The sequence below is a fragment of the Humulus lupulus genome, chromosome 9, assembly GCF_963169125.1.
Source record: "Humulus lupulus chromosome 9, drHumLupu1.1, whole genome shotgun sequence".
Taxonomy (NCBI): Eukaryota; Viridiplantae; Streptophyta; class Magnoliopsida; order Rosales; family Cannabaceae; genus Humulus; species Humulus lupulus.
Window position 1 is genome coordinate 97,085,003 of NC_084801.1, and position 72,089 is coordinate 97,157,091.

At 39.4% G+C, this 72,089-nt stretch overlaps 1 protein-coding gene across 1 annotated transcript; it reads right to left on the reverse strand.

The window, feature by feature from the left end:
- Positions 1-8,891: 8,891 nt before the first annotated feature.
- LOC133799882 (uncharacterized) lies at positions 8,892-48,551 on the reverse strand. The gene is made up of 4 exons (XM_062237869.1): positions 48,505-48,551; positions 48,152-48,325; positions 47,961-48,065; positions 8,892-8,988 (listed from the first exon to the last, which is right to left on the reverse strand). Exons 1-4 carry the CDS (start codon positions 48,537-48,539, stop codon positions 8,892-8,894), a joined length of 411 nt encoding a protein of 136 aa, XP_062093853.1. The 5' UTR covers positions 48,540-48,551.
- Between the last annotated feature and the right edge of the window lie 23,538 nt (positions 48,552-72,089).

Genomic DNA, 72,089 nt, shown 5'->3' on the forward strand with positions numbered 1-72,089 from the left:
TTAAGGGGAGGCCTGCGTTGGTTTGTGGGTCCCCATACATTGTCATGCCATGGGGGGCCCTTGACCGCAGAGCCTGTCTTTGAGTTCCTACTGTTGGTAGAAGGACGCTGCCCCCTGCTCGGTGGATGTGGCTCTTCACCCCCTGAGCGTCTAGGGCTGCGGGGCTGTTGCCTGGTCCTATTCTGCCTCGGACACGAGGGATTGCCTCGACCAGCTTGAGACAGAGGCTGCGTCTCAGGATCCCTAGGTGGGATATCATCCTGAGGCATCGGTGGCTGCTTCGGCCTCTGAGGGCTTGTTGGCTGGAGCGGAGGGCTAGGATTGGGACCCCTTTGAGGTGGCCCACTTGGGGGTTGATCAGGCTGGCGCAGCCTAATTCCTAGCCAACTGGAGGGCTGCTTCAAGGGCTGCCGTGGCATCCCTCTACTGACGGTCCATCACCGCCTGTCGCTCGCTCAGCACTTGGCGCTGGCGCTCTATCTCCCTCTGCTGTGACGCCATTATCTCGGCGGCATTCTCATGATTGGCCCTCAGAGTGGCCAACTCATCTTGCAACACCCCCAGTGTTGTCTTCAGGGTCTCGGAGTCCAAATCCTCCTCATCAAACTCCAAATGAGGCTCATCTTCTGCCACATTTGGGGGAGGAGACTGGGATGGTGCAGTGGCAGCCTGTCTAGTCTTCTTGGTAGTTTTTTCCATTAGATTTGCTTGAGTTCAATTCTCTCAATGAAAGTACCAGAATGTTGACCCTCGTTTTGGTCAACGACATGGAGTCAAGAAAATGACAAAAGTAATATAAAGTTGGAGAGAACAATCTAATGGAAAATAAATAACACTGAGAATTATAGTGGTTCAGCCCCAGTGATTGATAATAACCTACGTCCACTTGATACTATTATTAGTATTGAGCTTCAAAGGTGTGATCAAAGAACTAGGGTTCCTAAGTTTCACAGACCTTAGAAGAAGAGAACAATACAAATGATGGATAATAGTAATATAATTCCGAAAAAGAGAAAAAGATCGATCCCCTTCCTTGAGTTATTTCTTGTGTATTTATAGTCTCAAGAAGGGTTACATGAATTAGGAAATAATATCTATCCTTAATAAACGGATCTGCAGGTCATGAAGTTCCAGAGCCTTTTGACTTTGTTTGTAGCGCTATAGCGCTCTCCTTAGGGCGTTGTAGCACTACCCTATTCCCAGAAAGGGGTTTTTGAGTTATTTCTTAGGGTTTTTGCTCGGGGGCTCGGGGTTTGATTCCACTACCCCGTTCGGTGGAATTAGGGCTTCCCGAGGGCTCGAGATTGGTCCCAAGGCTAGGTTTTGGAATTGAGGTTTGAAGTTGGTTTTAACTTGTGTTCATGACTAGGTGTACGCTAGGGCTAAGACGAGATCATGCTTTAGGATCGAATTGAACAAAGCTAGCGAATCTAAAGGTAAGAAAACTACACCCGGTTACGTGTTTGTGATGGGACTAAGAGCTCCCTACATCTGTATAATGTTATAGATGGTATTATGCCATGGGATATGTGATAAACAGCCTAAGGGTACCGTAAATAATACTTGCGCACAGGGCGCGGCTCGGCCACTGGTATTTGAGGATAGCTTAATATTCACTAAGCTCGGTTTAAGCGGGCCGGAGTCAGTGGGATAAATAGAGGGTGCGACCTAAGGGTGTTAACCCTAGTTATCGTTTGTGAATAGATTAGTGATATGAGATGATGTACTTGGTATGCTGAATACTTGAACAACATGAATGTTTGAACTGTTGAGTATATGTTTATACTGTATGAGTTATCTGGTTGTTTGCTTAATGATTATGTTTTGCTATTGTGTTTTCTTGCTGGGCCTTGGCTCACGGGTGCTGCGTGGTGCAGGTAAAGGCAAGGGTAAGTTGGACCAATCCTGAGATGGAGAGCTGCAGGGCTGAATGTGCATAGTCAGCTGATCTGCCACCACGGCCGAGGAGTGATACAGGACGAGAAAAGCTTATTTGTCCGTTTTGCCTTAGAGTGGCTAATAACTGTATTTTAGTCCTAAAGTTTTTTAGACTGTCTTTTAACTTTACTAATTTTTCGATCCCATGTAAAGAAAATGTTTGTTTATAAGAAATGAAGCTTTTGAGGCCAAAATATTTTAACCCTAGTTCAACTGTAGTTTCAGTGACACGTTTCAAATTAAACGACTTGATTAGAAAGTCTTGACCTTTATAAACACACAGTGTAACGATCTTGGCTATCCAGGGTGTTACAACTTGGTATCAGAGCGTCCTAGGTTTATGGGTTCCTGAAGACTGGTTGGACATGTACATTCGCCGTGAAAGACAAGTTCAACTTAGGGTGTGGTAATTGTGTATACATGACTATATGTTTAAATGATCTGAATGAAATATGAGTGCTGATATCTGCTTGATTAATAGGGAGCATGAGATACTGATAAGGCCTGGCCCTTGACTTATGCATGAAGATATTGAGACGTGCTTATCATCACTGCTATGCATGTGAATGAATATATGGATGAATATTTGGATAAACTATTATATTTTGATTGTTTGTGAATGTTTGGGGTTCTAATGGTGGATCATGAAAGGATTATTACCCTATCATCATAGTTTGACTGTCGAGTCGTTGATTGCAGATTGACTTGGATAATTATGCGTCCAACAAAATCTACGCGACTAGCCGGCATCAGGTCTGAGACTAGAGATGATGACTAGCGCCAGACCCCTCCGCCAGTCCTTGAGAACTAGCAACAACTTATGGCTGACATGCAAGCACAACTACAGAGCCAGGACGAACAGATTCAAATTCTGCGACAACAGGCTCCATCAGGGAGTGCTACCCCCATTGTGCCACCTGCAATGGTACCAATTGTACATCCAGTAGAGGTTGGGAATAGATGGGAGTCGTTGTATGAGCGGTTCAGGAAATAGCAGCCCCCAATCTTTGAGGGAGGACCTGATCCACTGAAGGCTGAATAATGGATGACCATGATTACTACCATTCTATATTTTATGAGGGTAGAGGGGCATGATAGAGTGGCATGTGCCACATATATGCTGAGAGAGGATGCCCAAATCTGGTGGGAGGTGGCATCACAGACCAGAGATGTTACTGCTTTGACTTGGAAAGGATTCAAGGACCTATTCAGTCAGAAGTACTATAATGTTGCCATCAGGGCAGCGAAGGTAAATGAGTTCGTGGGACTGGTTCAGGGCAGCATGACGGTTACAGAATATGCCCTCAAGTTTGACAAACTTGCGAAGTTCACACATGACCTTGTGCCTACTGATGCAGCTAGGCAGGATAGATTTATTAGAGGGCTTAATGCTATGATAGCCCAAGATGTGAGGATTACAACAGTTCCTGGAGGGACGACTTATGCCTAGGCTGTAGAGAAGGCTCTTACCGCTAAGGAAGCGGAGAATAAGTTATGGAGAGAGAGTGCAGTGCAGCGGGAGGGCCGCAGGGCGGTGCCTCCATATTCTGGTTCTGGTATGGGCAGAAGCCCTAGTGATTTAAAAAGGAAGACCCTAAATGCTTCAACCGTAGTTGGTCTAGATAAGAGAGGTCGGGGTACACAAGGTGGCCATCAGGGAGGCAGTGATTCATGGAGGACCTATCCTGAGTGCACGAGGTGCAGTAGACACCATCCAGGAGAGTGTCGAACTAAGGCCTGTTACGTGTGTGGGGTGGTGGGACACCTCAAGAAAGACTGCCCGACAATGAAGAAGGGAGATGTGGGGAAGGTGGACAGCTTGACTCCAGCTCGAGTGTTCACCTTGACACAGGCAGAGGCCGAGGCTAGTCCCTTGGTAGTGACAGGTCATCTTTCTAGCACTGGCTCTCCTTTTACTGTATTGATTAACTCTGGTGCTACACATTTGTTTGTTTCTAGTAAGGTGATTGATAGACTGTGTAGACCTAGTGAATATTGTATTTCTGGGTTTGGGACTATTTTTCCTACAGGAGAACTAGTAGTATCTAGAAGGTGGATTAGAGCACTGCCAGTGATGGTAGATGGTAGGGAGTTGTCAGTATATTTGATTGACTTAAGTATGGAGGACTTTGATATGATTTTAGGTATGGATTGGCTGGTTAGATATGGAGCTACTATTGACTGCAGGAAAAAGATGGTGACCTTTGAGCCAAAGGGCAAGGATCCATTTGTTTTTGTGGGAGCGGTGCATGGACCCCGCGAACCCAGGATACACTACTACAAAAAAGGTTTTTTAGGACTAGCATTGCGAGTCCTAAAAAAAATTTTAAGACTCGCGAGGTGCGAGTCCTCTATTTGAGATCCTTAAAAACTGAGGTTTTTTGAACTCGCAACGCGAGTCCTAAAAAATTTGGTTGAGTGCCTTTAATTAAGTTTTTAGGACTCGCAATGCGAGTCCTAAAAAATCTGGTTGAGTGCCTTTAAGTAATTTTTTAGGACTCACGTTGCGAGTTCTAAAAAAATGTTTTTAGGACTTGCAACGCAAGTCCTAAAAAATCGGGTTGAGTGCCTTTAAGTAATTTTTTAGGACTCGCAACGCGAGTCCTAAAAGAATGTTTTTAGGACTCGCCACGTGAGTCCTCAAAAATCATGTTGAGTGTCTTTAAGTAATTTTTTTGGACTCGCTTTGCATGCCCTTAAAAGTAATTTTTTTTTTTTAAAAATGCAGCTACAATTTTCATTTTGATTTAAAAATATATATCTCTTTGAGTGTCAAAAATATATTAAAAGAAATTTGAAAAGAAAATACTAAAAAAACGGCAAAAAAATTTTGCGAAAGAAATTTAAAATTTCTGAACATGTAATGTAATTAGCTAGCTATAACATCATTCATTTTGCTTTAACTAATTCTAAAAATGACATCGCCCATTCTTCTCGAACTTCGTCAATTAGTATATGGTTTGTCAGAGGTGAACTGAAAAAAAAAAGAAACAAAACTTTAATTAGAATTATATTAGTGGTAATAAATTCAAAGCATATACAAAATTTATACTAGATTAATACTATGTAGTTGTATATTGTTTGTTACCTGTTTCGATAAGAAATGTTTGATATGAGGGGCATTGATAAGTACATTCTTCATCATCCTCATAACTTAATATCCGCAGTCGATATTGTTTGGTTGTTTACGACACTATATAAAGATTGGTAATACATGTACAATTCTTAGTATTAAATATCTTAAACATCTTTACATATACATAAACTATACAAATAGAAACATACCGTAGGTTGGACATCTTTTTCATATTTCCACACTTACTACAAGGACAACAAATATAGTTTGGATCTTTGGCATGATCCAAACTAAATTTAAGAAACTCATCGACCCCTTTTATATATTCTACTGACAGCCTATCAGCTAACATCTATTATTTTTCCATATTGTGCCTATTTGTTTTAATAAAAAAATTAAAATTAAGAAAATAAAATAAAATAAACATACAAGACAAAACTAAGTACAAGAAAATCTATAGAAAATCGGACAGCATATCCCATAATTTACTAGCCTAGCCATCTGTCACAATCAACACCAACATGTCAAACAAATCAAACAACACACAGATTTCCATCCATATATCACCGCAGCACACAAAATTCTCAGAACCTACTTCACTTAGACATGCAAGTTCTCAATCTTCCGTTATCACTGCAGCACACAATTCCCATAACCTACTTCACTACGGATGAATATCTACAATATTCAAACTCCACTAAAGTAGTACAGTTATCATTCAAAATTGTAAAATATTGAAATTTTTTAAAACTAAATCAAACGCAACATACCTCTTGCAATTAGCTACCAATCTAATGCTTTAAGACCAATCAAAATAGTAACCTATTCAATTTAATCAACATTATAAAAAAAGAAAAATGACAGATGAAAAATATTAACCGTGGCAGGGTACTATTCTACCACTTAACCACTGGTGCTAGGCTGGTTGATTCATAAACAGCTTGGTATTTATTTATTTTCTTACAACTGTAATTCAATACTATATATACAAACTATGAACCATAAAATTTCATGCGTATAAACATTGACTTCCTACCTAGAGGAAAATGATAAAAAAAATCTGAAGTTAATATATATATATGACAGTTTAATAATTAGTAATAATAAAAATGCTTTATGTGGTTTTAGTACAATTATTAAATTACTTTCTTCCATTGGAAAATTTGTGTTTGTCTGATTGGCCAAAATAATAAAAATTGGTCATGTTTTTAATATAATAAGCTTTACTAGATGGAATACTAACAGAGTTTGGAGACATCGATCAATTTAATCAACTCTTTCCATGAGTAGGCTAAGGCTGCTGAAATAGTGTTAGAAAACAAGAGAAAAAAATGGCTTAAAACAGGCTATGAAAATGTTTTTACCATATTAATTGTTTGTGGATTGAGATGAAAATAGTTTTTGAGCTATGAGTGAAGATGCTTCAAAAGATACATCAAGAAGGCAAATAGGCAATAGTAAAGTTTGTTTATCAATTATTTTCCTATTGCTAGCACTAAAAATGAGCAGCATGGGAGTTCAAAAGGAGCCTACATTATAATAGACAACTATGAATAACTAGAAGAAGATAATTATGTAAAAATATTAATGAAGAACCACATCAGTTTGCCTAGGTTTGAAGACTATTAATATTGATGATGGCACACAATTTTTCTACAAACAAATGCTTTAAGATTACCAAACTGCATCTAGCTACTAAAATAGTCTGCCCTCTTTGTGATGATATTCTTTATGTTATGTTTCATTTATTTTTATATACTGATCATATATTATTACTGACGTAATTCATCATACTTTAAGTATCTCAGCCTCTATAATATATTTTACAACACTATAGCTACTAATTCCAATAATAAATTACTGACTTTGTCATTTGTATACATTCTTATAAATTATATAATTATAAATGAGATAGCTGGTTATAGTGGAGTATAGAAGCTGAAAGTAACTCAAACTGTGATGAACAACATCAGTAATCAGTCAAAAAATTTCTTTCAACAAAGATAGCAATAGTTCAAAGGGTGTTTTGCAACAAAAAATGAATAGGGTACTGATATCTATTGCTCAAATGTATGGTGCTGATGTTGTGGTGTGACCTCAGGCAATGTGGATTACTTAGCAAATGTTATGCAACAAGTCACATATTGTCATCAAGAATCCATGGATGTCTATATCTCGCCAAAGTAATTTTCTTTTTATGACTCTTTGTAAAGTATCTTTCCCGATACACTCCATACTATGTTTGGAATACTAATTTGCAAAGAATTATAAAAAATAATGTCATTTTGCAAAGTAAGTATGTCAATTTTGACCCGTATATATCTATCGCTTAGTCTAAAAGAATCCAAGTCGTTTCTCACTTGGTTCTGTAGTCTTAGCTAAGAAAATAGTAGAATACTAAATATAGCTTTAAAGATATGTAACCATCATTTATGTTTTTATATAATAATGAAAAAATAAGAAGAAGCCAATTGTTTCCTCAAATCTTAATTGTGTGGACTCTTACTTCTTCTTATATGTTTCTTGCAATTGGGTGAATTAAGTCTTTAAGCTAGAGTATGCAGACGAATACTCAACCTTAGTGACTAGTCTTAGGGGTAAGTAAAGAGAACATGACTCACTGTTGATGATCTATGTATTTTTTTTTTCTTGGAAATGAACATGTCACGTGAGTCATGGCTCAATTGAGATAAGCCACACCAAACAAGAAGGCCCACACATAGATATCAGTACCCTATTCATCAGACATATGAGCAATAAACAGACATGACTGCATTAAATGGATGAATCCTTTTTATGAAAGCAAAACATGTATTCATTTCAATTTTAAGAAATCCTTTTGGCATCTTACCTGCTCAAAATTCTAGTGTAAACACTTTTTTATTTCTGTCTCTTCTTAATATCTATTTTTATTTTTGAGAAATCCTTCATGATATATAGTAATCAACACATATAGTAGTAGTACATGCCCTTTTCAGAACATGAGAGGTATCTAATAAGCATCAGAAATACTCATATCAATAATAAAAAAGAAGGCATTAAGTACATTTTTTTTTATTCCATTACCTTTATAGTAGATATTAATAACATGGAAAATAAGAGGAACATAAAAATCTCTCTAAAGGATCCAAATTATGCATGCATAGTAATGTCATATCAATCTTGAATCCAATGGACTCAAAAAGAAACACACATCCATGCACACAGGAAAACAAAACTATGCATCCTCAATTAATGTCATTCAGGGCCAAGACCCAAAAATAAAAAGACATATCAAGGCTCATTATTGCTTATAAAAAAAACACATAAAAACAAGAACAAAAAATATAATAGAACAAAAGGAAAAGAGCAATGAAAAAGGCTATATTATATATATATATATACAAATGGGTTAGAGCATGGTAGGCCCGTACTATTGCTAGCCTGGTCTGTAATTGTATTGCTAATTTGGTCTGCATTTCACTAAGCAATAGCTCTTGTTTTTAAAGGGTAGGTCTATTGCATACTATACAATTAAGCTAAATTTTATCTTCTCTATAAACTAAGTAATGGAAGGTAAGTAAAGAGCTTTAATGACATATCTTTAATTTCTGTAAAGTATACATTGAGGTCATTTCAACTAGTTGTTTTCTTCTCTTTTCCATTCTGACGAGTGCAATGAATTTGGTCTGCTTATGTATATAACGGTTGTCATATTATATATTATGTATATAAGTAAAGAAATTAAAAAAAACCTACTGAGAGGAACCAGCCGTGAACCGCTAATAACCCAGAGACGCCCACGCCTCACCATCACTGTTCACCACCAACAGCCGAAGTCCAACGTTGCCGGAGCAGATTTTCGAGGGTCCCGAGAGCCCACGCTGGCTGGAGGCGTTTACCCACAGTCACCGTCGTCCTTCACCACCAACAGCCACCCTTCACCACCAACAGCCGCCGTCCACCCAAGCCCTAAATCCCCCAATTGTGTGTGACTGAAACAAATCCCCAAATGTGACAGAAATAAATCCCAAATATGTATTTTGACCCTATTTCGAACACAATGAGTATTTTTTTATGCTCTTTAACTTGACAATTTTAAGGAATTTCTTTGGGGGTCCTTAATAATCTTTTAGGACTCACAAAGTGAGTCCTTAAAAGTCACCATTCCTAATTTTTCAGCCAAAGTATTTTAGGACTAACAAAGCGAGTCCTTAAAGAAAGCAAGTCCTTAAAATTATTAAGTAAAACACTCATTTTTTAGCCCAGATTTTTTTAGGACTCGCATATTTTTTTAGGACACTCATTGCGAGTCCTAAATTGTATTTTTTTAGGACTCTCAATGAATGTGCTAAAAACTCTATAAATATTTTTAAGGACTTGGATTTATGTGCATGTCCTAAAAAAGTGTCCCGTAAAGGGTATTTTGTAGAAGTGATATCGACGCTGAGAGCCAGAGATCTATTACAAGGAGGGTGTATAGGTTTTATGGCTAGTGTGGTGGATAACACCAGGGTTTCGCCAGCAGGACCGGAAGAGACCAGATTGGTTTGCGAGTTCTTGGATGTGTATATGAGGACTTGCCTAGATTGCCACCGCGTAGAGAGATCCAGTTTGTCATTGAGTTGCCACCAGGGACAGAGCCAGTGTCGAGGGCACCGTATAAGATGGCACCAGAAGAACTAAAAGAATTGAAGATACAGTTGCAGGAGCTTCTGGATTTGGGGTTTATCAAGCCTAGTTACTCACCATGGGGTGTTCCAATTTTGTTTGTGAAGAAGAAGGATGGGACGTTGAGAATGTGTATAGACTACAGGGAATTGAACAAATTGACTATCAAGAATAAGTACCCCCTACCAAGGATTGATGCCTTGTTCGATCAGCTGCAGGGTAAGACAGTGTTCTTGAACATTGATCTTTGATCTGGTTATCACCAGCTGAGGATCAAGGACGAGGACATACCAAAGACGGCCTTCTGAACGAGGTATGGGCACTATGAGTTTCTGGTCATGTTGTTTGGTTTTACCAACGCCCCAGTAGCCTTTATGGAACTAATTAATAGCGTGTTCAAGGATTTTCTTGATCAGTTCGTTATTGTCTTCACCGATGACATCTTAGTGTACTCTAGTTCAGAGGCAGAGCATGAGTTTCATCTTCGACAGGTTCTGCAGAGATTGAGGGAGCATCAGTTGTACGCTAAGTTTAAGAAATGTGAATTTTGGTTACTAGAAGTGACATTCCTTGGACATATTGTGGGTCCAAATGGGATTAAGGTGGATCCATCTAAGGTAGAGGCAATTAGGGATTGGCCGAGGCCAAGGAACTCCTCAAAGGTGCAGAGTTTTCTTGGTCTAACGAGTTACTACAGACGGTTTGTGGAGGGCTTCTCGAAGATAGCGGCACCGATGAAAGAATTGACATGGAAGAATTCGAAGTTTATCTGGTCAGACAAGTGTGAGGACAGTTTCCAAGAGCTGAAGCGACGACTTATTATTGCACCTGTGTTGAGTCTTCCTTCGGGGGAAGGGAAGTTTGTTGTCTATTGCGATGCATCAAGGTTGGGTTTAGGCTGTGTGTTGATGCAGAATGAGAAGGTCATAGCTTATGCTCACGACAGCTAAAGGAGTATGAGTAACGGTATCCTACCCATGATTTGGAGCTAGCAGTGGTGGTATTCGCACTGAAGGTTTGGCAACATTATCTGTATGGGGAGAAGTGCGAGGTATACACCGACCACAAGAGTCTGAAGTATTTCTTTACACAGAAGGACCTGAACATGAGACAGAGACGTTGGCTAGAGTTGGTGAAAGACTACGATTGTGATATTCTTTACCATCTGGGGAAAGCCAACGCAGTGGCGAATGCATTGAGCTGGAGAGGCCCAGGTTAGTTATATAGTTCCACCCAGATCTCGAGAGAGTTAGCTGATGAGATGGTCAGAGCAGGGATAGAGTTGGTGGTGGGCCGGTTGGCCAATATTACTCTGTAGTCGACCCTGCTAGAGCAAATTAGAGAAGGGCAATTGGTAGACGCTCAATTACAGGAGGTTAGAGAGAATGTCTTAGCAGGAGTAGCTAAGGACTATTCTATTTCTGAGGTTGGTTTGCTTCAGTATTAGGGGCGAATTTGTGTTTAGAATGATGAGGGGATCAAACGAGAGATACTGGATGAGTCTCATATGACGTCGTACTCACTTTATCCGGGTACCACGAAGATGTAACAGGATCTACGGACGTAGCCAGATGTTTAACCTATCAGCATGTGAAAGCTGAGCATCAGCGACCAGCAGGGTTGCTTCAACCTTTGGATATTCCCGAGTGGAAATGGGAGGATATTATGATGGATTTTGTGGGAGGTTTACCCAGAACTGTAGGGCTTCATGACTCGGTGTGGGTGATAGTGGAAAGATACACCAAGTCAGCCCATTTTCTTCTAGTGAAGTTGACATATATTGTGGATCAGTATGTTGAGTTGTACGTGAGGGAGATCGTACGTCTCCATGGGGTTCCTAAGTCTATAGTGTTAGACCGGGATCCTATCTTTACCTCCAAGTTTTGGGGTGGTTTACAGAAGGCTATGGGGACTCAGCTGAAGTTCAGCACAGCCTTTCATCCTCAGACTGATAGACAGTCTGAGAGGACAACTCAAGTGTTGGAGGATATGCTCAGAGCGTGTGTGATCGACTTTGAAGGATCATGGAGTAAGTATCTCCCATTGATTGAATTTTCATATAATAATAGTTACCAATCAACCTTTAAATGTTTTCCTACACTGTTGCTTAGGTAAACTTTCTCTTTAGTCGCATGCAGTAGGTTGCTTGTCTTCTGCTCTTTTTTGCTGGTATTTTATGCGTAGGTTTTTATCCTATGGGTATCAACTGTAGGAAAAACTTTTTAGGAGCATGACTCATAGGATACGAATTCTGGGGTAATTTTCTGGGTAAATTTTTTTTATGCCTGTTTTGAACAAGAAGTTTTTAGGGTGCAAAAACTGGGTAGCTTAGGGGACACGCTTCACAGGCGGTTTTGCCTACTGTTGCCTACTGAAACTTTCCTTCCAAGGAAAACTTTTACTCTGACCCTCCTGACACACGGATTCCGAGTAATCGGGGACCCGTTGGGAGCACAGGCGCGTGTTCATAGAACCGCATGGTCTCACTCGCCACGGGCTGAGATTACCTCAGCCCGTGTAAAGGAAACCCTTCGCGCTAGATTCTTTCTTATGCTTAGGTCGCCTTTTCTAAATGTTCTTCTTTGTTCGTTAGGCGACCAGATGGGACCAAAGAAGAGCGCACCCAAGAAGAGTGATGGCAGCTCGTCTTCCCAGCAAACCAACAAAGGAAAGGAGGTGGCCACGGACTCTCCGATCCCCAACTTCAGTCCAACCGTGGAGAAGGAGGTCGAGGTTGGGCCCGACGCCTTTTACGAGGCCGAGAGGATCGCCTCGAAGGTCACCACCCAGGAGAAAGTGAATAAAATTATGCTTTCCCATAACATTGAGATAGGGAGGGGCGCCCCGGACACCCGACCTCCCCTTGAAGGCGAGCGGAGCTGTGCGCCACTCGACGAGGAGTACGCCGCTTAGAGCAACGAGCATCTTAAGGCTGAGGCCTTCCTCCCATTGGACCAGTATTTCGTGGATTTTTTAAATTACATGAAGTTGGCTCCCTTTCAGCTCCCCCCTAACTCATATCGTCTATTAACGGGGTTGAAGTATCTATTCCTGAAGTAGGAATGGGAGGTTCCCACGCCGCCGGACATCCTCTACTTCTTCTACCTCAAAGCCAGCCCGGAGCAGCGAGGGTGAGGCGACAGGTTCCACTACCTGACCCGTTTTCCAAATGCGGCTGCGATCATCGAGTTGCCCAGCCACCCCAATGGCTTTAAGGACCATTTCTTTATGTCAAAAGGTTTTCGCAACTGCAAACACCTCTACTTCAACCGTCCTCGTAATTTCCTTCTATCTTCAGCTCGTAAGTTGATTGCTGATTAGCTTCTTTTTATTCGTTCCTGACTTAGAAACTATCATGCAGCTATTTTCGCGAGGACGGCCAAGTCAGTGACCCTTGGGGGTCAATATGAGACCTTGGCGGGGCACCCCCCAAGTGAAAAGGATTATCCCCAGCTCGTGTCCAACGAGACGATGCTGTCGTGTAAGTTAATCTCTCCGGGCCAGACTCTGACCTTGAGGAGACCGCAGACCATCCCCGCTGCTTGCGAGATGGTGCCCATCCCCGAGGAGGAGGCTGCGGGTGAGGATGAGGAAGAGGAGGACGAGGTGCCCCCCGTGCAGCGGAAACGGGCTATGGATGTCGCCCAAGAAGTAAATGTGGAGAGGGCCCAGTCCGGGGTAGCAGTCGGCCCCTCCGGCAAAGGTAACCCTTATTTATTTAGGGATTTACATAGGGCCACCACCAACCTACGGCTTGCTTGGTTTAACCTCAGCCAACCAGTTCATCGCCACCAAAATGACCCAGACCGCGACATCACCCTACTCCAATGCGTCGACCAGCTCGTGCTATGTTATGACATGAGCTGTCCTAGGGGTGCTATAGTTGTAGATAATACCTTAGTGCGACCTTTTTCGAGGAGTACGGGACCAATCTTAGGTCATGGCCCTCCCTCCTGGAGGGTGTAGTAGCTCCGGGTCTTAGGCATTACGTAGAAAAGTCCAGTCCCGAGGCAGATCCGAACCCAGAGCCTCTTCTAGCTCGTGAAGTCGTTATCTTAGACTCCCCCGCTGAAGCTCTAGGGCCGGAGGTCGTGACCATAGATTCCTCCTCTAGCTCGGAGGGTAGGACCCCCTTCAATACATACTTAAGCTCTGCTTTCTTTTTTTTGTTGTTTTGCACAAATATTTTTACATGTATATTAATGCTTTGCTATCTTTGTTTCAACAGAGGAGATGTCGCAGCCTGGGAACAATGATTTGTGAGCTATGTTCCTTGGAGGAAACCCTTCCTCCGGGTCTTCCGGGCCCATGGTGAAGAGGCTTCGGATGGTGAAGAAAGCATCGGGACTACCTCTAAGTCTCCTACAAAGGGGAAAAACCAAGCCCCTGCTGCTCTGGAGAAGGTGCCTCCACCCCCTCCTGCAACGGAGAAAATGATGGCTCCACCTCCTCCGCGACCTCCTGTTTCTATTCGGGAACTAGAGTTGTCCACTGGGACCTTGGCTGCTCCGACCCCCAGAGTTCGCGTCCCGGTCAACCCCCATGCCCTGGAGAAGATCCCCTAGGTCTTCAGGGGGACAGTCTACGAGACCGCGACCTACATGGTGGATCATTGCTACAATTCCACCTCGAGGGATCTACAGGAGATCGAGACAAGGAGCCCTGAGAACATGATGGAGTCTTCGTTGGGGATGACCCTCACGGTAAGTTGGCTTTGCCACTGGTACTCCCTGTTTGTTTGTATCATATATATATTTTTTCCTAAGGCACTTGCCTTATCATCTTTTGGTCTTGCATGCGACTTTGGCCCTCCACCGGAGAATATCTCGGTCCCAGGTCAGGATCAAGGAGATCAGGGGTGAGCACCGGGCTGCTCAGGTCGCCCTCACGACGGCTCAACAACAGGAAAGGGACGCTAAGGCGGCCCTGGCAACTGCCCGGGAAAATGAGAGGGTCGCGCAGGCCGCCTCGGTCACTGCGCAAACCGAGCTGGAGGCATCCCGGACCAAGCTGCAGGAGGTCGAGGCCACCAAGGCTGCCCTAGCCGCTGCAAAGATCGAGCTCGAGGAGGCCAAGGCTGCCCGGGCCGAACTGGACGCTGCAAAGGTTGAGGCCGAAGAAGCCAAGGCTGCTTTGGCAGCGGAGAGGGTAGCTTCCAGCTCCTCCATGGAGGCTATGATGTACCACTGCTGGGTCTTCAACCCGGATGGTGACTTCTCCTTTCTGGGGCCAGACGCGTGGGAGTCCTTCTTGGAGAAGTTCAAAGCTCGCCTTCAACAAGAGGCACCCTCCGAGACCGGGGAGACTTCCACTGCCACCGAGCAGGATGGCAAGGGGGTGACCTCATCAGAGTGACCTGGCGGGGCATAGGACTTTTCTCCTTTTCTTTTATCATTACTTTTTACTTTTTTTTTGTAACTTTATATTATGAGGTTTTTTAACCTCGAGAAAATTGATTTCTTCAACTTTATTTCAGTTGATTTACATATTTTTGCCTCTATCTTGTTTCTCTTCTATGCCTTTGGTAATAATCTTAGTTTTTTGTTGGTGTTGTGATTGGAATCTTATGCTTCTCTAGGAAAAAACATGCTAATCAACTTGAACCAACTTCTAAGACTTAAGTCCTGGTTGTATCCAGGACATTAATTTAAAAACTTAGTTCGCGTTAATTCTTTATCGATATCTCGTGCATTTTAAGAAAAATATCGATCAATCGATTTGAACTAACTTCTAAGTTTTAGGACCTGGTTGAATCCAGGACATTAATTTGAAAACTTAGTTTGCGTTAATTCTTTATCGATATCTCGTGCTTTTTAAGAAAAACATTTATCAATCAATTTGAACTAACTTCTAAGTTTTTTAGGACGGCCTGGTTATACCCAGGATACAACTTAGTTCGCGTTAATCCTTTATTGATATCTCATGCTTTTTAAGAAAAACATCGATCAATCAAGTTGAACTAACTTCTAAGTTTTTTAGGACAGCCTAGTTATATCTAGGATACAACTTAGTTTGCGTTAATCCTTTATTGATATCTCATGCTTTTTATGAAAAACATCGATCAATCAAGTTGAACTAACTTCTAAGTTTTTTAGGATGGCCTGGTTATATCCAAGACATATGCCCCCCAAGTAATTAGGAAAGGGTCTTTCGTGGTTACTTGACTTTACATCCAGAAATATACACGATAATGTAAAAAGATTTAATTCTCATTACTTAATAAACAAAGGATGGCTTTTCTGATTAAGCCTTACAAAGATATCATTGACAATATTTCTTTAGATGGATAGCGTTCTATGTTCGTGGGACTGCTTCTATTTGGTAGGGCCCTTCCTAGTTTGGTCCCAATACTCCGTCCTTGGGATCCTTACTGGCTAAGAAGACTCTTTTGAGGACCAGGTCATCAATGCTAAAGGCGTGTTTTCTGACCTTTGAGTTGAAATAACTAGTGATCTTTTGTTGATAATGCTCGAGCTGTAGCTGTGAATGTTCTCGTCTTTCATCAATCAGATCGAGGGATGCGCAGAGCAATTTGTGATTGCAGTCTTGGTCAAATGCCTGGACTCTATCCGAGGCTACCTTTACTTCGACAGGAAGGACTGCCTCACTCCCGAAAGCCAGGGAGAAAGGAGTATGACCCGTCGGTGTTCGATGTGAGGTCCGGTATGCCCACAGTACCTGGGGGAGCTGTTCTGGCCAGACTCTCTTGGCTTCATCCAGTCTTTTCTTAAGGCTTGCCTTTAGTGTCTTATTGACAGCCTCGACCTGCCCATTGTCCTGGGGGTAGGCCATGGAGGAGAAGCTTTTTATAATGTCGTGCCTCTCACAGAATTCGGTGAAGAGGTCTCTGTCGAACTGCGTTCCATTATCTGATACAATCTTTTTTGGCAGACCGAATCGGCAGATAATGCTTTTGACCACGAAGTCGAGGACTCTTTTTAAAGTGATTGTTGCCAGGGGCTCTACTTCTGCCCACTTGGTGAAGTAGTCGATAGCCACCACCGCATAATGGACTCCTCCCTTTCCAGTAGAGAGGGTGCCAACCAAGTCAATTCCCTAGACCGCGAATGGCCATGGGGACGAGATCATCTTCAGCTCGACTGGGGGAGCTTGGGAAACTGTGGCAAATCGCTGGCACTTGTCACATTTTTTGACGTAGGAGATCGAGTGCTTTGACAGAGTGGGCCAGTAATATCCTTGCCTTAAGATCTTCAGGGCCAAGCTTTGCCCCCCAGTGTGATCTCCGCAAAAACCCTCGTGCACTTCCTGCAAAATGGTCTTCGCTTCGCTTGGCAGAACACACCGTAGGAGAGGTAGAGAGTGACCACGCCGGTATAACATCCCATCTACCACTGTATACCTTGGGGCCTGGTAAAGTACCCACCTTGCATCATTTCGCTCTTCAGGTAACTTTCCTGCTGTGAGATATTCGAGGATAGGGGTCAGCCTGGCGTCGATCATCTCGACCTCCGTCCCAACTTCCTCTATGCTTAGTTTCTCCAAGAACTCTACTGGCACTAACCCCAAAGTCTCCGTCTCCCCGGAGGTAGTAAGCTTTGCGAGGGCGTCCGTGTTGGCATTCTGCTCAATTAAGCCACGCTCAAATGCAGACAGCTCGCTTTTTACCTTGGCCAGGTAAGCAGCCATCTTGGTTCCCCGTACTTGGTATTCCCCTAGCACTTGGTTTACCATGAGCTGGGAATCGCTGTAACATTGGACGGAGCTGGCCTTCAGTTCCTGGGCCACCCTTAGCCCGGCCAGTAAAGCTTCGTATTCACCCTCATTGTTGGATGCTTTGACTCCGAATCTCAATGCCGAGTGGAATCGATGTCCTTCTGGGGATATCAAAATGATTCCAGCCCTGGAGCCGTTCTCGTTAGACGAACCATCTACGAAGACCTTCCATGAGGCGTGGGGTAAGGAGGCCTGGGCTGACTCTTCTATAGGATCTTCTCGGAATCCCGTGCATTCTACCACAAAATCAGCCAGGGCCTGGCTTTTTATTGCAGTTCATGGTATGTACAAAATCTTGAACTGGTTGAGCTCAATAACCCACTTCAACAGACGTCCTGATGTTTCAGGTTTTCACAAAACCTGCCTTAAAGGCTGATCGGTTATGACGTGTATTGAGTGGGACTGAAAATACGGCCTGAGCTTCCAGGAGGCTGTGATAAGACAGAAGGCCATCTTCTCCATCAACGGGTACCGGGACTCAGCTCCGAGAAGCCTTTTGCTGATGTAATAGACTGGCTTCTGAGACCGGTCTTCTTCTCGGACTAATACGGCGCTAGCTGCATCTTCCGTGACAGCTAGGTAAAGGAAAAGAGGCTCTCCTGTCGTTGGTTTGGAAAATACAGGCGGCTCGGCTAAGTGTGCTTTTAGGTCGAGGAAGGCACACTCGCACTCCTCGGTCCACTCGAACTTCTTATTCCCCCGGAGCAGGTTGTAGAATGGCAGACACTTGTTGGTAGATTTAGAAATAAACTGATTAAGGGCCGCCACCCTTCCTGCCAGGCTTTGAACGTCTTTTCACAACCGAGGTGAGGGCATCTCAAGCAGTGACCTGATCTTATCGGGGTTTGCCTCGATTCCTCTGGTATTGACAATGAAACCCAGGAATTTTCCTGACGCGACCTCGAAAGTGCATTTTTTTTGTTAAGCCTCATGCCATATTCTCTCAGTATCTTAAAGCATTCCTCCAGGTCAAGAACATGGTTATCGGCAGTTTTTTACTTGACCAGCATGTCTTCAACGTACACTTCCATGTTCTTCTCGATCTAGTTAGCAAGCATCCTATTTACCAACCTCTGGTATGTAGCTCCGGCGTTCTTCAGCCCGAAGGGCATGACCTTGTAACAATAAACGTTAGTTGGGGTCATGAAGCTAGTGTGTTCCTGGTCTGCTGGGTTCATGGCGATCTGATTATAGCCCGAATACGCATCCATAAAGGACATGAGCTCGTGCCCCGCCGTGGCGTCTACCAATTGGTCGATCCTCGGCAAGGGGAAGAAATCTTTGGGGCAGGCTTTGTTCAGATCAGAGAAGTCGACGCGGATCTGCCATTTCCTGTTGGGCTTTGGGACCAACACAGGATTGGCGACCCAGACCGGGAACTTAGATTCACGGATAAAGCCGCACTTTAAGATTCAGGCTACTTCCTCCTCTTGGGCTTCAACTCGGGCTGTTCCTAGGCGCCTTTGTTTCTGGGATTTCGCAGGCACGCTTTTATCCAGGTGGAGGGTGTGCATGATGACGCTCGGACTGATCCCCACCATGTCTTCATGAGACCATGCGAACACGTCCAGGTTCTCCTGCAGGAACTTAATCAGCTCCGCCTTCCTTTTGCCACATAGATTCTTCCCGAGCTTTACCATCCGCGAGGGATTTTGTGGATCGATATTTACCTCCTCGAGCTATTCGATAGCTTGGAGCTCGGATTTATCCTCGCCTATTCTGGGGTCGATATCATCACTTAAGATTATATTTTCCCCTTCGGCATTCTGAGGTTTTTCAATCTCAAGATTAGGCACAAGTTCCTGAGATTTCTCATTTCCGCCCTGGACGGTCATCGTTAACTACCCGAGTTTTAATTTTCAATTCATAAAAATGTTGTAGCATTCCCTGGCAGCAAGTTGATCACCACGGACCGTGCATATCCCCGAGGAAGAGGAGAATTTTAGTGCGAGGTGGCGGATGGAGGTAATGGCTTCAAACGCTATTAGTGTAAGCCGACCGAAAATGGCATTGTAAGCGGCGGGACAATCGATGACCACAAACTCGAGGAGTTTCGAGACTGTCTGAGGTCCCTCTCCCAAGGTGATCACTGGCTCGATCGTTCCTATTGCCACCGATCCTTCTCCAGAGAATCTGTATAGCATCATGGAGGTGGCTTTTAGCTTGGTGACAGACAAACCCATCTTTTCCAGCGTAGACCGGAACAGTAGGTTTACCGAGCTCCCATTATCAACCAGTACTCTCCTAACCCTCCGATTAGCGAGCTGAACGGCTATGACCAGAGGGTCGTTATGAGGGAGTTGGACGTGGCTAGCATCTTCTTCAGTAAATATGATTGGTTGCCTCTCCAATTGTTGCTTCTTTGGTAGATGCTACTCAGGGACGAACTCCACTCCATTATGAGCCTTAAGTTCATTGACGTATCTCTTTTAGGCACCTCTGCTCGTGCCAGCCAGATGGGGACCTCCAGAGATCGTGGAGATCTCTCCTCCTATCACAGGAGGAGGGACGTCCTGATCTACCAGAGACCCGAGCTGACTTATCGGGACTTCCGGAGCTGGATGGCCGGCGGGAACTCTATTTCCCGCATACTGAGCCAAGGGTTCGGCTCTGATGAGAGTGTCGATCTCATCCTTCAGGTGCCTACAATCATCGGTATTGTGGCCAATGTCGTTGTGGAACCGACAAAACTTGGAAGGGTCTCGCTTACCCTTCTGGTGCTTCAACGGTTCCAGCTTCTTCTAGGGGAAGCGAGCAGAATTTGCTAGGAAGATGTTCTCCCTAGCGTCGGTGAGCTTGGTATAAGTCGGGTAGACCGGCGTAAATTTTTCTATGGACTTGTTCTTCTTTGGGCCATGCTGGTTGCTCTCGCTGCTCCCCTTTCTCTTGCCTCCACCAAACTGGTTATTCTGTGTAACGATTTGGGTCACTGCCACGACGTCCGTTCCCACTCCAGCAGGCTGCTCAGGGGCCTGGCTGGTTCCCGCGGTTGATGCTCGCGCCTCCTCCAGGTTTATCCATCCCTGGGCCCTATTTATGAATTCATTTATGGTGCTGACTCCCTTCCTCTGTATCTCTTCCTAGAGTCCTCCGACGACGAGGATCCCAGTCCTCAAAGCCATGAGCATGGAGCTGTCATCTGCATCTCTGGCCCAAGCTATGACGTTCGTGAATCTGCTCAGGTAAGCCTTCAGAGGCTCGTCGGGTTGCTGCCTTATGTTTGCTAGGGAATCAGCCTTGATACGGGCAGCCTGGGAAGCTCGGAATGCTCTCTTGAAGTTAGCAGAGAAATTTTTCCACAAGCTGATTGACTACTTCTTAGTCTGTTTGAACCATTGTTTGGCCGGCCCAGTCAAGGTGGAAGGAAATATTAGACATCTCAGCTCGGGACCAATGTTGTGGGCCATCATTAGGGTGTTGAACATACCCAGATGATCTGACGGGTCCCCGTCTCCATTGAACTTGGAAAAGTGTGGCGTATGGAGACCAAGTGGATATGTTGTTGCTGCTATGTTGGGGGCGAAAAGCTCAAGTTTGTCCCCTGAATCATACTCATATTTTTCTTTTTCTGATAAGAGCTTCCTCATCAGCTCCTCCATCTGAGCCAAACGCTCAAGGGTTTTGTCCTGATTTCCTTGGTTCTTCCGGGGCTGTTCAATAGCTTCGGATCCATTGTACGCGTTTGGCGAGTTATTGTCCCTCCTATCTTCAGATAGGTTATATGGGACGTTCCCGCTGTCGCGTACTTCGGACAGGTCTTCCCTTTGCCGAGCACGACTGTCGTTTCCTACTGGGTCTCCCCTTTGAGAGTTTAGACGATCTCAGAGGTCGCTCCTCGAGGTGGCCTGAGGACTTTGCGCCGAGCTCAAGCATTGGCGCAGGTCTCTGCCGGAGAGGTCACTTCGACAACTTCCGGTCCAATAGCTTCCATTTGAGAAGTTCGGAGTCTGCCTCTGGGTATAAGGATCCAGGACTTCTCTAAGCGCCCGGCTACGATGGGAAGGTCCGACGGAAGGAGGGTTTCTCCTACTGCTCCCATGAGCTGGAATGTCTCGGACTGGCCTGGGAGGAGACGGGTATCTTCTTGGTGAAGGAGGATGCCTGACCGGGGATGCGATCCTAGTCCCGTCAGGGCGGATCAAGTAAGGTCGCGGCTGCTTCACTCAACCATCCTCCACGTCCTGTGCTCGGCGGTCTGAGTAGGGTGCAGGACGGCTGGCTGGGGCGGGCTGTCATTGCGAGCCCTCCCCAGATCTCCTTCACGAGCTTCCTCGAGCCCTCCTGGGTGTGCTCGAGGGCGGAACTGAGCTAGGAGTTGAGGTCTGGACCGATCGGCTGTACTGCTGCTCGGCCCTAGGTAGTTCCTCAAAAGTGGTTTCCTGGTGGTGCGATGTGGGAGTAGAATTTGATATTGGGGGTCTGGCCGACCGACTGGGCCTAGACCGATTACCCCGGCGGGACTTATGAGTCTCGCCTTGCCTCTTTCCGACATTAGCGTCAGTTGTAAGAGGGGGTAGTCGGGCCAAAACCTCTTGAATCTACTAGTTAGCTTTCGCCAGCTGGTTGGGTATTTGCGATAGCACCAATCTAACAGCCTCTCAATGAAAGCACCAAACTGTTGACGCAGTTCTTCGGCAACAGATAATTCATAGAATAAGGAGAGGGATTAATGCTAAATAATAAACCGTAATAGATGAATGATCTCTTAGTAAAATGATAACACGAATACTTTTTTAGGTGGTTCAAAGGTTAAAATCCTTCTAGTCCACCAGCCAATATTATTGATATCTCACTGATATTCTTTACAGGGTATTTCTTTAAAAATTAGAATCCAACCCTTTGCAACTCTCAGGGTCTCCATATTTATAGGGAAAGGGCACCTGGTTGTTGGCAAGGGAGGTCATCCCGTGACCTTCTTACCCATCATGTCACTTCTGTGACATTCATGATTAATTCCTAAAACCTGACATTGAAGTGTGGTCTAATCAATAGGTAAGGGGGATAATGGGCCGCACAGCCCAACCCAGCCATGGGTGCCTGAACACGCATTTTTATGCTGCGTGTCTGAGATTTCAGGGATGGATCAGACACGTGATGTCTGATATATGCACGTTTACATTGCGTGGTTGACTTTATAAAAGATCAGAGGTTCCAACTCAAGCTCGTATCTCGAGCTTGATGTAGTCTCAGCTCGTGATGTCCATACTTCTGACCTGACTCCTTAGTAATCTCATTAAGCCTTTGGTTATCTCAAGCTAAAGAGGTAGGACCTTGTAACAGCAGCTCCGGGTACGTGGCTTCCACGTGGCTGATATAATTATGCCCTTTCTCAGCTCGCTAATAGCCCGTGGATATTTATCGCGTACAAAATCATATCTCTAACAGCCATATCACATATGGCTTTATGAAATTCATCTCAATATTGTGTAACAACAAATTTACACAATTAAGGGTAATATTTGGAAGTTACAAATTTGTAACACCAAATATGTTACATTATTTGGATATATCCTATATATCTAAATATTGTAACTCTCTATTATATGTTACAATATGTGACACTCTTTGTCACATTTATTTAATCTAAAAACATTATATTATAAAATAATATAATATTACATTATATTATAAAATAATATAACAGAATATGTGGCAAACTGCTTGACTTGTCAGCAGACAAAGGCCGAGCATCAACGACCAACCGGATTGTTACAACCCTTAGAAATTCTAGAATGGAAGTGGGAGATGGTCACTATGGACTTTTTTATAGGACTACCAACCACTCCCAAGGGGCACGATGCCATTTGGGTTATCGTAGACAGGCTGACTAAGTCTGCTCATTTCTTGCTGACCAAGGTAACTTATGGGGCACATAAGTTAGTAGACATTTACATTGCAAAAATAATGAGACTACATGGTGTACCCAACTCCATCGTATCAGATCGCGACAGACATTTTACCTCGACATTCTGGAATAGAATCGAAACGAGGTTGGGTACTAAACTGAAGTTCAGCACTTCTTTCCACCCGCAAACCAATGGTCAAAGTGAACGAACAATTCAGACCCTAGAAGATATGCTAAGAGCCTGTGTGCTCGACTTTCAAGTCTCATCGAATGAGAAGCTTCCACTGATAGAGTTCTTTTACAATAATAGCTATCATGATTCCATCAAGATGGCTCCGCATGAGGCTTTGTATGGAAGGAAATGTCAATCTCCGATTTATTGGCACGAGACCGGTGAAAGAAAGTTTCTTAGATCGGATGAGGTTGATCAGATTACCCAGGACATTCGACAGATAAGGCAACGGTTGCAAACTTCGGTTGATCAACAATGCAAATATGCCAATCGATAATGTGCTGCTGAAGGTAGCTCCGCTCTGAGGGGCTATGCGGTTCGGGAAGAAAGGAAAGCTTAACCCAAGGTTCGTTGGACCTTTCGAAATCATAGAGAGGATGAGGGAAGTAACTTATCATTTATATCTTTCGCCTGCCCTGTCTAAGGTGCATGACGTCTTTCATGTACCCTTGTTGAGAAAATACATGCGTGATCCCTCACATGTACTCAGCTATGAGTAGCTAAGCATTGATCCTCAACTCGACTATGAGGAGAAGTCGGTGATGATTCTAGATAGAAAAGAAAAAGTGTTGAGGAACAAGACAGTGTCGTTGGTAAAGGTGTAGTGGTGTAACCATGGCATTGAAGAGGAAACCTAGGAAACACAAGAAAAGATGAGGGAGTTGTATCCTCATTTGTTCTAAGTTTCGAGGACAAAACCTCTATAAATTGTAGGTATTGTAACGTCCTACATTTTTCGGGTACCTCTAAACAACTCGGGTTGGGATTTTTTTTCCCCGAATTAAGAATATTATTTTAAATAATATTATAGTTATTTGGAATTTATTTCCATGAGTTATTGCTAGTCAAATTATGAATTTTGTGATTAAAAGTCAAGATAAGACCTTCGGTCTTGGACCAACACAAAAACCCTGATTGGGTAAAAATCTCGGAAAATAAAATGAAAAATTGTGGAAAATATATTTTGGGCAAAAAATACATTGATAAAAATTAAAGTTTGGTCAAAAATAACAAACCTAAGGGAAAATGGAAATTTTAGGGAATTTTGTGTTAAATGCTTAATTTTACCAAAATGGGGAATTTTATTCCATAAATGGACCTTAGGTTAAATTTTATTGTGTGATTAATTAAATTAAATGTGAGAGACATTTAATTTAATTATTATGTGTTAAGTTTTATTTTTAAAACATAATAAGAGTGAAAAAGGTTTAAAAAGTCAAATTGGATTTTTCTTCTAATGAAATATTTATTAACCATTATAAAAAATATATAAAACATATATAAAATAAAATGGGTGGCCAGCCATGTGAAGTTTTAAAAGGGTGTGAACCAAATTAATTAACTTTTAAATCCCATTTTAAGTTTAGGGTTAAGAGCAAGTGGGTAGTAAAAACACTTAAGTGTTTTAGATATTAAAGAGTTGTAGAAACTCTTCTAACCCTCCCCAAAACCGACCCCCACTCTCTCTCATCTTTTTTTTGAAAACTCTCTCAAGTTTTCTCTCAATCTTCAACCTCAAGAACACTAAGGAGGCTTGGAAGCTAAGCCTTGGTCTAGGAAGGATTTTTTTCCCTAAGGTAAGGTTTCAATGAACTAGACTTTTATAAAGTATTAACCATAGATTTTCAAATAGCTAATTATCTATGTTGTTGGGGGAGTTGATTAGGGTTTTTGAAATGTTTTGAAGGAGGCAAAGCTAATAGGAAGTTCCAAACCTTAAGCAAGAACAACAAAATAGAGTCCCAGAATTTTACTTAGCTAGTTAGATAGTAGTAGTAGAGGAAAATCTAATATTAGTTTGTAGTATGTTAGATTTCGTAGATTTTGGTTCAAACCGGGACTTAGTTGGAAACTCCTAGCAATAGTTATGGATTTTATAAGTTTAACCTATAATTTAAGAATATTAATTATAACATAAGGTTTTATTAATATTGCTGGTTATTAATATGATAATTATTATAACCTGAGGTTTAGATAGAGTCAATAAGAATATGACACTTGTCATGAGTATGGTTATTCCTAAGGTTTAGATAGAGCCAATAGAATTATAACACTTGTCATATGCATGATTATTAAAGAATTATTATTTTAATGATAAAATAAGGGAAATATAAGACTTAGTCTTCATCAGAATCTGTTAGGAGCATGACATTTGTCACAATTTTATTTATTTGTGGATTAGGTTGTTATTTAGATAATTAAATAGATTTTCCATAACTTTAGGGTACTGTAACTCCCAACTTATTTTTGACCTAGTTCTATTATGAATTTCGAAAAATAGTATTTCTAGAAAGTTGTAGATAATTGAATTATCTGTCCAATAATATAAAAATAGTCTAAATCGGAGTTCTACAGCTCCAGTTATATTTATTTTACTGCAGGTGAGTTTAGAGTTACGAGATTTAGGGAGTTAGAAGTTAGGGTTCTATTTGTTTTTATTATTTTTGTTTTTAATTTTAAAAATCAAGCTTTGACTCCTTCAACCTCTCTCTGAACAATTTGACCAAGTCCTAAGCCTTTGACTGAAGAATATTCAAATATTTTCAATTAAATTCATTATTTTTATTCAAAGCCAAAAAGAAGATTTTTATTCCTAGAACTCTATAAATAGGACTTAGAACCCAGCCCTTCTCCTCACTCTTCAGCTGTGATCATACTCCAAGGTGTTAGTGAGAACATAAGAGTGATACACTTGGGTGGGAAAGGAAAAAAGCTTTGTCATTCTTAAGCTTTATAAAATACTTGGGAAGTGAGGTTTAGTATATTTCGGTATTGGAGTTAGACCAATCCATAAGGTCAACTAAGGTACTCTTATTCTTTATGTTCAATCCTTTAAAACTCTTTAGTTTCTTTAGTCCTTTTATTCTGATCCTAACTTGTGATATTGGTTTTGATTAGGCTTTTAAAACTTAAAGATCTTTCTTGGTAAGTTTCGTCTTGAAAGTTTAGTTTCCACATTTATTCTTTACTCTTTAGAAATACTCACTATTCTTATTATTGGTTTAGGAGTGTTCCAAGTCCCTCATTTGTTCTCATATGTAGTGCACCAAATTTTATTTTTAGTTTATTAAAATTTTGTGATTTATTTTATTTAAGTGTTAAGTGTGATGAATTGTTTTATTTAAATGTTGTTTATTTTATTTAGTTGTTGTTGTTTTATTTGATTGTTTGATATTTTATTTAATTGTTATAATTGTTTGTAGAATATTTTTGTGAAATTACTTGTTAAATGATATATATTTATTTTTCTTTTAAAAATGTGATTATGTGAGATTTGGTTGACTGAACTAAGGTGCATGGTAGATAGTGATGCATCCTAGTGATTTAGTGTGTGCTAGTGCATGGTAGCATGGTACACATGTGTAGATTTTCTACACACCTTATATTTTCCTTTTATTAGATTTTAATTGATTTAATTAAAAAATAAAAAATAAAAGAATGGGTAAGCAATGGTGGACGTGTAGTGTGTAGTGAGAAAGGGATTGATTTTCTATTTATTTTCTAAGGCAATAAAATCAAAATGTGAAGAAGCTAGCTATTTTAGGATAGGAATGTGATCACCATTTATCTTCTATATCAATTATCATAAAAGAAATAATAAGAAAATTAAGAGAAAATAAAAAGGAGAAAAGGAAACTTACCTTTTTCTTTTATTTGGTCATTATGAGAGGATTAGGTTAAGAGGGAATGGGAATATTGGAAGAGCATTTTTGCTCTTGGCTGCCGTGACCTAGAGAGAGAATAGAGAGAGAGAGAGTGTGGCGTGATAGAGAGAGAAGGAGAAGAAGAAAGAAAGGAAGAAGAAGAAGAAGAAGGAGAAGGAGAAATGATCAATCTTAGGGTATGGTCTTGATTTTGCTTATGTTTTTCTTTCTTCTAAATTTTTTAGTATGTTGATTGAGTTGTTTTTGACTTGTTGTTCCACTTCTTCTCCATCTTGATTTTTCAAAAGAAAACCTCTAGGGTTTGAGCAAGGAGGTGGTCCTCGTGTGTTCTTGATTTTACAATCAAGAGAGATATTGAAATTTTTCCCTCACTCTTTTGGGTTATTGGTATTTGATGATTGGTGTTTTGGAGAGATTATGGATGAAAATGGTGTGTTTTCAAATAGGATAATGTGTTGTGTTGATGGAATGTTTTTCTTATATTTTGATGCATGGGAAAATAGACCTAGGCATGGGCATGGGTTTATGTTGTTGGGGTTGATTTTTATGGTTGTGTATTAAGTATATGTGTAGTGATGATGAATATTTAAATACATGAAAAGAATAGGCACGGGTGACGTGGCAGGCATTTTTAAACACATGGCTGACACCTGGCAGAGTTCTGTTCGACCATTGACCAGTAAGATCCTCCTGGCGTAGCATTTGGAGTTTCCTTACGACCAGCGTGGTCGTATACTCCGCGTATTTCTAGATGATCTTGGGTAAATCATAATCAATTCCAAGATTATCTCCTATGATTCCTAATTATCCGATTAATTAGGAGAGAATATCTGTAACAAATTCATGTAATCCTCCTTGAGCCTATAAATAGAGAAAGATAGCTCAAGGAATGGACTTTTGGCTTTCGGTTAATGGAAGTTATACACTTACGAGAGAATTAGAGCTATTGTATTACGATTATATTGTTTATCCCTCTCAGGTTTGTGAAACTCAGAGAACCCTAGTTCTTTGATCACTCCTTTGAGATCTCATATCAATAATAGCTTAAGTGGATGTAGGTCATTACCAGTTCCTGGGGCCGAACCACTATAATTTATTGTGTTCTTTACTGTTTTTGTCATTATATCCATTCCAACACATCCATCCACATCAAGCGTTTTGACTCCGTGTCATTTGACCAAAACAAGGGTCAACATTCTGGTGCTTTCATTGAGAGCTTGATACAAAATTGTTGAAGCAATAATGGCGAAAACAATAAAGAAGACTGGGCAGGCGGCTGGCACTGCACCATCTCAACCACCTCCTCCCCCAAACATGGCTGAAAATGAGCCACATTTGGAATTTGATGAGGAGGAACTGGATTCCGAGACACTGAGAAATACCATGGGGGTATTGCAAGATGAACTGGCCAATCTGAGGGCCAGCCAAGAAAGTGCTGCGAAGATTATGGCGCGGCAGCAATAAGAGATAGAGCGACAGCGCTAGGAGCTAAGTGAAAGATAGGCGGAGATGGAGCGTCGTTAGAGGGAGGCCATGGCAGCCCTCGAAACAGCCTGGCAGTTGGCTAGGAATCAGGCTGCACCTGCCTCATAGCCTGATCAACCCGCAAATGGGCCACCCCAAAGGGGTCCCAATCCTAGCCCTCCGATCCAGCCGTCGAGCCCCCAAAGGCCCGAGTAGCCACCAATGCCTCAGGATGATGTCCCACCGAGGGATCTTGAAGCGCAACCTCCATCCCAGGCTGGTCGAGGCAATCCCCCGCAGCCAAGGCAGAATAGGGCTGAGCAGCAGCCCCGTAGTCCTAGACGCCATAGGGGCGAAGAGTTGAACCCACCAAGCAGGGGGCAGCGTCCTTCTGGAAACAGAAGGAACTCAGAATTAAGCTCTGCGGTCCAGGGCCCCCCATGGCATGATAATGCACGGGGACCTACCGACCAACGCAGGCCACCCTCTAACGCTCGGGAAGTTCCAGCCCGAGGAGGCAGCCGAGGGGACAGTCGGTCCCACCATAGCTAATCAAGGTTCAGAGATGGCCATGGTTACAATGAGGCCGACTCAGGCAGAGGAAATGTTGATCGGAGGAATGAAGAAAGAGGTGGGGGCAGAAGCCCACCACCTAGGGCAGACCAACCAGAGAGACGTAACGCTGAGGGGAAGCCCAGACAAAATAACGTCTTTAACCGGCTCGGAGCAAGCGAGCAACGTCGAAGAGATGAAGACTTGAGGGATGTACTCAATGATCGCCGAGAACGGCATGATGAGTACATTCCCCTAGCAGCAGAGACCCCGGCGATTCCTGGCGCCGTGCAAGCCCAAATAGATGCCATGAACTAGGCAGTACAACAGCTGGTCGGGGGAAGGACGTCTCATATCGAGTATGACAGGAGAAGGGGCACTCCTTTCATTCAAAGGATAGCTGTGGCAGAAACTCCCAGCAAGTTTAAGATGCCCACGCTTCCGAACTTTGACGGGTATGGTGACCCGATATCTCATGTCAACAAGTTTGAGATATAGATGGATATTTAGAAAGTGTCCAAAGACGCTCGGTGCAGGATCTTTCCTACAACACTTTCTGATGCTGCACAGGAGTGGTTTTTCAAACTCCCTCCTACAAGTATTGTTTCTTGGGAGATGTTCGTAAAGGAATTTTACGGACAATTCTATGCGGGTTGTGTGCACCCAACTGAGGCGAATCAGCTGGTGGAGATACGCCAGCAAGAAGGAGAGCCACTGAAGGATTACATCCAGCAATTCATGCGATCAACGGCTGAAGCTAAAACAGTGGGAGATGAGGGCAAGATGATGACCCTAACTGCAGGAGTTAGGCATCGCTCGACTTTGTGGAGTAGCCTTAGAAGGCATGGAGTTAAGACTACTCAAGAATTCTTGGATCGAGCTGATCGGTACATCAAGCTCGAGGGTGCCATCGCCAGCGAGGGAAAGCCCTTAGGCAAAGATAATGGGACTTCCGAACCCGCCAAAGCCGCCAATGGGTTGAAACCCAACGGCAACGGCAAAGGCAATGGGAACGACAATGGCAATGGCAAGAATGGGGGGAAGCGGTCTCATAATGAACCTTCCACCTCTGAAAACAAACGCGCTAAGGGCAATCGTTATGAACCGCGGTTCACTAACTACACTGCCCTTGTCGAGTCTCGAGGAGAGGTGTATCAGGCCACGAGTTCTAGTGTGCCTTACAAAAGACCCGCTCCCATTCGAAAGGATATTTCAAAGAGAGATACTACCAAGTTTTATCGTTATCATAACGACTATGGACATGATACAAAAGAGTGCAACCAGCTAAAGGATGAAATCGAGTTCCTTATCAGACAAGGACACTTGAGGAGATACGTACGGGCCTCGGGAACTTCCCAACGAGAGGCTCCAGGTGGCAATGAGCAGGTGCCCGCTCGCCAACGCTCGCCACCTTTGCAGCCTGATCCCATAGCTAGCACTTTACTTACCATCTGTGGATGCCCGCACCTTGCGGGAAGCAGCGGAAAGGCAAGGGAACGATATGCTCGGACCCTACGCCACGACCGGGACATTGAGATGATGATTGTGGAGGATTGGGCATCAAAGAAGGCTCGGTCAGAGGACGGTGAAATAACCTTCTCTGATAGCGACGCCCAGCATGTCCGGTTCCCACATTCCGATCCGCTGGTCATGGATGTTCAAATTGCCAACATGATGGTGAAGAGAGTGCTAGTCGACACAGGAAGTTCTATAAACATCCTGTACAAGTCTTCGCTAGAACGCATGAAGTTTTCCGTCAAGGACTTGAAGCCCTGCAACCAAACAATTTATGGCTTCTCTGGTGAGGGACTCGCCCCAACGGGGTCAATCAGACTTCTGGTAACAGCAGGTATAGGGCCTGCTACTAAGACATTACTAGCTACTTTCATAGTAGTCGATTGTCCTTCGGCGTACAATGCTGTAATCGGAAGGCCCATACTGGTTGACCTTCGGGCCGTCCCCTCAGTATGGCACTTGGCCATGAAATTCCTGACAGACGTAGGGGTAGGACACATGTTGGGAAATCAGAGGGAAGCAAGGGAGTGCTACAATTCCTCGATCACAAAGGCAAAGAAGGGAACGTCAAAGAGCACTCCCCCAGAGAGGTTGCAGATGGCCATTGATACACAAGCCCAATCCGGTGATGAAGTCACCAAATAGGGTGTTGCCCAAAGAGAGGATATAGATTTAGATCCTCGCTTTGGGGATTTTGAGGAAGATGTTGGACCCATCGAGGACCTTGAAGAGGTCCAACTTGATGAAAAAATTTCGACCAGAGTTGTAAAGGTCGGTAAAAATTTAGAAGCAACAACGAAGCACGCACTGGTGGAATTTTTGAGAAAGAACCAGGAAGTTTTTGCCTGGTCACATAAAGACATGGCTGGGATAGATCCTGTAGTCATTAGCTGTAGAGTCCAAGAACTTTACTTAGCTAATTATTTAGTAGTATTATAGTATGTATAGTATTATCTTTGTAACTGTGGATTTTTGGTTTAGACCGAGAATTATTTGGACACTCATAGTAGTACTTATAGATTTTCTAAGTTTAACCTATAGTTTAAGAATATTAAGTATAACCTAAGGTTTGATTATATAGCTGATATTAAGAATAATATTTATTATACTATAAGGTTTAGATATCAACCAATAGGATTTTAAGCACATGTTATGAATGGGTGATTAAGGATTAAGTATTTTGAGGATTAAATTAAATAAGGGTAAAGTTTGAATGCTTTAAGGTCAGTCAGCAGCTTTGAATACGTTGAGGGCTTAGTCAAGGCTGTTTACTCCATTCAAACTTAGCTAAAAATGTGTAATTTCGTGTTTAAATATTCAGCGTGTGCCAATATATCGCAGCTATAGGGGGCGATATATCGCAGCACGTAGATACGGAAAACACGAGACGATGCACGGTCGCCTCGGGCATACTAGCCCAAGCGATATATTGCCTACAGGGGGCGATATATCGCCTCCTTCAGCATAATTCAAATTTTTTTGAATTCTTTTTCCTTTCAGCCATTCAACTTCTTCATAAGTCCAGCATCTTTTGAACGAGTCTTCAGCCTCTGCTGAACAATTATTCAAATTATTTTCACCTAAAAAGCTATTATTTTTATTCAAGTAAAATTAAGATTCCTTCATTCCCAAACTCTATAAATAGGACCTAGTACCCAGCCATTATTCACCTTTTACTCTAAGTTCAGAAGCTGCAAGTGCTAGGAGAGTGTGAGAGTTAAACACTTGGGTGGGGAAATCATAAGCTTATCAAACACTTTGGGAAGTAAGATTTCATAGTATTTCAGTTCGAGGGTTAGATTGATCTACAAGTCCTCAAGGTATTCAACACACTCTAGTTCATTGGTTTTATGTTATGTTTCCCTTCTCTTAGTCTTCTACTCAGTCTTCTAACCTCATTCTTATTTTGGTTAGGGAATCTAAGTTCTTGAGCACATAATTTTTGGTAAGTGTGACTTTCAATGGTTTAGTCTTTCCATTCCTTTCATTTCATCTCTTTTTCTTCATTAGACTCACCCTGTTATATATGGATTTAGGAGTGTTCCAAAAAGTCCCAACGCTGTCCTCTTATCTCGGTAACTTTGGTAAGGAAAATAGGCTAGGATCTATATGTTTTATGCTTGTGTTATCTTATGTGATATGTTATGAAATATGTTATAAATATGTTATGAAATGTGTATGTTTGTAGGCTTGGGCATATGACCCATATGACTAACAAGACCCCAAAAAGATTATGGGCATATGACCTACTTAGCTAGTAGGACCCCACTAATCTCATGGGCATATGACTTGTTTAGTCAATGGGACCCCAAGTAATAATGGCCATTATAATAATTGTTATGATATATCTTTATGTTTATTACGAAATTTATGTTTATGACTATGTGTTAGATTTTCCTTGCTGGGCATTAGGCTCATTCCTTTTTGTTTTATGTGCAGGAAAATAGTTTTTAGTGGCGGTAAGATTCGTGGACGCTTAGAGAATGTGTATCGATGGTGAATGGAGTCAAGGAGCCGAGCGTTATGCGATTCGAGGATGTAGTTTTGTTTTATGTCTTTTGACATGTATTTTCTGCACTATTTATGTAATGTCTTTTTAATTTAAATTATGTTTTGTTTTTTAGACAATGGGATCCCATATCCTACTTATTTTATGAAAGTAACTCTATTTCTACAAGTTTCCAATAAAGTATGGTATTTTCGCAAAAATGTAAGTTTTATGTATAGTTTCGTTAATGGTCCAAAAGTCTAGAGTAGTGGGTCATTACATTAGCCATGTCTTGAACGTTGACAAAAGTTTTCCACCTGTGCAACAAAAAAGAAGGCTGCTCGATAAGGACAGATCGAAAGCCTTAAAAGAGGAAGTTGAAAGACTGAAGGAGAATGGGTTCATCAGGGTGGCGTTTTATCCATCATGGGTCTCTAATCCAGTACTGGTTCCCAAGCCTAACGGCAAATGGCGAACCTGTGTGGATTTCACAGACCTTAATAAAGCCTGCCCAAAAGATTGCTTCCCACTCCCAAGGATCGACCAGCTGGTCGATGCAACTGCAGGACATGAGATCCTCTCTTTCATGGATGCATACTTAGGATACAATCAGATCAGTATGCATCCCCCTGACGAGGATCACACTAGCTTTCAGACCGATACAGGGTTATACTGTTATAAAGTAATGCCCTTCGGACTGAAAAACGCTGGTGCGACTTACCAGCGATTGGTTAACCACATGTTTAAGGAGTTGATCGGAGTAAACATGGAGGTGTACGTGGACGACATGCTAGTAAAGTCAAAGAAGGCAGAAGGACATGTGAAGGATTTACAGGAGTGTTTCAATGTTTTGAACAAATATCAGATGAAGCTAAATCCTCTCAAATGTTCCTTCGGAGTAGGATCAGGGAAATTTTTGGGGTTCATTGTCAATTCAAGAGGAATCAAGGCCAACCCCGAAAAGATCAAAGCCCTGATCGACATGAAATCGTTGGTGAAAATCAAGGATGTGCAAAGTTTAACTAGAAGGATTGCCGCACTCAGTGGATTTATTTCAAAGTCGACGGATAAATGCGTCCCTTTCTTTAATCTACTTGGAGGCAACAAGAAGTTCGAGTGGACTGAAGACTGTGAACATGCTTTCCAAGCCTTAAAAGCCCACATGGCACAACCTCCTTGTTGACCGCGTTTTTGGCCAACAACGTGAGAACATCAAAAACGATAAAGCCTTCAAGAGAAATTAAACGACACAGGCGGTTTTGAAAAGAAAGTAAATAACACACGCAATTTTTATAGTGGTTCAGCCCCAATATACTGGTAATAGTCTAATCCACTTAGAGTTGTGATTATAGATCTGCACTCAAGATCAGATGAACCTGAGTCAACTGAGTTTCTTTAGTGCAGATTACAAAAATACAAGAGTTCTCTCTATTGCGAATACTTTCTCTCTCTAGAAAATTTAGATCAAAAGCTCAAAAGACCAAAAAAGTCCCTTTCTGATCCCATAAGCCATATATTTATAGGCTTAGGATCATACATTTGATATCCCATAGAATCGGGATATTTTATTATATTTATTACATTTAAATTACAAAAATATTCAAAATGTAACAGAACACCAAATCTGTGGGAAGAATGAGAGATTCCCGCGTATGCCAAGACCGATTCTTGTTGAAGCCGTTTCTGGGAATCTTGACGTAGTCTGTTCTACCTGGTTGATGAATATCACCTTCAATCTGGTCGAACACACCTTCACTGGGCAGATTTCCTGTGTTGAATTGCACGTAAGTATACCTTATGTGCACACCAGTATACTCTATGTGAACGCCAGTATACTGTTGAAGTGCATGCCAGTATACCTTATGTGCACGCCAGTATACTTTATGACTGGGCAGTCATGCACTTAGCTGGTAGGACATGCACTTGGCTGGTAGGACATGTACTTGGCTGGTAGGACATACACTTGGCTGGTCGGACATGTGCATGACCGATCGGCCAAGTTCATTCCTAGGCAACAAAGTCATTACTGGGCAGCAAATTCATTCGTGGGCAGCAAAGTCATTCCTGGGCAGCAAAGTCAATACTGGGCAGCAAAGCCATTCCTGGGCAGCAAAGTCATTATTGGGCAGCAAAGTCATTCCTGGGCAGACAAGGTCATGCCTGGTCGGACAAGGTCATGCCTGGTCGGTCATGACACTTCTCAAGCCAGTCAAAATTTTATCACAACTCTGAGGAGCCAATATATTTATTGACTATTATTGTGTCTTTTACTGACCATGCACTGCCACTTGTCACCTCTATTGCCACGTCATCGATCTCCAATTTTTGGGGATAACACTCCTATTTTATCAAAGCCTATAAATGGAGAAACTTTGTTCATTTACCGGGCGATCACCGAATATGTTGCTAGTGAGGTGCTAGAACGAGAAGAAGAAGGCGTACGAAAGGCAGTTTATTATGTTAGCAAGAGGTTAAGCGGGGCCGAATTGAGGTATCCTCCCATCGAAAGATCAGCCTATTGCTTAATTTTGGCCTCAAGGAAGTTATGTCCTTACTTCCAAGCCCATCCCATTACAATCCTAACTGACCAGCCCCTTCGGCAAGTTCTACAAAATCCGGAGACGGCTAGGCGTTTGTTAAAACGGGCAGTCGAACTCGGGCAATTCGATATCACATATTCACCACGAGCAGCAGTAAAAGGAAAAGTCTTGGATGATCTTATCGCATAATTCACTAAGCTCCCAGACAACGAGCAGTGCGAAAAACCTAGTGCGCTTGAGCCCTAAGTTGAAGCTCCTTCGTGGAAGTTATTCATGGACGGATCATCCAATGAATCTTACACAGGAGCAGGAGTGATATTGATAACGCCAGAAGGTCATCGATTTCACTACACTAATAGGTTCGATTTCACCGCTTCAAACAATGAAGCTGAGTATGAAGCACTCCTCGCTGGGCTAAGGTTGGCCAAAGACATGAGTATAAAAGTGCTGGATATTTACAATGATTCACAGCTGGTAGTGAATCAGGTCTTAGGCGAGTATCAAGCACGAGGCCTGAAAATGGTGGCCTACCTGAACAAAACCAAAGATCTGTTGGCACAATTCGAGAAGTATACCCTCCAGCAAATACCTCGAGATCAGAACTCAAACGCAGATGCCTTAGCCAAACTCGCGAGTGTGAAAGATGCTGAAACTTTGATATGCCAGTGGAGTGGCTACGCGAGCCGAGCATACGACCAGACAAAACCAGTATGGAGATCCAGGTAGAAGATACATGGATGGCACCGTACTTGGAGTATCTCACGAATGGTGTACTACCAACAGATAGAAACAAAGCCAGGACTCTGCAAAGACAGGCTGCTAGGTACATATTGGTCGATGGTATTCTATACCGAAGAGGATACTCCATGCCACTGCTCAGATGTATTACACCAGAAAAGGCTAAAGAGCTGATGAGGGAAGTACATGAAGGCTTCTATGGGGATCACGCTGGGGGGCAGAGCCTATCGAAAAAGATTCTGAGGCAAGGTTATTTCTGGCCGACTATGAACTAAGACTCAATGGAGTTTGTGCGAAAATGTGATAAGTGTCAGAGGTTTTCCAAGATCCCACGCGCAGCTCCCAATGAGTTGAAGAAAATGCAAAGTCCATGGCCCTTCGCAGTATGGGGTATCGATTTAATTTGATCCTTGCCAACGGGAAAAGGTGGAGTAAAATACGTGGTTGTAGCAGTCGACTACTTCACCAAATGGGACGAAGCTGAGCCACTCACTACCATAACGACAAAGAAATTTCTTGACTTTGTCATCAAGAACATTGTTTGCCAATATGGATTGCCTTAGAAGATTGTCTCAGACAACGGCACCCAGTTTGACAGCGACCTATTCACAGACTTCTGCGAAAGGCATGGTATCGTTAAGATCTTTTCTTCAGTCCAACATCCATAAGAAAATGGGCAAGTCAAAGCAGTGAATAAAATACTTAAGGATACCCTGAAGAAAAGGCTCGAAGAAGCTAAAGGAGCATGGCCGAAATAGCTGCCTGAAGTACTCTGGTCGTATAGAACTTCTTATCGAACAACAACAAGTCATACCCCGTTTTCCTTAGCATACGGGTATGAGGCCATGTTTCCAGTCGAGTTAGATTCGCCCTCACATTGAAGAATCACGTACGACCAAGACCAGAATAGCCAACTGTTGATGGAGTCCCTAGACTCGCTTGAAGAGAAACAAGAAAAAGCCCCACTCCGCGTAGCTGCGTACCAGCAGAAAGTCGCCCGGTATTTTAACTCAAAAGTAAAAGAAAGAAATTTCAAGGTCTGAGACCTAGTACTTCGACGAGTTTTCTTAAACACCCGCGACCCAGCTGCTGGAGTACTCGGACCAAACTGGGAAGGACCTTACCAGATTGAAGATGTCCTTGATCTAGGCACATACAAACTTGCACGCTTAAATGGAGATCTCCTTCCGCGCTATTGGAACGGAGAACACCTGCGCAAGTATTATCAATAAACAGTCCTTAAAGGACTGACTTGTATTAATTTTTTACAAGTTTTGAAAAAGGGTTAGTCATGTTATATGGCTAATCGTTTATAAGTGCAAGATCTTTTAAAAGATCACTCGTAAAGACATGTTTAGTCCATTTTAATACGAGAATTATAAGGGGCTGTGCGCAGCCAGTCATTCTTGCCAACCTTTGTAAAAAAAATTTACAAATATTTGGTCATTACGTGTGTTGTTTTGCTGTATTATAAGTGTTGCATTTTATACCGAGCAGTAATGTTCGCACAGGTCGTGGTCAAGGCAAGTGACCAAGGACCTAAAGCTCCTCAGTCACTTGAGGGGCATATAAGGTACATCGATAGCAAAGCATACCAAGAGGTATGTAAACACATGAACAAAATAAGTGAAAGCATGCTACGGTACTTAGAGTATTTTTCAAAATTTATATTTTGTTAAATCAAGCCAAAGTACTATGCTAAGTTCGGTCATGCGAACAGATGTTATAATAAGCAGAAATATTATGATATCAAAGGGAATTCTTTTACACCGCAAACAGTACTGCTTAGATGTAAATGTTCAAAAGTAAAAGTAAAATATGCTGCCCATGCAGCAAAATTAAAAAGAAATCAGTCTTTACATAACGACCCGTAGGTCGTGTAATTAAATAAAAACAAAAGAAAAACTTTATGGAGCTTGAGGAGTAGGAGGTTCCTATGAAGCATTCTATTCGACCATATCTCCTGCAACTTCTCCTCCCTCCACTCCAGGGGCCAGTGGAATGTTTGGGGAAGCAGGGACCCTAGCTCTCTCTTCAGCAGCCAACTGAGCAGTGCAGCGGGCTAGCTCGGCCTTCCTAGCGTCCTCTGGAAGGTAACTGAAATCGGCACTTTGGTTGTGCTTCCAAAAATTGTAGAAACACCAAAGTGTCGCGTTCCTCTACCTCTCTAGGTCCTTGGCATTGGTAAGCTTAAGTTGCTCCACCTGGCTCTGAAGAACAGCAATGGTCGTATCCTTAGCAAGGTGCTCCTCCCTAAGTTTTTTGACTTCACGCCATTGGATTCGGCTGGACTCCTGGTAGTCATCCCTCTGCTTCCTGGTAGTTTCCAGAGAAGCTTGCTTCTCTGCCAGCCCTGCCACCAAGCCATCCTTCTGCTGGGTGACCACCTCCAACTCCCCAGCGTGCCTAGCCTCTGCAGCTTGAAGCTCCTCGATGACCTTTGCCCTAGACTGATCGATACTCGCACCCACGCGGGTACGAGCAGCGGTCATTGTCAGCATGGCCTGCAATTAGATGATAAGAGTTAGGCTATCTCACAAGAAGAAAATTCAAACCATAATCACAAAAAGAGAAAGAGTGTTTACACTAGCCACTTCATTAAGAGCCATGTTGAGGGTCTGATCGACCCCTATGTTTTCAGCCTCAACCATTGCCTCCCTGCAATGGTCATGCTTCAGGATATGAGCAAGGTGATCCTTAGTTGATCGCAGGGAGCGGCTCGAGAGTCTGGCCCCAGGAAGTTCGGCTTGCTGGGCCTGTTCTTTTGGAGCCGCAGGCGAAGGATTTGTGGCAGCAGGCGGGGTCTCCTTCTCAGCAGGAGCCGATGGTTGGGCAGAAGGTTGGCCAGAGGGCCCATCCTTTGGAGGATCAGCTGTTCGACCCTTCTTGGTCGAGGGTGCTTGGCTAGACTCGCCATCTTCTCTCCTGGCCGATTTCCTCCGTCGGACCAGGGGAACCTCCTCCTCCTCCTCCTGAGTCTTATACAAGTCGAAAACGTTGGGGTGGCCATTTCTGCAGAAAAAGATAAACATGCAGATAGTAAGACAAAAATAGATGGAAAATTATGGCACATCAGAAAAGAAGTAAGGAAAATCACAAAGTCCAATACCCGAGTTACTACTACTTGTCGCTACACTACTGACTCTACTAGTCATACACTCACTCTCTGGCAGAAAGAAGTCTGGCCCTAGATTTGGAGTATACATAATATTGCCGTCCCCGTCAAATAAGTGACAGGGAATTGGCAAGCTATTTAAAAGCGAAATAACAGTACCGTTTTCGTCTGAAGACTCATCCAAGTCTACGACAGTCTTCGTTGCCTTTTGTTTCCCCTTCCCTTGGGGGACAGAAGGCCTTTCTGCTGAGGGGGTGCCAGTCGGTTCCCTGATCGTAACCCCAGTCGGTCTCCTCCGAGGAGGGGACGCTGGGGGATGCTGCTCGGGATGCCCCTCGGCAGTGGCGTCTTCCATTGCAGGTTCCCTCATTTCATGATGAGGGGTCAGGAGGCCAAACAGCCTCAAGTTTTCATCAGTGACCAGAGACTTGACACTTTTTTCACTGTCAGACACCCTGGCCAGTGCGTTGGACCTCAACACCATGTCTGGTGTTGGGTTTGGGCATAGCCATGGTCCTGAAGGCACAAGATACTTTAGAGAAGTACAAATAAATTTGCTAAGTAAAAGTAGCGACCAATGGAAAAGGACATTTACCTCCTCGAGCGAAGGCCATGTTGTTCGTAGTCATGTCGGGCGTGAGGAAATACTCCTGGCTGTATTTCCCCACGTTGGAGATATGGGTGGTGTCACTCAGGAATGTTCGGTTTGTTTCCTGGTGAGAAAAATGAAAAAAGCCCGTTCCGGACTGTTGAGGGTTGGACTTAAGGTCAAAAAAGAAGTTGACCTTGTGAGGAGCAGGCTCTGGCCATTTTTTAAGTTTGTAAAGGATATAGAGTGCCGCAAGCATTCTATATCCATTTGGAGTAATTTGAAAGGGGGCGACACCAAAGTATTTTGCCACCCCCTGATAGAACGGATGTAGAGGAAGGGTAGCCCCCTCCTCGATGTGGTACCTCGACCAGGCGCTGTAGACGCCCCCAGGCAAGTTAGCCCTCTAGTCAGCAGCGGGGATCTTGAGATTGACCCCAGTGAGAGGATACTTCCTAAGGTAATTAGCAAGCATCATGAGGGTCACCTGGCTGAGGGGAGAAGGATACTACTCGACATCAAGAAGGTTTGAATGCCGAGGGTGAGCCCTGACCTAAATGCGAGGGTCCGGGGCAATGTTTTCTCGACCGCTGGTCGAGGGAACCCTAGCCTGCGAATCAGGCTGGGCAGGAGGATTTGGATTATTTTCAGTGTTTGGTTTCTTTTTGCCAGGAGATTTAGAGCGGGCCATTTTAGGTGGGGATGGTTGAGGTATGGAATAAGAGAGTCTTGAGAATGGAATCTCGTGAACACGCTGAGCCGGCTGTTCTTCACCTTCAAGCAGTTGCGCAAGAAGATCGTCTTCGATTGGCCGCTCACCTCCCCACAAATCTGGCACTAAAATCTGCGAACAGAAAAATGGGGAGGTCAGGATGGAGAGTCTAGAAAGCTGGTTAGAATAACGCTGGTCGTGTATAAAAGTCAAACTTTTATACAACATCATTCTAACATAAAACTCATTTTTTCACATGAACAGTTTGAAAAACAGATCAAAAAGTGAGAGCAAAAAGTTTTTTGAAAATGCTTTTTCAACTCCTTTAAGGGCGGGAAAAACTTAGTTTTTCAACTAGCATAAAAATTGAATTTTTACTTCAGTTTTACGTCCTAAATTTATGATCTCGACTATCAAACTAACTCGTAACTCCTGGATGGCGAAGAAACATCATCCTATCTAGCATCACCCGATAAATCCACTACTTTCATGCATCTCAACCCAAGAACACAGACAACACCAGAACTTAACAATTAACTCACAGCAGCATGCATAGCGAAAATAAAGAGCAGAAAGGTTCTTAAACTTACCAAAGCAAAGATCGTGGAGGTTGGAAGGAGTTTCGAGCGTAGACGAACGAACGGTTGGTTCTTGAAACGTTAAAAGATGATCTTCAGAGAGAATGAAGGTTCTGATTTAGGGTTTCTTGAAAGAGAAATAACTTGCGTAAAAAGAAAAAGAAGGCTATGAGAAGGCTATATATAGTTTTTGTCTGTGGCATGAAATAAGAAGTAATCATCAGTTTCCTCTTTTCGAAGCATGGGGAAGGGTAATGGCCGTCAATAGGTTATTTGGGAATCGAAAAGCCGTGATTGGACAGGGGTAGGATACTTTTCCCAAGAATGCACGAACTACTCTGACAGATCTGGTGGGGTAATCGAAGAGTCATTTTCCTTAAAGTTTATTTATTGTTGGTCGTAATAAATAAACTTGGGGGAAAATGTTATCCAAAAAACAGGCACGGGTGACGTGGCAGGCCTTTTTAAACACGTGGCTGACACCTGGCAGAGTTCTGTTCGACCATCGACCAGTAAGATCCTCCTGGCGTAACATTTGGAGTTTCCTTACGACCAGCGTGGTCGTATACTCCATGTATTTCTAGATGATCTTGGGTAAATCATAATCAATTCCGAGATTATCTCCTATGATTCCTGATTATCCAATTAATTAGGGAGAATATCTGTAACAAATTCATGTAATCCGCCTTGAGCCTATAAATAGAGAAAGATAGCTCAAGGAATGGACTTTTGTCTTTTGGTTAATGGAAGTTATACACTTACGAGAGAATTAGAGCTATTGTATTACGATTATATTGTTTATCCCTCTCAGGTTTGTGAAACTCAGAGAACCCTAGTTCTTTTATCACTCCTTTAAGATCTCATATCAATAATAGCTTAAGTGGACGTAGGTCATTACCTGTTCCTGGGGCCGAACCACTATAATTTATTGTGTTCTTTACTATTTTTGTCATTATATCCATTCCAACACATCTATCCACATCAAGCGTTTTGACTTCGTGTCAGTTGACCAAAACAAGGGTCAACAAATCTATTTCGGCCTAAAGGTGATATTCAAAAGCATGATGGTTATTTTTATTATGTTTTATGTCAATGAAAATTTTAGAAACATGATAGGTTGTGGCAAGATCTTGTATGAAGCTATGATGGTTGTGATCTTTGGAATAATTGCATGGTAATAATGTATTGAGGATATATTTAACACAAGATCAATGGTGGTTATTTGTTCATGACTTGTGAATAAGTTCTAAGGTGAATGATGAGTTATTGTATACTCATGGTGTGATTAAAATGGATAAAGAGGTTAGAAGCATGCTAGGGTTTGTGTTGAAATATTGTGCATAAATAAGCATGAATTTTGTGAATATAATGAAAAGAATGAATTTTATGATTTAATGTGCTTGCTGATTTTGTGCAAAAATGATGTTGTTCATTATGAGATTAATGTTTTGAGTGCTCAAAAAAAGTTTGCCAGAAATTTAATCATGCTTTGAAATGATATTGTGTGTAAATAAATACCTATAGATTTTTTTTTATATTTTGATGAAAATATGAGTTTTAAAAAAAATGATGAAAATGATGATTTTAATGATAAATTTGATTGCCGGAATTTTTTTGTAAAAATTTGAAATGAGTTTTAATAAGAGGAATTTGATTAGTATTTAAGATAAATTAGAAATCTTAAACTATGGTAATATTAAAAATGGTATTTTTAATATGGTATGAGTGTATATTTTAATAGTTATGATTTTTCTCTATTTTGATTAAGAAAAATATTGAATTTAATTTATTTGTGATTTTTAAAGAAATTAAATGGTGGCTGAAAGTTTAGTTTAAAAGGTTTAAAATAATTATTTAATTGTCACTTTTGAATTTATGTTACATAAAATTAAGCCTTAAAATAATTCAAGTAAAATATATTTTTCTCACATCATTTAAGTAACACAATTAATTAATATTAAATTGATTTTTCTAAGGAAACATGGTAATCATAGGTATTTTAAATAAATTTCAAGCCTTGTTATTTCTTTGTAATTTGAAAATAATAATTGGATTTATCACATTTTTTTAAGCTAAATAAAATAATTTTATGAAATAAAAATAATGTCTTGAGAGATTTAATCAACCTAGTAATTTTAAGAAGATAAATAATGGTAAACAAAGCATGTTACAAGTCTATTAATTTTAAAACGATAGAAGTAAGACGCGTAGAATTATCGTTTTAAACGCCACAATTACGCAACGTTCCCACGTATGCATGTTACATGCAAATTCACTTTTACGTCCAAAATCATGTCTATTTTTCAACCATGTAGTTTTTATAGAAAGATCATGCATGCAAAGTAGGTAGAATGAGCATTATTCTTTTTATGACCTTATGTGTAAGTAAGTATATTTATATGTTGTGTGTAATTCTTACTATGTGTGCATGGCCCATGCACACATGAATTATATGAAAGGGCAAATTAGTAATTATGTGAAGATAAGGAATGTCGTTTTGATTATGGTATAGGCTCGTTGAGAAGTTGTGATTTACTTAGCTTGGACCTGAGGTAAGAAAGTTAGATAGAATTTATGATTGTTATATTATGAATGGTAAGACTGTTGTGTGAATGAAATGTTATGAATTATGAATTCCATAATGTGATGATATGTTGGCTTGTATGAACATTGTATGATATGAATGGATGTTAGCGTGATGTACGCGACACATCAAAATGGGTTGCTAAGGATAAGAAGACATAACCCGAGTTACTAAGGATATGAAGACGTAACTCCATGGGCGGACGCGCCGAGGTAAATCAAGGACCAGAGACTCTTCTTTACCTCAAAGGGTGGCATGGACAAGTTAGCGGGCCATGTTCACAAGGAATCGTTTATGAATGTGTTATGATGTCTGTGATGTTTATGGTTATGTTATGATGTTTTGTTTATGATTTTGTTATGATGTTATGATGCTTATGATATGACGGTGGAAATATGTTTATGTTTATGATATTGATGCCAATTATATGATGTATAAAGATGAATGATAGTGTTTGTAAATTGTTGTATCTTACTTGCTTGTTGCTTATACTTCCTTACTGGGCTTTTAGCTCACCCCCTTACTTTCCCTTCCAGGTAGCAAATACGTTTTCTATGTGGCACGCGTGGTGATGTGGGAAGTTCTATCGTCCTGGTGTGTATGGCGTGGGGCATTCTATGGACGAAAAACGATCACTTAAAGACGCCATTTTAATAATGTTATGTTTTATGAGACTTTTTAAACTTATCAGTGGGACTTAAATTATTAGTTGTTTTTTTAACTTTGCATAAAAAAAATTGATATTTTCTTTTAAAACTATTAGGCCCAACTTGCATGTTTTAAGCAAGACTCCACCAAGACCTTTATAATAAGTGGCTTTCTTTTATAAACCAATGAAAATGTGAATGTTTTATTAAGTACTAGTTTAGGGCGTTTTTACATCATATCCCGATTTTGGTAAGGAAAATAGGCTAGATCTTGTATGTTTGAATGATATGTTATGCTTTTATGTTATGTTATGTATAATATGTTATGATAAGTTTATGTTTTAATATGTTATGTTAACCTACCTCAAATATTAGACAGGGGACCTAGATGGTTAATCACATGTTATAATGGCCATTATTAGTATAGTCTTATAAGGAATATGTTATAATATGTTTATAGTATATGTTATAATATGTTTTTAGTATATGTTATGATATGTTTATAACATATGTTATGATATGATTTTATGTGTATGTTTATGGTGTTAGTAGTTTTTCCTTGATGGGCATTAGGCTCATTCCTTTTTTTTTAGAGTGATGGAGGAAACTAGATACGGAGGCAGAAAGATTCTTGGTAGCTTGGCTTGTGTGTTGAGGATGGATGGAATGTGTGGACTGCGTGTCAATCGAGGATGAAGTTATTTATTTTTTGTCTTTTAAATCATGTTTTTCCGCATTTAGTTTTGTAAATAATTTTCTTTAGTTTAAAATTATGTTTTATGTTTAAAACGATGGGTACCCATGCCATATTTTCTTTTATTATGTATTTGATACAATATTTTGAGATTTAATAAAGTTATTGTAACGCCCCACATCACTATGGCTGCTTTCTGGAACGACGACTGGCCCTACAAACCAAGACAAGTCTTTCCAGCGTGCTTTGTCCTCACTCGCACACTTCCTTGGAAAACTTCCCAGGAGGTCACCCATCCCTAGATTACTCCAGGCCAAGCACGCTTAACCATGGAGTTCTCAAGTGATGGGCTACCGAAAAGAAGATGCATCTTCCTGATATAGGTAGTACCCATCAATCCATTTAAGCCCTCTTCAACTGTGTAGTCCCATACCTACACAGTATTAGAATCATTACACTTGACCTTCCCCAGGCGGTGTGGGATTGCACAGCTTACCCGGTCTTTCCCCTTACGGATCACGGGATTCTGACTGTCACAGTTATATTATTTCTAATGTATCTTTCCCAAAATAGTAGCTATGTATAGTAGATCTAATGGTCGAAGGTCTTAGAAATAGTTGGGTCATAAGGTAAAAAGTTTACTTTTTATGATTTTGTTGTAGGGTTTTTATTTTTAAGCATTATTTTGTATATTTAATGCTTAAAGTTTCTTATTGGTGATGTAATAAGGTTATGGTAGTTGTTTATAATTATTATGATGCTTGTGTGTTGACTTTTGAAAATAGGGACCAAAACCCCCAAAGGTTTTGTTAGAAACCTTAAAACAAAATACATGTTTTGAGTTGTGACTTCCAAGGGGTCAAGCATCCATTGTATATTGATTTTGTAAAATTTAATTCTACTGTGATGTTGTTGATATTGAGTACATTAAATTGAGCTTTTCAAACACTCAAAAATGTTTAAAAATGAGTGAGTTTTGCTATTTCAAAGTTTAGGTAAAAAATTGTTTTTTCATATTCTTAATTTTGGAACCAAGTTTGGACAGCCAGTGTATAGGGAAAATGAATCCATTTTTTCTAAAATTTGGTGGAAATATTATTGGCATAACCTAGTATTCCACTGTAAAATTTGGTAAGAAAATACTGAATGGTTTGAAAGTCATTAATTGTCAAAGTTTGGAAAAAATAAAGAGTTAAAAATAAGGTCATTTTTTTCCTCATTGTTGGAAAATAATTTCACCAATCAAAAATGCTCATTTTGACCTAAGATTTACAGAGACCTAAATAGCGTACTAAAAATGGAATTGGAAAATTTTGGTAACAATTGGGTAAGTAAATTTAAAGTTATAAACTAACAAACTATGTAGTTAAAAATGTAAAAAATAGGCTTTTCACACTAAGTGTAAAAAAATGAGATTTTGGAACTTAAGGTAAAAAGTAAAATTTTGCTTATTGCAAGATATAAACTTGGTAAGTCTAAACATATTTTCACTAAACTTACCACTTTGAGTTGAATGAGACACAACAAGGAAAAGGGGCTTTTACTTCGGTTTTTAAGCTTGATTACTTCGGTTTTCGCTAAAATTCGCAACCGCAGTAGTTCGGAGCGAAGTAAAAACTAGCTAAAAACCGAAGTAGAAAGTGTATATACGCTAGCATCCTGGGCACTTTCTACTTCGGTTTTTAGGGAAAACCGAAGTAAAAGGTGTACTTTCTACTTCGGTTTTATCTAAGAACCGAAGTAAATGGCACTTTCTACTTCGGTTCTTAGGTAAAACCGAAGTAGAAAGTGCACATTTTACTTCGGTTTTACCTAAAAACCGAAGTAGAAAGTGCCCGCCTTTTTTATTTAATATATGTTTCTAATTATTTTTAAATGGATGGTTTCTATTTTTATATATATATATATTTTTTGGCCTAATTTTATTTAATTGATCTAATTATTTATTTATTTTTTTGCCTAATTATTTTTCAACAATTTAATTATATGATATTACAATTATATATATTTTTACAATTGAAATTGGTTAAGAATTTTTTTTGAATGAAAATATGATAACTTTTATTAATTAAAAATGTTGTACATAAACATATAAAATACAAGTACTTAAGTAAGATAACTAGCCTTAACATTAATACATTTACAAAAGACTAAACTTACAACTAAACAAAAATAGGCTTACTGATAAATGTATGGTATCAATTTGCCTAACCATTCGTGTTGGATTGGCAAGAGGTCTGCAATCTCACAATATTGCGTCTTCCCACCAAACTGTAAAATTAATAAATATAAATTAATTTCATAGATTATCGATAGCAAATAAATTATAAAAAATGAACTTACTTTTTCTTTTAGGGTAGTCATTGCATTTGATGCCCGTACAAGATCTCTAATGTACTTCAAGACATAAAAACCACATTCATGACTTTGTGGTTGTCTTGGACATGTAACATTGAATATCTTTGTGGGATTGCCGAGTAATGCATTGGAAGAAGCTCTATAATATGCACTATTTAAAAAGAAAATTAACAAAAGTTATTAAAATGTAGTAACATGTAATATTTGTTGCATATTAAGAAATATTTTAAAAAATTTAAAACTTACCTCATTATCATTGAATCTATTTCTTCTGGACGTTTGTGTGATTTCAATGGATCTAAGAACACGATTTTTCCTTTTGGCATAGCAATCACCAACATCCAATGTTCCCTAAAATAAGAAGCGTATGTTAAGTAAAATAATTAAATTTTTAATATATGACTAATCAAATAAGAAAATTTTACACTATTTCTTACCGTATGTTCCAAGGTATAAAGTAAAGTTGACCAACTCTATCCATGGTCATCAACCAATTCGCCAAGTCAATGGTTGATCGCTCTACATCGTTAACATTATTAATGCTAAGACGTTCAATGTCATAAAACTTGTAATAGACACGCTGATTTGGAAATAGGGACTCCCAAATGCATCTGCAAAATTTTCTTTAGTGTTAAATATTTTGAAAAATTTCGGCAGAGTTTCCCTTATAAATAGGACTTCCCAAACCTGTAAACATTCAATGTCTATGAAAATTTTCAACAGATCACAGAGCAGTACTCATAACTGATTCTAAATTCCTATCATTCCAAAGAATTAGTTTAAGGGATACCTTAATCCGAATATCATTGCTGAGCCTCCAATCATATGCAAGGTAGCAACTTGTTCAACATCCTCTGAAGTTAGGAATATTGACTCGCGATTCATGAATGTTGGGTCCACTGGAATGGAGACGACTGAGTTTATTCCCTTAACTCTGCAAAATTCTCTCACCATAAACTGAAGGCTAACATGGATGCGATTCATGATGTGATCGGCAAATGGTTGGCCTTCGGTCAGAGTGTTTTCTGGATTGACGTGAGACCCAGCTGATGACAGATGCGGGCTAGTCATAGGAGGTTTTGACATATCCTTGGATGAACTTTTTGACATAGGAGGTTTCTTTCTTAGAGGTCCCAACGCAACATCAAGTAAAAATAATATTAAAATACTGGACCAACAAATATCTTAATAGGTAACAAATTAAAGAATTCGTTTATACCTGGTCAGTCATAATTAAATCTTTTGCCCAAGGAAGGAATGTGTCATAAGTATCTCGAACATAGTGTATCTCCCCAACAGAACATGGGATTTCAGCATCCTCTTGTAACATTTTGGTGACTCGCACCCTCGCGTATTTGTCTGTCAGTTGAACACCATGAATAGTTAGTGGACCCACCCCATCAATGATAACACCCTCTGCCACCACATTATGAATATTATCCGAACAAAGTAACACATCGTGCATGTACGGTGTGTCATCCTGCATGTACGGTGTATGGTATTCTTCGTCGCTCTGCTCGTCATCATTGTCGTGTTCATCCATATCATCTATCCCACCTGCTTGTTTAGCTTTTTCCTCCTCTAAAGCTTTAAGTTCTGCTTTGAGCCTCGCAATTTCTGCATCTTTCTTACTAACAACATCAGCCATTTCTGTTGCTATTTTTGGTTTTCTTCCAAAGACGGACGAAATCTTCGCAAACGACCTACAATAATCAACCAAACTTATTTTAAAACTAAAATATTATAGAATTAAGTTAAATGCAACAAATAAAAAATAATATCATACCCAAGTGCTCTAACACGCCCTGGGTGCTCAGGTGTCCCTAAAGCTTGCGTTAATATGTCATTCCGAACCTTTGCAATGATTTCTCCACTACTAACTTTTTCTTTCAGCTCATTCTGTGGAACAAACCAGTGGTCACTTATATTAGTGACTTATAAGAACTTTATCATTCCTAAATTACTTTAAAATACTTGCTTGAAACCACTTACAATTCTTGCTTCAATTTGTTTGTCCAAATCTGTGACAAGAACCTTCCTCTTTTCTCGTGCTCTTATCCATACTTGGTACCGTTCTACATCTGCCACACCTAGTTCAGTTTTCTACAACATACAACAATTAATTAAAGTTGGTGAGTGCAATATTCTTCATAACAAGTTGACAGTTATAAAATAGTGATGCGAATTACTTACCAGGTCCTCTCTAACATTGGCAAGCCCTCTACGAGATGTACAATGCCTCGAAGTATATTTGAGAGCTCTTTCACGTTGTGCTTCCCGCAAAGCCTACATTAAATAGGTAACAATAAGTTTTTAAGCAATTATTAGTATTTCAAAACTAATAAATCATATACATAATAGTACCATAAACTCAGGAGATAAACGGTGGCTAACAAATGTCCTCCAATCTTCTAGGTCAAGTTCTGGATATTTCTTAGGAAGGATTTGGAGTTCATCTATCAGATCGTCTTCTGCCAAAGGGTAGATGTAGTCACTAGTGATGTTGGTCTTAAAATCTCTCATCATTCTTCCCGCACTTTTCATTAATTCTGGTTTCCAATTTTCTGGAATGTTAAAGGCACCCTGAAATAGAAAGAAAATGATTAATGAAATGCAAAGTAATTCATGAAAATGATCAATATATTAAAGTAATTAAATTATTCATAAAATATTTTCTTACATATACATCCTCCCATATTCTATTCTTCAATTCTTGTGGGACTTGTCTCCAATCCTTATAATTGAGAGAGACCGTTCTCCTAGTTTTAACTCCAAGGTACGATTGCATCTCACTATATGCTTTCCCTATAGGTTGACCTTTATCATTAAACTGAATATTTCTCTTTATTCCCTTAGCTTTTTGATTATTGATATTGTTCTTCTTTGTTGGGCCTCGCCTATTTGGTGTGTTCTCCCCTTCAGAAATAGTCATCTGCACATAAACAAGAATTAACGTTACAATTATGACATAAATAAATACATATTTAACATAAAAATGAATACATTACTCACTGGACACATTTTCTTTTCTTTTTTCTTTTCTTGGTTGATCCACAATCTACCCATATTCCGTCTCTAATATCATTTCTAATGTATTCCCCATCATCATCAACTTCATGGAAATCATGGATTTTCTCAACTTGCTCATGTATTGGTTGTCCAACAATAAAATTTTCATGGAACAAATCATCGTTTTCTCCGTCATTTTCATCTTCTATAAACTGCCTTTCCGGGGTTCGTAAAACAACTGACCATTTATCATCAGCAGGATCAGTTATGTAAAACACTTGTTTTTCTTGGGTAACCATGATGAAAGGATCATTCTTGTGACCTTTCTTACTTAAATCAACCAAAGTGAATCCAAGTTCATCAATTCTAACCCCAACATTGTTGTCCACCCAAGAACACTTGAGCAGAGGAATTTGAAATAAGGAATAATCAAGCTCCCATATTTCTTCAACAACCCCATAATATGCCATAGTACCAGCAACTGGATTATTGTCTTTTGCACTAGCGAAATGCACTGCTTCTGCCACAATACTTACTCCACTATTTTGAACCATTCGAGCATCATCTCGTGACTTTGTGTGAAATCTTTTTCCTCCAACAATGTAAGCATTGTGCTTTATTACATGAACACTTGGTCCAAATGATATGCGTTTTAACTCTGTCGACACTCCATGGTTTTCTTCTCCCAACCTTGCTAGAATAATATTTTTCAACCATCGACTAAATGTTTTATTGTGCTCATCTATAATCCATTTCTGTTTATTTTTAACCTTGTTGGGAATCATTGATTGTAATAACTCCATGTGCTCACTACAATACAAAGTACAACATATTAAAATTTCAATTATACATAAAAATGAGCATAATGTTTATTAAATCTATAACTTACGTTATATAGGGTTGAACTTCGGGATTGTTTTCCAACACAACTAAATGAGCTTGATCTAATTATGCACGAGATATGGTCACTACTGTTCCTTTCCCTCGTAATCCTCTATCAACTCCATCCGAGTTATTCCGTGGTTTGCTAATTCCGATTGTGTCGATTCCAACCATGTGCTTAAACCTGATAGGTTACCATATGCTGGAAAATCATTAACAGTCCATAACAACACCGCTTTCAAATTAAACACTTCTTTTTTAAAACCATCATATGCCTCAACACCATTTTCATACAACTCTTTCAAATCATCAATTAATGGTGCCAAGTAAACATCGATATCATGTCCTGGTTGTTTTGGGCCCGAAATCATTAATGAAAGCATCATGAACTTCCTTTTCATCACCAACCAAGGAGGAAGATTGTACATAACCAGGAAGACAGGCCATGAACTATGCCTACTACTAAGAGATCTATGCGGGTTTACTCCATCAGCAGCTAAACCAAGACGAAGATGTCTTGGTTCATTTTTGAATTCTGGATTGATATAATCTACCTTCTTCCAGGCCTGTGAATCTGCAGGATGCCGGAGTTTACCATCTTTCACTCGTCCAGTCTCGTGCCATATTAAGTTCTTAGAGTGTTCTGCACTTCGATATAATCGCTTCAGCCGCGAAATCAAAGGTAAGTACCATAGCACTTTCTGAGGAATAAGTTTCCTAATCTCTTTACTTTTGTTAGGTTTGTACCGTGATAAACCACATTCTGGGCAAGCGCCCATGTCTGCATACTCCTTACGATATAAAATACAATCATTCGGACATGCATGAATCTTCTCATACTTCAACCCTATCAAACTTAATGTTTTCTTTACTTCATATGTAGACTCCGGAAAACAATTTTCTAGCGGCAAAATCTCCTTGAAAGCAGCTAAAAATTGACTGAAACACTTATCACTAACTCCATTTTCTGCTTTTATGTTATAAAATTTAACCATTGTGGGCAATCTTAGTTTATTGCAACCACTGAACAATTGTCTGTCTGCATCTCTAACCATACTATCAAATTTTTCTGGATTATGAAAAAACTCTTCTTGTGCTTCATCAAGCAATTCTATAGGATGATCATCAAAATCATTACTCTCAAAATCATTTACACCTCGGCTACCTAATGGATATGGGTCATCATTTAATAATTCTCCATGCCAATACCATTTACTATAACTCATATCAAATCCCCGACAAAATACATGATCCTTTATCATGGTAATATTCCCCTTTACTCCATTACCACAATCGATACAAGGACAACGAATTTTTTGTGGATCACTACAATTCTTTAGGCAAAACTCTAAAAATTTGTTGAATCCATCTTGAAATTGTGATGTTTCTCTCCTCTCAAGCATCCATGATTTATCCATACTAATAACAATATTCAATTCCTAATAAGTTAGAAAAAAAACTTATATTAGGTTCTAGTCTTATAATTTTTTTTAAAAATTCGGCAGAGTATCCTCTGTTTCTATAGCATACCGTAATTTCATAATTACCTATAAAATCAATACAAACAAACACAATAATCAAGCATATATGAATCCATCATTATTAGGTTCTACTCTTATAAATTTTTTAAAAAATTCGGCAGAGTATCCTCTGTTTCTATAGCATACCGTAATTTAAAAATTACCTATAAAACCATTTAAAACAAACACAATAATCAAGCATAGATGAATCTATCATTATTAGGTTCTAGTCTTATAAATTTTTTTAAAAATTCGGCAGAGTATCCTCTGTTTCTATAGCATACCGCAATTTCAAAATTTCCTATAACAACAACACAAACAAACAAAATAATCAAGCATAAATCAATCCATCCTTATATCACCACAGCACGCAAATTTCCCAGAGCCTACTTCACTAATTTTCAAACATAACTTTCACTAAATCTAATATGCATGATTACATTAGTCTTATCTTTATACATAAATCTTATAGTAATATAAATACAAAAAATAACTAACCTTCAATATTAATCTTCAATGCACCCAAAATGAACAACAAAGTTCACCACTCAATCAACGACCCTACTAAAACACTACATAATTAGTAAACTACATAATTAATTATCAAATCAATAAATTAAAAAAATCAAACTAGTTAATGAAACTAATGAACAACACTTTGATCATCTTCATGCTATTTATTTTTTTTCAAATATTTAAAAAACAAATTTATCTATTGTCAAAATTTCTAAAATTAACTAATATGCATATATATATTTATAATAAACCTAATTTTTATCACATTATTTAAACTAACAAAATAAACAAATAATTATAAAAATTAATAAAATATTAATTATATTAATTTTAAATTCGGAATAATAAAAAAAGTTAAAAAAACATAGAAAATTAAAAAATTATCATCAAAACAACATTTTAGTAATCTATACCTGTTTTGAAGCTCAAAATCCCCTTGCAATGTCAAAAATCCGGTCAAAATCCGGCAAGAAACACCACTTTCAAATGGAGAAAAAACCCACGGCCAAATGCTTTTTTTTCTCTAAAAAACAAAAAAAAAAATATTTTTGGACTATATTTCGGTTTATAGGGTAGAAATATTGCAAGAAATAAAGAAAAAACAAAAAAAAAAGGTTTGGAGAATCAAAATGGGTGTTGGCTCACGATGGTTAATGGAGGTTTTGGGGGTTTCTTTTTGCACAGAGGGTAGAGAGGTTTTGAGAAGATGACCGTTCGGGTCTAGGGAAGGGACTTATAAAGCACTTTTAACTTCGGTTTTTGGTAAAAACCGAAGTAGAAAGTGGACTTTCCACTTCGGTTTTTACCAAAAAACCGAAGTTAAAGGTCCATAAGTCATACCCCTTGTGCACTTTTAACTTCGGTTTTTTGGTAAAAACCGAAGTGGAAGGTACACTTTCTACTTCGGTTTTTACCTAAAATCCGAAGTTAAAAGTGCACAAGGGCCGCGTTTGGTTTGGCCAGTTTTTTGCATTTTTACTATCTCTAAACGTTATATAAGGGCTTGTGCAAACAAACACGGCCCTCTCCACTATGAATTTTTCACTTCGTTTTTTTAAAAAAGCGAAGTAGTAAATAATTTTTTTCAGAGCGCCAATTTGAAAAGCGAAGTAAAAGAGTTTGAAAAGGTTTTTACTTCACTTTTTTTGTATGCTCACTATAAAAACCGAAGTAAAAACCTATATTTCTAGTAGTGAGAATTATTTTTATTAAAGAATTTTTATTCTTTTTAAAAATAAAAGATTTAAATAATAAATTAAAAGAGTGTTTAAAATCCTATATTTTGAGAAAATGATTAAGTGAATTATTTTTCTAGTAAGTAAACTTGATTAATTGATTTTGACAGGTTCGCAGAGCACAACTCAAGACGATTCTAGGGTCAGATAGAGGGAAAAGTCACAACGGGACTTAAGATATGACTTTGGATAAGTCGGGGGTATTTTTAGATAGCGGGTAGCGATTTGGACTATGGGGTCATGAAAATAAATATATGGATATATATTTGAGGTTAGGATGTCTAGGCGGGAATATTGGGGGATTTTACCATTTTGGCCTCGGGGACGGTTCCGGCACCCCGAGCCTCGGGATTAACTTAATGAGTGAGATAGACATAAGGAAGCCTTTAGAAAATACAAACTGACTAAAACTTTTACCTCAGCTCTCTCTCACTCTCAAGGAAAACAAAGGGAAGGAAAAACACAGAAAACCTAAGGGGAACAAGCTGGAATTTCTGAGATTTATGGTGAGGATTTGGAGGTTTAGCTCAGGAGTAAATCAAGAACTAAAACAGGGATTAAGGTAAGCATCTAATCTTCTTTTCTGTGGTTGAATTCTGAGTTCTAGCTGGGTTTTGGTCAAGTTTTGAAGCAAACATGGTTTTGATGTCTTAAGGCAGAATTAAGGAGGAAACTTGGAGATTTAGCTTGGCTTTGGCTTGGTGAGGTGATTCAACAGAAGAGGTAAGTTTCAACTCATGGTTTAGAGGTTATAGATTGGGTATGAATGGCTGGTTTGAATGTTTATTGCTCTTGAGTTTCAGAAATTGAAAAGAGAAGATTGGTGTGTGTTGGGTTGGGTTGAGTTTTCTGTGGAATAAAGTTGTTTAAGTCATGTTAAAAGTGTTGGATTTGTTGGGTGTTGAAGTAGGGAGCGTAAGGGTGGTTGTGGCTGAGGTTTTGAACTTTGAAATGGTTTAAATTCTGGGTTCGAAGGGGAGGGTCGCGGCTCTGTTCTAGAGCGCTGCAGCCCTAGAATTCAAAGGAGCCAAGGAGGCTCGGCCAAAGGCAAGCGCCGCGGCGCCCAAAGCAAGGGTCGGGGCGCGTGTCCTCCTTCAGGGGTGGTGTTGGTTCTATTTTGGGGAAGGGCCGCGGCTAGGCTTCAGGGGCCGCAGCCCTTGGTTGCACACATGAGTTTTTGAGGGTTTTAGGCACGGGAAAGTGGTCTAGTGTGCTCGGGTTTGGTTTAACCACCGTGCTTGGTGGAATTTGGAATCCCGGGAGTTAGTTTTGTAACAGGAAACCTATATTGGAGTATTAATGGAACCCTATACCTTGGTTGTGACTAGGTGATAAAGGCTTAGGCTCGGGAACGGATCGTGCTTGAGAGGCATTGCCCGTAATCCAATAACTGCACAGACTAAAGGTAAGAAAACTGTACCTGGTTGAATATATGTGACAGGACTAAGGGCTCCCTATTGTAAATGCTTGAAAAGATGGTATTATGCCATGCAAGCCATTTAGTGAACCAACGGCCTAAGGGTACCAAGGGTTTCACTAGCGCACAGGGCGCGGCTCGGCCACTGGTAGCCGAGGACAGCTTATTATGCACTGAGCTCGGTTTAAGCGGGCCGGAGTCAGTGGGTTAAACAGAGGGTGCATCCTAAGTCGTCGGCCCTGAACATTATGTGATATGAGTGTTATATGTGATAGAATGTATCTTGAATCGGATTATATGCGATGAATATCTGTTGGGGAATTATCTGATGGGAATACATGCATAATGAATTAATTGTTTGCTTTCATTGATTGAGTTGTTTAAAATGTTTTCTTGCTGGGCCTTGGCTTACGGGTGCTACGTGGTGCAGGTAAAGGCAAGGGAAGATTAGACCAGCCTTGATTGGAGAGCTCAGCGAGCGGAATGTACATAGCCAGGTGCTTGGCCGCCACGGTTGAGGTCTGGGCAAGGACATGAAACCTGAAGACTGTCTGTTTTGCCTTAGTATGGCTAGTGAATACTCATGTATTTTTGGGAGTCTGTAAACTTATTTTAACTCTACTTTCCTATGGGATCCCGTGTTTATTACAGTTTAAATATATGAATTGAGTCCTTTGAGACCAAAACCTTTTTAACCCTAGCTCTTACACATTTAGTGACAAGTTTTTAAAATGTTGACTTGATTAACGAGTCTTGCACCTTTATAAGTACACAGTGTAACGGTCTAGGCTATCCAGGGCCTTACAACTATTGTAATACTCGAGCCTAGGTATGGAGACCATAGGATAGGTCTCCCCGAAACTTAGGGTTTAGTCTCAAATATTTTTGTATGAATTTCCTTAATGGGTTTAAAGCCAAATACGGATCATTAATCCTTACAAATGATTTTTATAAAAAAGACCAAACTATCCAAAATAATAATAATGAATTATGAGTGTCATAATTAATCCGAGTATACTGTATGGATAACTACAGTATTGGCTAGCGTAACTGGACTGAACGTTGGAGGGTGAAATCCTGCCGAGTGCTAAAGACTCCAAGTAAGTCAACTTGTATTGTGTGGCTACAACATGAAACGACTATGTATTGTATGTTAGTATAGGGACACATGCACATATATACACTATCGTAGAAAGTTGCTTAGAGACGTTATTCTAGTGAGTGCTTATTTAGAAAATATGAACGGTAGATATCTGGCATATCCTAGACGGCTAATCCCATCACATTGCTTGATTTTATTATGTCCGGCTCATTACCGTGACGAGTGGTCAAGAGGTGAGGATTGCTGGTTAAGCCTAGGGGCGCCAAAATGAATGGGACCTAGGGGCCCTCATGCGTCTTAATCAGTGAACTGTTAGAACCCGAGCAAGTGCTCTGATAAGTTATTCCCAGATAGCAGCCGTGAATATTGGCAATTCAGTGAGAGTGCCTAGAGATACTAGGGGTTGCCAAGTTTGAGTGAGGCTGAACACCCTAGGAGCAACTGCTCATCATCACCACTGATTAACATAGAATTCTCTATAAAATTGTGTAAATTCGATTACACTATTGGACAAGTAGTGATGCCCTAGATAAAACGATGGTTACCCTTGATGGGGATATTTATTGGCTAGATCTTAGTGTTGAGACTCGATTCTCTCTCTTACAAATTAGCATTTATGTTGGAGGGCGTGTTACGCCGAAATTGTTGGAAATTGTCGAGTGTTGGTCTCGAATTATATTGTGATATAATATATATCCTTGCTCTAGGATTTTCTGAGTGCAGGGATATATTTGTTGATAAGATATAGTTGTGATATAATATATATGCTTGCTTTGGGATTTTCTGAGTGCAAGGATATATTTGTTGATAAGATATAGTTGTGATATAATATATCTGCTTGCTCTGGGATTTTCTGAGTGCATGAATTTATCTGTTTATATGAAATAAATTGTCATTGGTTATCAGGCATGACCATAAGTTTTCCAGGATGCTTTTAAGTTCTTGAAATTGATTGTGTAGTGTTCGAATGGATCCATAACTCTAATTCTCTGCATGCTTTTGTTTGAAGGTTGAACTTACTAAGCGTTTTCGCTTACCTAGTTGTTTCCTGTTTTAGGTAAGAACAAGGGCAAGTCAGAGCAGTGAGAGCTGGAGTCTACCTTGCAAATGTACATGTGGGCCGACCTTTTGGGAAACCGTTTTATTTTTGGAAATGTTGTGTAATTTTCCTAAACTAGACTCACTCTAGTCTTTATAACATATGTTTGTAATTAAATGTTAAGTATGGCCATATGACTTTTAAAAAAAAATTATACGGGTTTTTGAGACATTTTGTTAAATAAAAACATTTATATTTCTGCGTTATCGAGTCTTGAAAATCTGAGTCGTTACAACAAAGGTAAAGAATACTTGTCATTTCTTAGGCCGATTTCCATTCGAGAGTGAACATGAAGTTATGCCTGATTCAGAAGAAACTTCGTTCCTCTTGGAGTGTTACACTTATGGAATGAATAAGAAAAGGTAAATGATTTGCATTTGTTTTTTTTTAATTTAATTATTTTCTTTATATTTTTTTATTAATGTTTGTTGCTTTTGTAAGAATAAATCATCTCCATACGCTGCATTTCATGCGAAATTAAAATCAACTTTATAATTGGGAGGAATACAAATTGAGAATAAGAAGTGGTTTTTTGATTTGTGTGATGCGGAAGGTCTCATCATTAATGATGTAAGATTTTATATTCTCTAGCATTTATTATTATATTGTGCATACTTAAGATTGTTTACATATCAATTTTCTCATGTTATATTTGTATTTAATATTTTATGCTTATTTTTATATTATTTTTGCAGCATATTGATATATCTTTTTACTATTTGCGAAAGAAGGCATTGTCTCATTCTTGTTATCCTTCATTTCGGAAGTGTACTACAACAAGTTGTGTTTTTGACCACTACATGACCCTAATTAGTTGTGATGAAGCTCATTTAAGGAAGATGATTTCAGATATAAAAAAAATGATCAACATAAAAGGATAAAGCATCCTTATCCCAAAATGAAGACTATTATTGATTTCATTATGGAAAAAATATTGAAATTTGGAAAGTCATGGTTTGAAGTTGACTTTGTTTTCATGCAATTTTTGTAACAACCCAAATTTCCTAATAGGGCTTAGGGCCTTGATTAGCGTGACTGGAGGGCAATAAATGATTTAATATGTTATTATGTGAATTTATGTGAGTATGTGATAGAGATGCATGTTTAGTTGAGTTAAATGTGCATGTGGGCCCCGTTTGGATATTAGGGGTATGTTCGTGATTTTAGCCTGTTGAGGGCGTAAATGTGATAAATATGATATGCATGGCATATATCTCTGAGTAGCACGATCCGAGACAGTCCTGGGGAGCGGTTAGCCAGAAAGTCACAACAGGGTTGAAAATCCAACTCAGGGCGAATCGAGGGGTACTTTGGGTATTAGATGTATTATGGGGTTATCGGGTTATGGAAATAAATATTTGGAGATATACTTGAAGATAGAATGTCTAGGAGGGAATATTGGGGAAAATTTACCATTTTTCCCTCGGGGACGTTTTGGTACCCCGAGCCTTGAGGTAACCTTAAAGCTTAATTTAAATAAAACAAAATAACGGAACTGTTGGGAAACTTGGAGAAACCGACCTTAGACTCTACCATACTCTCTCTTTACTCTCAAAGCTGCACTAAGGGGGAAAATCTTGAGGAAGAAAGCTAGGGAATTCAAAGTTTCAAGCTGGGGATTTGGAGAATTATAGCTTGGGATCTAGAGGATTGGCTCAGAAGTATAATCTAGGAAAGGTAAGTTCCTAATATGTTGAATTGTATCAATTTATCAGCTGGTTTTAAGGTTGAATATCTGAGTTTGCATGTTAGCTAAGTTTGAAATTTGTTCTTAATGGTTTGGCTGAATTTGGTGCTAGACTCTGTTGGGTTTTGAAGCTAATACTGTGTTAGAACTCTTGTGGTGATAATCTGGGACTGCTAGTTTAGTTTTGGGTGAATTGGTTTGAGGAAAATGCAGGAAAAGGATGGAGATTTCTAGGTTTGGAGGCGAGGGTCACGGCCCGTTTGTGCGCGCGGCCATGGGAGGCCAAGGTGTTTGATGCGCGCCGCGACGCTTGGCCAAGTGCGTCGCGGCCCTTGCGTGCTTCAGGGAGATGCTAGCCTCTGTTTCGAGGCTAGCCGCGGCGCTTGTGGGTAGGGCCGCGAATCTTAGTGCTAGTTTGTGTTTTAAAGTGTCTTTAGGCTTGGGAACTTAAAGGTTTAGGCTCGGGATGGATTTTATCACCCAGAATAATAGAATTCAAGGTCCCGGAGATTAGAGTTATGGCTCAAAGTTATTTAACGGATTAGAACTTGATGGATGAATATTTTTAATGTGTTGTGAATAGGGTTTCGGTGAGGCTGAAGTTAGAGGACTGTGCTCGGCATATCGGTGCTCGGAGAGCTCGGGACGCAGGTAAGAAAACCCTTGTTCCCATAGAGCTTGTATGCAGGGCTGAGCCCCAATATGTTTAATTGTAAGGCGTACCCCTTTGATTGGAATTGTTAGTGTTCAGTATATGTTTATTATGCTGTGAATGTGATTATGTGAATATTCGGTATGAGCTGGGAACAGCGTAGGCCGAGGTCGGCAGGGGCCGGGAACGGCGTTGGGCACGTTGAGTGCAAGGCCGAGTACGGCAAGGGGTCGAGAGCAGTGTTGAGCACGTGGAGTGTAACGACCCGGATTTTCAAGACTCGATAATGCGGAAATATAAATGTTTTCATTTAACAAAATGTCTCAAAAACCCATAGAAAAAAAAACTTTTTAAAAAGTCGTATGGCCATACTTAACATTTAGTTACAAACATGTTTTATAACGATTAGAGTGAGCCTAGTTTAGGAAAATTACACAACATTACCAAAAATAAAAAGGCTTCCCAAAAGGTCGGTCCACATGTACATTTGCAAGGAAGACTCCAACGCTCACTGCTCTGCCTTGCCCTTGCTCTTACCTACAACATGAAACAACTAGGTAAGCGAAAACGCTTAGTAAGATCAACTTTCAAACAAAGCATGTAGAGAATTAGGGTTCCGGACCCTACACAATCAATTTCAAGAACGCTAAAGCGTCCTGGCAAACTTATGGTCATGCCTGATAACCAATGATAAATTAATTCGTAACTAGATAAAAAATCCTGCACTCAGAAAAATCCCAGAACAAGCAGATATATTATATCACAACTATATCTTATCAACAATTATATCCCTGCACTCAGAAAATCCCAGAGCAAGCAGATATATTATATCACAACATAATTCGAGACCAACGCTCGACAATTTCTAACAATTCATGTGTAACGCGCCCTCCAACATAATTGCTAATCTGTAAAAGAGAACCGAGTCTCCACACTAAGATCTAGCCAATAAATATTCTCATCAAGGGTAACTATCGTGTTACCTAGGGCATCGCTACTTATTCAAGAGTGTAATCCAATTTACACGGTTTTACGGAGACTTCTATGTTAATCAGTGGTGCTAGTGAGCAGCTGCCCCTAGGGTGTTCAACCTCACTCAAACTTGGCAACCCCTAGAATCTCTAGGCACTCTCACGGAATGGCCAATATTCACGGCTACTATCCGGGAATAACTTATCAGAGCACTTGCTCGGATTCTAACCGTCCAATGATTAAGTAAGCATGAGGGCCCCTAGGTCCCATTTATCTTGGCGCCCCTAGGTTTAACCAGCTTATCCTCATCTCATGGCCATTCGTCGCGGTAATGAACCGAACATAAATAAAATCAAGCAGTGTGACGGGGATCAACCGTCTAGGATATGACGGACTTCTACCGTTCATATTTTCTAAATCAGCACTCACTAGACTAACGTCTCTAAGCAACTTTCTATGACAGCCTATATATATGCATGTATCCCTATACTAACATACAAGACAATAATCATTTCATGTTGCAGCCATACAATATAAGTTGACTTACTTGGAGTCCTTAGCGCTCAGCAGGTTTTTACCCTCCAACGTTCAGTCCAGTTACGCTTAGCCAATACTGTAGTTATCCATACAGTACACTCGAATTAATTATGGCACTAATAATTCATTATTATTATTTTGGGCAGTTTGGTCATTTTAATAAAAGTCATTTGTAAGGATTTATAATCCTTATTTGGTTTTAAACCTATTAAGGAAAGTCATACAAAATATTCGAGACTAAACCCTAAGTCTTGGGGAGACCTATCCTAAGGTCTCCATACCTAGGCTCGGGTATCACAATGGTATTTCCCCACAACCCGCTAAAAATCTTATTCTTTCAAGGTATCACTATTAACCCGCACTTTTGACTAGTCGGTTAAAATATGTAAGATTTTAGCCGGTATTATATCCAGAAAATACAAATAAATTCCTTAATTATTTTTAAAGAAAATAAACTCTTTAAATTTTCCTTTTATTTTTCTTAAGGTTTTAATATCTAAAAACCGTTTTAAGAAAATTGCCTAATTTGTCTTAATTAGGAAAACCGTTATAAATTTCTCATCTTGACTAATTAATTTTTCAAAAGCAATTAATCAATTTTACTTACTAGAAAAATAATTCATTTAAACTCAAAGGGGTAATTTTAGTGAAAATATGATTTCAAGACTTACCAATTTATATCTTGAAATAAACAAAATTTTACTTTTTACCTTATGTTCCAAAATCTCATTTTTACACTAAGTGTGAAAAACCTAATTTTCACATTTTTAACTACATACTTCGTTAGTTCATAACTTGAAATTTACTTACCCAATTGTTACCAAAATTTCCCAATTCCATTTTTGTTATGCCATTTAGGTCTTTGTAAAATCTTAGGTCAAAATGAGCATTTTTTATTGGTGAAATCATTTTCCAACAATGAGGTAAAAATGACCTTATTTTCAAGTCCTTATTTTTTCCAAACTTTGACAGTTAATAACTTTCAAACCGTTTAATATTTTCTTACCAAATTTTACAGTGGACTAATAGGTTATGCCAGAAATATGTCCAAAAAATTTTAGAAAAAACTGGGTTCATTTGCCCTATACAGTGGCTGTCCAAACTTGGTTCCGAAAATGAGAATACGAAAAAACAGTTTTTTACCTAAACTTTGAAATAGCATAACTTACTCATTTCTAAACATTTTTTAGTGTTTCAAAAGCTCAATTTTATGTACTCAATCTCAACAACATAACAGTACAATTTAATTTTACAAAAAAATATACAATGGCTACTTGACCCCTTGGAAGTCACAGCTTAAAACATGTTTTGTTTTAGGGTATCCTACAAAACCCTTGGGGGTTTTGGTTCCCATTTTCAAAAATCAATACACATGCATCATAAAAATTATTAAACAACTACCATAATCTTATTACATCACCAACAAGAAACTTTAAGCATTAGATATACAAAATAATGCTTAAAACTAAAAACCCTACAACAAAATCATCAAAAGTAAACTTTTTACCTCTTTGGTGTTCTTGCTTAAGGTTTGGACCTTCCTATTAGCTTTGGCTCCTCCAAAACCTTTCAAAAACCCTAACCAACTTCCCCCAACAACATAGTTAATTAGCTATTTGAAACTCTAAGCTTAAAACTTTACAAAAGCCTAGATTAGTGAAGGTTTACCTTAGGGAAAATACTTCCTAGACCAAGACTTAGCCTCAAAGCTTCCTTGGTGTTCTTGGTCTTGAAAAAATGGAGAGAACACTTTGAGAGGTCTTCAAAAATCAGATGAGTGAATGAGAGAGAGTGGTGTGGTCGGTTGGGGAGGGATGGAAGAGTTATATACTATCTAATTTATCTCAAAAACACTCAAGTGTTTTCCTCCCACTTGCCCACTTGACTTCTTAATTAAATGGGATTTAAATTTTATAAAAATTTGGGTTCACACCACTCTAAAACACCACATGGCCGGCCACCCCTTTGCCATATATGATCATTTCATTTTTTTTTTTTTTTTTTTTTTAATAAAGGTTTCATAAGAAGAAAAGTCCAAATTGGCTTTTGACACCTTTTTTCACTCTTATTAAGTTTTAATCACCAAACTTAACATTAATTAATTAAATTAAATGTCTCTCACATTTAATTTAATTAATCACATAGTATAATTTAACCTAAGGTCCATTCATGGAATAAAATTCCCCATTTCGGTAAAATTAGGCATTTAACACAAAATGCCCTAAAATTTCCATTTTCTTTTAGGTTTATTATTTTTGACCAAACTTTAACTTTTATGAATGTATTTTATGCCCAAAATATAATTGCCATGATTTTTCATTTTATTTTCCGAGATTTTTACCCGATCAGGGTTTTTGTGTCGGTCCAGGACCGAAAGTCTTATCTTGACTTTTAAAATCACAAAATTCATATTTTGGCTAGCAATAACTCATGGAATACTTACAAACAAAATATAATATTATTTAAAATAATATTCTTAACCCGGGGGAAAAAATCCTGACCCGAGTCGTTTAAAGGTACCCAAAAACGTAGGACGTTACATGGAGTGCGAGTTGCCAGGGCGAGACCCTAAAGGATACCTGGGATATCCTAACGGTGTGGACCGCAAACCCAGGGCCTGGTAAAGCGCTTGGGACGGCTTGGCCGTATGTGTTTAGCCTATTGATGGCCTGTTTATATGCTATGTGTTTATTTTGCATATGTTATTTTCTTGTGGGTTTTCTTGCTGGGCTTCGGCTCACGGGTGCTCTGTGGTGCAGGTAAGGGCAAGGAGAAAGTCAACCAACCATGAGTGTAGCAAGCATGAAGCGGTGTGTACATGTTTGGCCTGCTTGGCTGCCACAGCCAGTGGATTTTGGGAGATGATTGTAATTAAACCTAGATTTTGTCATTTAGCCGACTTGGTTGTAATATTTATGTTGTAAATATTTCTAAACACTACTTTGGGATCCCAAGTGTTAACCTTTCATGATTTTCAATGAAATAAAGTTATTTCTAAAATTTCTATGGATATTTTGTTGCAATTAAATTTCCGGTTCACCGATCACCGTAACTGTTCTGGGGTAACCAGGGCGTTACAGGTGCTCCCCATGGCGAATGGCTAGGTCTTATGAACCTTTTATCCAAAAACTGCTGTAGTTGGTTCTTAAGTTCCTTTAACTCTGCCAGCACCATTCAATAGGGTGCTTTAGAGATCGGTGCAATTTCAGGTGCAAGTTCGATTACAAACTCGATTTCTCTGTTTGGGGGTAGTCCTAGTAATTCATCGGGAAACACCTCCGGGAAGTCACAAACAATATGTACATTTTCTGGCCTTAGTTCTGATTCTTTGGACTTATCCACCACACTGGCAAGGAACGCCGAACATCCATGTTGCATCATATTCCGTGCTTCTATTCCAAATATTATGGGTGTTCGAAAGCTCGCTACTTCGACTTTAATGGAAAAGACCTCTCCTTCCTTTGGCCTGAACTCCACGTTCTTCTTTCGACAGTCTATCGTAGCCCCATGTTTGGATAACCAATCCATGCCGAGTATGGCATCATAATCCGGTATACTCAGTTCTATGAGATTTGCTGGGCACTCCCTGCCCTCTACCGTTACAGGTGTTGACGCTAACCACTTATTTGACAACATCATATCTCTCGATGGCAACAATGTACTAAAGGTATGTTCAAACATCTTATAAGGCATATTCAGTCTATCAATCACATTCATGGAAACATAAGAACGAGTTGCTCCAGAATCAATTAAGACTCTACACATTGTACCAGATATAGGGAGCTGACCTATAACCACGGTGTTGCTATTGGCCGCTTCACTCTGGGTTAAGGCGAAGACTCTTGCTGGCACCAGATTGTTATTATTATTCAGTCCCGCCTTCCATTGTGGGCAATTCTTTCTCAAGTGTCCTGCCTGGCCGCACTTGAAGCATTTGTTGGTACCGGCATGGCACTCTCCTAGGTGTCTCTTCGAGCATTTAGGACAGATAGGATGCTCGACTCGGTTGCCTTGTTGGTTCCCACGGTTTCGGTCATTGAAGCGGTTGTTGTGGTTGCTATGGTTTTGGGAGTTGTGGTTGTTGCTATTCGTGGCTGGAGGCCTAAGTCTTTTATCAACCCCACTATTCTGCCCTTCGTTAGCCTTTCTCTTGTTGCTCTCATGGAAGCTCTTGTTGCGGTGGTTCTCTCTTCTAGCGGCATTATCCTTCTATATCTGTTCCTCCAAATATTCAACTTCAAGAGCTCTATCCAGTACCTCTGCATAACTGACCACTTCAGCATTGGTCATCCTAACGTCCCTCGTGATCATCATTTTGAGTCCCCTTACAAACCTCTGGACTTGCAATGCATCAGTTGGCACCACGTCAGGGGTAAATTTGGCCAACCGATCGAACTTCTGTGCATAGTCGGTGACCGAAAGATTCCCTTGTACCAGAGTTATAAATTCATCAACCTTAGTTGCTAGCACAGCTGGATTGTAATACTTCTTACTGAATGCCTGGACAAACTTCACCCAATTCATGGTATTTGGATAACGGGTCTGTTTAGTCACATCCCACCAAATCCGTGCATCCATTTTAAGTAGATAAACTGCGCAGGAAACCCTTTGGCGGTCACCTAACTCCATATGATCAAAAATAGCCTCAACTGACCTTAACTAATCTTCCGCCACCAGTGGATCATCTTTCCCCTCAAAAGTAGGTGGGGCTTGTTTCCTAAAGCGTTCATATATTGGTTCGAACCCATAGGTTACTAGTAGTGGTGCAGGTGGTGGTACTGGCAACTGAGGTTGCGCCACTGGTACTTGAGGTATTTAGTGTGTTTGGGATGTTTACGATGCTTGTCTAGCTTGTGCTAATTCCTCATCTCTTAGTCTTAACTGTTCTCTTAACCTTGCTACCTCTGCGGCCAAGTCCACAGATGGCAGTTCAACGTCAGTGGTAGTCGTAGTTTCAGACCTTGTGGAGGCACACTTTCCTCTGCCTCTACCTATTCCCTTTCCTCCTCTTCCTCTGGTTGACATGATGAAGTTATAAGGCAATCAAAGGAAAAATCATAAGGAAGAAACATTGCATATTGGTTTGATAGATATTGCAAAATCATATATTCAAACCACACCATTTAGAGTTTGCAACAAAATATCCATAGCATTCAAAACGTTTAAATTTTTCCAAAATTAAACAATCCCAAAAAGTGTTTAGTTAACCAAAACATAAATCCTTAAAGGTCTTAAAAATTATTATTATTCCATCTTATTTATTAGCACCCCATGCGACGATTACGCAGTAGAACTCTTGTCCTCAACAGTGGACTAGTCCTCTGAATTGTAATCAAAGACGTTTTCAGGAATGTAGAAATAGCCGGGAGCGCTCGCCATTATCTCCATCATCGCGGTCAGATGTGGTATGGGCTTTAAAATTAATCAACTTGCCTAAAAATTTACACCACAAACCAAATTGCATCAAATTTTTAACCGCAAGGCTAGATGACATCAAATTTTGAACTACAAGGCTAAATGGCATCAAATTTTGAACTACACTTTATAAATTTTTATCCGTTTAGCTCTATTTATAATCACAGTCTCTTTAAACTAAAATGTTTTAAATTTAAACCACTAAGCTTTAAATTTAAACCACTTGTCTAAAAATTTAAACCACAAACCACATCGCATTAAATTTTGAACCATAAGGCAAAATGACATCAAAATTTTATCCATTAAGCTTTATTTACTATACAAATCTCTTTAAACCACAATGTTTTAAATTCAAAGCACTAAGCTTTAAATTTAAACCCCTAAGCTTTAAATTTAAACCACTTGCTTAAAAATTTAAACCACAAAACAAATGGCATCAAATTTTGAACCACAAGGCTAAATGGTATCAAATTTTGAACCACAAGGCTAAATGGCATCAAATTTTGAACAACAATTTATAAATTTTTATCCATTAAGCTCTATTTATAATCAAAGTCTCTTAAAACCACAATGTATAAAATTTAAACCACTAAGATTCAAATTTAAACCACTTGCCTTAAAATTTAAACCACAAACTAAATGGCATCAAATTTTGAACCACAAGTCTAAAAGGTATAAAATTTAAACCACAATTTATAATTTTTTATCCACTAAGCTCTCTTTATAATCCAAGTCCCTTTAAACCACAATGTTTTAAATTTAAACCCCTAAGTTTTAAATTTAAACCATTAAGCTTTAAATTTAAACAACTTGCCTTAAAATGTAAACCACAAACCAAATGGCATCAAATTTTGAACCTCAAGGCTAAATGACATCAAATTTTGAACCACAAGGCTAAATGGTATCAAATTTAAACCACAATTTATAAATTTTTATCTACTATGCTCTACTTATAATCTACGTCCCTTTAAACCACAATGTTTTAAATTTAAACCACTAAGCTTTAAATTTAAACCCGTAAGCTTTAAATTTAAACCACTTGCCTAAAAATTTAAACCACAAACTAAATGGCATCAAATTTTGAACCTCAAGGCTAAATGGCATCAAATTTAGAACCACAAGGCCAAATGACATCAAATTTAAAGCACAATTTATAAATCTGTAAAAACTCTCTAACTAGTACTTAATGAAACATTCACATTTCGTTGGTTTTTAGAGGAAAGCCACTTATTATAATGGTTTCAGAGGGTTCTTGCTTAAAACATGCAAGTTGGGCCCAATAGTTTTAAAAGAAAATATGAGTTTTTATGCAAAGTTCCAAAAAAAAACAACCAATAATTTAAGTCTCATTGATAAGTTTAAAAAGTCCCATAAAACGTAACATTATTAAAATGGCGTCTTTAAGTGATCGTTTTTCGTCCATAGGATGCCCCACGCCATACACACCAGGACAACAAAACTCCCCACATCACCACGCGTGCCACAGAGAAAACCTATTTGCTACCTGGAAGGGAAAGTAAGGGGGTGAGCTAAAAGCCCAGTAAGGAAGTACAAACAACAAGCAAGTAAGATACAACAATTTACAAACACTATCGTTCATCTTTATACATCATAGCATCATCGTAAGATTGGCATCAATATCATAAACGTAAACATATTACCACCATCATATCATAAATATCATAACATCATAACAGAATCATAAACATCACCAAATATCATAACATAATCATAACAATAACCAGACATCATAACACATTCATACACAATTCCTTGTGAACATGGCCTGCTAACTTGTCCATGCCACCCTTTGAGGTAAACAAGAGTCTCCGGTCCTTGAATAACCTCGGCACGTCCGCCCATGGAGTTACGTCCTCCTATCCTTAGTAACTCGGGTTACGTCTTCTTTATCCTTAGCAACCCATTTTGATGTGTCGCGTTCATCACGCTAACATCCATTCATATCACACAACATTCATGCAAGCCAACATATCATCACATTATGGCATTCATAATTCATAACATTTCATTCACACAACAGTCTTACCATTCATAATATAACATCCATAAATTATTTATAATTTCCTTATCTCAGGTCCAAGCTAAGTAAAACACAACTTCTCAACGAGCCTATACCATAATCAAAACGACATTTATTAGCTTCATATAATTACTATTTTGCTCTTTCATACAACTCATGTGTGCATGGGCCATGCACACATAATAAGAGTTACACACAACATACAAATATACTTAATTACACATAAGTTCATAAAAAGAATAATGTTCATTTACCTACTTTGCATGCATGATCTTTCTATAAAAACTACATATTTGAATAATAGACATAATTTTGGACGTAAAAGTGAATTTGCATGTAAAATGCATACGTGGGAACGTTGCGTAATTGTGGCATTTAAAAACGATAATTCTTCACGTCTTACTTCTATCGTTTTAAAATTAAGACTTGTAACATGCTTTGTTTACCATTATTTATTTTCTTAAAATTATTAGATTGATTAAATCTCTCAAGACATTATTTTTATTTTATAAAATAAATTTATTTAGCTTAAAAAAAATATGTGATAAATCCATTTATTATTTTCAAATTACAAAGAAATAACAAAGGGTTGGAATTTATTTAAAATACCTATGATTACCATATTTCCTTAGAAAAATCAATTTAATATTGATTAATTGGGTTACATAAATGATGTGAGAAAAAATATATTTTAAGTGTGGAAAAAATATATTTTATTTGAATTATTTTAAGGCTTTGTTTTATGTAACATAAATTCATAAGTGACAATTAAATAATTATTTTAAACTAAACTTTTAGCCACCATTTAATTTCTTTAAAAATCACAAATAAATTAAATTAAATATTTTCCTTAATCAAAATAAAGAAAAATCATAACTTTTAAAATATACACTCATACCATATTAAAAATAGCATTTTTAATATTACCGTAGTTTAGGGTATTAATTTATTTCAAATACTAATCAAATTCCTCTTATTAAAATACACTTCACATTTTTTTTTTTACAAAAATTCCAGCAATCATATTTATCATTAAAATTACTATATTGAATTTAAAACCTCATATTTTTTCTAAATATATATAAAAATTCTGTAGGTATTTATTTGAGTAAAAATATCATTTTATTGTGACTTAAAATACCCTTTTAATTTCATAAGATCAACATAGCAATAAGGACATTACTTATGTATGCAAATCACTATTTCACCAAACTTATTACCCAATTATTCACAAAAATCAGCAAGCATAATTAATCATGAAATTCATCTCTTATCTCATGCCTTTCAAAAATTTCATACAAGATCATACATGTCTAATAAACACAATAAATCACAAATCCTAACATGCTCTTATTATACAAATAATTCAAAGAACATCACTAACACATATTCATATACAACCTTATAAAACCTTATTCTATTTCCAATGAATTCATACATGCAATCCAACAAAACAATAATAACAACATGCATTAATAACATAAACACCAATATTCATATATGCCTTTATATTAAACCTAACATGTTTCTATCATTTTTCATGCATACCATAATTCATTGATACACAATATCATATACATCCTATCATGTTTCTAAAATCACCCTTATTTTAAAACATACAAGGAAAACAATCATGATTGAACTTTTAGCCCTAGGCCGAAACACTCAAGAACCACCACAAAATATCACAAAATTCTCATCTATCTTCACATGAAACCTAGCATGCATCTATCATCATTCTTGCATATTTTTACATAAATCAATGGTCTAAAATAATCATAGCAACATAAACATAAAATACAACCTTCATATAAATCTCATCAAACACATATTCTCTCAAACATTCCCATGAGCCTTTTTAACAAACCATATTCTTTTCATGAGAAATATAACCAAACATAACCACCTCATCACCAACCTATAATAACCAAACCATTAAACACCACCAAAATCAACATCAAGGATAGACTCATCAAACTAATATAGGTTAAGAAAAACCATTACCTCTCTTGATTGTTGAATCAATAATACTCTAGCAAGAAAAACCTTGTCACCTATAGAGGATTTTCGAACACCATACAACCAAAGAAAGAAACCACAAAATATTCTTAGATTAGAGAAGAGGAGACGACTCTAATTCAAATATTCAAAACACCAATAGATAGAACATACCTAGGGTTTTCGAAACCCTCTTCTTCTTCTCCTTCTCTTTCTTTTTTTTTCTTCTTCCTTCTCTCTAGAAAATGGCAGCCCTTTCCCCTCTCTCTCTCTAGCTCGCCACTCTCTCTCTC

Excerpts from the sequence above, each read along its gene's own strand:
- LOC133799882 (XM_062237869.1), bottom strand. The coding sequence starts at position 48,539 with ATGATTGGAGGCTCAGCAATGATATTCGGATTAAG. Across the intron at positions 48,326-48,504 it reads GCAATGATATTCGGATTAAG|ATGCATTTGGGAGTCCCTAT; the intron begins GTATCCCTTAAA and ends AAAATTTTGCAG. Across the intron at positions 48,066-48,151 it reads TTTATACCTTGGAACATACG|GGAACATTGGATGTTGGTGA; the intron begins GTAAGAAATAGT and ends TTCTTATTTTAG.